This window comes from Macrosteles quadrilineatus, unplaced genomic scaffold (assembly GCF_028750875.1).
Source record: "Macrosteles quadrilineatus isolate MER2022 unplaced genomic scaffold, UCM_ALF_1.0 Scaffold_1__1_contigs__length_201487025, whole genome shotgun sequence".
Lineage (NCBI taxonomy): Eukaryota > Metazoa > Arthropoda > Insecta > Hemiptera > Cicadellidae > Macrosteles > Macrosteles quadrilineatus.
In genome coordinates, this window is record NW_026542594.1 from 24,684,095 (window position 1) to 24,743,999 (window position 59,905).

General features: G+C 39.4%; 1 protein-coding gene across 1 annotated transcript; it reads left to right on the forward strand.

The window, feature by feature from the left end:
• Positions 1–623: 623 nt before the first annotated feature.
• On the forward strand, positions 624–59,669 carry LOC128995321 (THO complex subunit 5 homolog). Its single transcript, XM_054420308.1, has 19 exons — positions 624–878; positions 7,255–7,392; positions 8,359–8,573; positions 27,388–27,463; positions 36,159–36,344; positions 37,655–37,787; positions 41,322–41,431; positions 43,333–43,456; positions 46,015–46,132; positions 46,172–46,260; positions 46,329–46,446; positions 46,486–46,574; positions 46,643–46,760; positions 47,361–47,457; positions 47,971–48,202; positions 53,163–53,351; positions 53,905–54,023; positions 55,013–55,185; positions 58,839–59,669. Exons 1-19 carry the CDS (start codon positions 738–740, stop codon positions 58,909–58,911), a joined length of 2,538 nt encoding a protein of 845 aa, XP_054276283.1. The 5' UTR covers positions 624–737; the 3' UTR covers positions 58,912–59,669.
• The last annotated feature ends 236 nt before the right edge of the window (positions 59,670–59,905 follow it).

Below are 59,905 nucleotides of genomic sequence, written 5' to 3' on the forward strand. Positions count from 1 at the left end.
TTGGTTTCCCTGAAAATCACTAGTGGTAACGGACTCATTGAATTCGTTAAAGAAAGGCAAAATCAGAATGCAAATCTCATATGTAGTGCTTACAACTATTTTACATATCATTGACAAAGTCAATACAATATAAGCTAAGAGCAGTGTTGGGATTCTGAGTACCGTAGCAATGTGTCCTAAGTTTTGTCATAGACTAACCAACACAAGGGAGTATGTTTTATCTATGGTTTTGTTTATGGATATTCTCAGGCCACTTTATATCAGGGTACCTATAGTTTTTTAGCATGCATTGCTAAAACATACCTTAAAGTAAGTTAACTCATTTATATTATTATTTTATGTATTTTCAAACTTTGTGAAAAGAGTGTGAAAACTAACTTCCTTTGATTTGCTTATCAAAGTAATACCTATATGTTTTCAAATAAATACTTCAAATCAATGCAAGGATTTTGTCACAAAAGATTAAGCTGCATAGCCAAAGCCTAGACGGCTAAAGCAAACTATAGTGTGGCATTTTTTTTAGTGTAACAGATGCATCAGCTTTCGGCTTTCAGATTCAGCCATTCCCATTCGGCTTTGCTTTTTTTGTTGTTTGTTATTGTTGTTTGCTTGCGCGTCGCATCAAGCAAGCAAGTGAAGTAAACCGATTTGAGGTTATAATTTGATAAAAATTTAATTTGAATGTATTAAATACACTATTCTATTTATATATCTGCAAGTTTTAAGCTTAATTTAGTATGGGAAAGGAAAATAGTACAGCTAAGGATACTGCTGATCCCACATCACCCAAGAAACGAAAGAAGGATACAACTCAAACTTCAACAATTTCTAAACCACAGTCTACTGTTGTTGCAACTACGACATCGGACATTTATAAAGTAAGACTCTTATTACGTATTGAATTAACTTAGGTCTATTAACTTCGTTGAGTTAGTTCTAATTCATTGTAATAAACCTACTAGGCCTATCAGGAAGTGCCTTATTAATTATTTTTACTTGTGTAGCCTGCATGTTGGCATACTGAATTAGTTGGCTAATGTAATAGGATACATGGGATAAAGTATCAAAAGATTGAGAAAACAAATAATACAAATTGAATCAGCAGCTAAATTTTAAACGCAGAGGATACGCGTCCGGTAACAGACGTGGATTAGGCGTCCGGCAGTTACTGTCATAACCTAACCTAACTAACCAAACTTGCTGATAATGAAAAAAATCAAATGAAGGTTCAATTCTCTTCATAACATAAAATTATAAATGCCAAAAATTCTAACAAAAGATGTCCCCTACAGTTAAGAAGAAATTAGGCCTACATTCAAAGCAAAATCTGTGACAAAAAGTTAAAGAAACCGATGGGTTTCGAACCAGGGACCTCTTGGGTATTAGCCGAGCACTCTATCCACTACACCACGAACAACGCTGGCGGAACATCGTATCGTTGTGGCAATGGCGTTCCGGGACCCCACAACCCGGTGACGTCACTACCGGACGCCTAATCCACGTCTGGTTATCGGACGCGTATCCTCTGTGAATTTTGAATTCTTTCTGCCTAACATTCTTCGGATTCTTCCCTTCTAGGGTTTATTGATGGTTGGAGGTGGGCAGGGCGACAGTGATTAACTTAAGTTACATTTTTGCTTAGAATGTTTGAGTTTGTAAATCGTCTTCATTTGGATACTGTCCTTGATATTTTCTTCATGGAAAGATGTGACTTAAATTTATCTGGATCTTCTGAGTTCTTGACTGATTTTGAACAGGATTTTTTTAACTTAACTTAGGCTACTGTTTTATGATTTTCCACTCGCAGAGGATACCCGTCTGGTAACTGAACGTTGATTGGGCATCGGGCAGTGACGTCACCGGGTTGTGGGGGATCGGAACACCATTACTACAACGATACGATGTACAGCTATCTGTGTTCGTGGTGCAGTGGATAGAGTAGCCTACTCGGCTGATGTAGGCCTACAAGATTTATCTAAATCGAATCCCATCGGGGACACTAACTTTTGTCAAAGATTTTTCTTATAATGCTATTTATTCTTAACTGTAGGTACATCTTTTGTTAGAATTTAGGCTAAGGTATTTATAATTTTATTTTATGAACAGAATTTAACCTTCATTAGATTTTTCATCATCAGCAATTTCGGTTAGTTAGGTTATGTTACATGATAGTAACCGCCGGACGCCTAAACCGGACGCGTATCCTCTGCCTTTTCCATTTGCTCAAGGGACTGTGTTTTATCTTCTAGCAATAGAGAGATATCGTCCCTGATAGAAGCCAGGTGTCTTGTTTGTGGGATACTGTTGTCTCTCTGCCATATGACAACTTTACATGAGAATAAACTTACTCAAGAGTTTGCCTCTCAAGTAGAGTTACCTACCTCATCTAGGCCTACAAGTGGTTCATATTTTGAGTGACAAACTTTCCGTTTCAAAAGTAGGCTACAGGACTTAGTGTCAGGAGCCAAGTAGGCTAGGTGTCGATTCGCCATATGTTGACCGACAAACATGACTGAAATCTGTTTATTAGGACTTTTGTTTGTTTAAGTACATGGAAGTGAGCGAATTTTTAATTTCGTGCTTCGGGTAAAACTTGCTCCCTATTTCGAGGATCAATTTTCCTTTGACTTCATTGCCAGCTCGATTGTTTTCCAAATTGAGCTTAAACATATCGCTCTGCCTGCCCGTTTCCTTGAGGGCTAAAGGTTTTTGTGTGAAGCTGCACTTCACATGAATCAAGAAACTCTTTATAAACTACCTATCTAACAAATGAAGTTCCACAGTCTGAATGAATATAGAGGCTATGTTACACAGATGTAGGTAGGCTATCGAAAACCGAAAAATAGGTTTTTCAGGAGATCAATCACCGAATATGATGAAAGGTCTTGAACAAGGGCATCGTAGGCCTACTCAAAAGAGAAGCAAGAATACTCATGTATGGTGATAAAATAATACTCATACTCATTTCTTGTTTTTGAAGGCAAAGGTCCTTTAAAATGGATTTTCAGCCTGTTTCAAAGAGTTGTATGGTTTAAATTACCGGTATATGATCAGAGAAAAATATAGGTTTAATCTCAGTGCAAATGTGACATGTCAAAACTACAGGTTTCAAATTTCCTTAGGAGAATAAGCTAGGTCTTTGCATCGAACATGATGATAAGTTATAGGCGAGTTTCTCTAGGACGGCATACATTTTCATGAATGTCTGCTAAGCTTAGTCTCTTTTTAGTGGAACACTCTCAGTGTGATAAGTCTGTAGGTGATCCGATTCCCATAACTCAACACAGACCTACAGTATGCACTGTTAGTGCTGTTGTTAAACCTGAAGTTGTTCCTCTAAGGCGCAGGTTTAATTTCAAAAAGGCCAACTGGACGGGTTTTAGAGAGATCATTGACAAAGAAATTGCCAATATCCCTCCACAACCTGATATGTGTGACTCCTTCGTTAAGCTTGTTCAGCAAGTCTCGAGGAAAATGATACCTAGAGGCTGCCAAACCCATTACATCGCAGGACTCTCTGAAAAGGCAAAGCCACTACTAGAACGATACCAAGGTCTCCTTGACAATGATCCCTTTGCTGAGGACACACTTCTAGCAGATGAAGAGCTTATGTTAGTCATTGCCGAAATTCGCAAAACTAAGTGGTGCGATCTTGTCGAGAGTTTAGATATGCAAGTGAACAGCAGACGGGCCTGGAAGTTCCTCAAGAACATAATTGGAGATGTGACAAAACCAAAATACATCTTTAACTTTACAACAGTTACTGCCGATCAAGTCGCTACCAACATTCTTTTAAATGGCAAAACCTATGGAAGGAAATACCGGGAGCCTGTTGTGCGTGATGTGGCAAGTGAGAATCACTTCCTGGAAGAACCATTCACCATGTCCGAGCTAACTGCAGTCATTACCAGCTTAAAGACTAATAGAGCTCCAGGTATTGATGAGATTAGAGTCGAACAACTAAAGAACCTAGGTAAAAATGCCATGCAATGGTTGTTGAGCCTCATGAACATGTGCGTAAGCCAAATGCATACACCAAAGGCATGGAGAAAAGCTTGTGTGGCTGCACTGCTTAAACCTGGGAAAGATCCAAACGATTCTAAGAACTTTTGACGTGTTTCTCTCTTATGCCACACATATAAAATATTAGAACATCTAATTCTCAATTGAATCGGCGATTTTCTGGAACAAAAGATCATTCCACAACAGGCAGGCTTTCGATCAGGCAAGTCTTGTTGTGGCCAAGTTTTAAACCTGACCGAGCACATTGAGGATGGGTTTGAGAGAAAACAGATCACGGGTATCGCTTTTGTAGATTTAACAGCAATTGTAGGAAAATTGTACAGCATTACCAAAGACTATCAGCTGACTTCAATGATAGGCACTTTTCTTCATAACAGGAGGTTTTTCGTGTCCCTTCAAGGAAAGAAAAGTAGATGGAGGAATCAAAGAAATGGATTGCCTCAGGGCAGCGTCTTAGCCCCAGCTCTTTATAACATATACACTAACGACCAACGTGCCAAACGCTACACATATATATCCCGATGATACGGCGGTGGCGGCACAAGTTAGGAGTTTTGAAGAGGTGGAAAAGAAGCTGATTATGACTCTTAATGAACTTTCCCAGTACTATGACGGAAACATCATTGTCGTCATGTGCGATCGCGGAAAAATCATGAACATCTCCCGTGGAAGAGAAGACGTTATCATCGCCTCCCTCGGTCACGGAAACGTCATTGTCGTCATGTGCCATCGCGGCAAAATCATGAACATCTCCTGTGGAAGAGTAGACTTTATCATCGCCTCCCGCGGTCACGGAAACGTAATTGTCGTCATGTGCCATCGCGGCAAAATCATGAACATCTCCCGTGGAAGAGTAGATGTTATCATCGCCTCCCGCGGTCACGGAAACGTCATTGTCGTCATGTGCCATCGCGGCAAAATCATGAACATCTCCCGTGGAAGAGTAGACGTTATCATTGCCTCCCGCGGTCACGGAAACGTCATTGTCGTCATGTGCCATCGCGGCAAAATCATGAACATCTCCCGTGGAAGAGTAGATGTTATCATCGCCTCCCGCGGTCACGGAAACGTCATTGTCGTCATGTGCCATCGCGGCAAAATCATGAACATCTCCCCTGGAAGAGTAGACGTTATCATCGCCTCCCGTGGTCACGGAAACGTCATCATCGTCCTGCGCGATTGTGGCAAAATCATGAACATCTCCCGCGGACATTTCAAAGACGTTATCAACGACTTGATATAGGCTAGTTAAAAAACAAATGACATTGTCAAGATTAAAACTAAACCTAAAATATGCAACAATATGTCTTAGACAATAAAATACTTTTTTAATAACAAGTTGGAAAAATTTGTTAAACAATAAAAGTAAAAAATGAGTTCTATGTAGGCCTATTGTAAGAGCAAGTCAATTAACAAAACAAAAGTTATATTGATTCATTAGTTTTGTTGGGGTATTAATTTACACTGTAATATGTTTTATTGTTTTGCTAGCCAGAAAATCACCAAGGCTGCACTGTGGTGGTAGCAGTTTATAATATTTAAATTTCATATTTATATCAAATGATATGCAGTTTTGATCAGTAGGAGAAGTGTAGAGGTACATGAAGTGTGTAAAGTACGAAAGTGCCACTGCAATTATAAAAGCTGCATGTGTTCTTCACAACGTCATCAGAGATAAAGATGGAGAAAACAATCCACTTTTCAGAGAATTGCGTTTCAATGCGTTCAGAAACCAAATGAATCCTATTAGATCTTCTCTCAGTCTATTATTCACTGTATTCAGTTTTATGAACTCATAGCATGTTCTCAATTTTTGTACAAACTAGAATAGTGCTGCAATGTAAATGGGATTTATATTCTGTTTTGTAGCATGCAAAATAAAATAAAATAAAATGCTCGCCATGGTTGTGCCCTCCATGCATATAGAAGAAATAATTGTTTCAAACCAAGAGCACAAAAGGTGCGATACAAGTTCGCAACCTATTTGAAAAGTCAGAAACTCCTTCAAGCAAAATATGGCTAGATACGGGACATTTCTAATCCTCCCATGAGGAAATGAGAGTACTAAAATATTGTTTACTCTACTAATATTAACAATAAATTGTATTGTACACCACACAACACACGGCGTGTACACTACACACTACACTTACTGGACGGGAACACAGCCGGACGTCGGACGTTGTGTCTGGAGTCAAATGCGCTTCAATATGCTATGAGAAAACAAAATAGTTTGTTCCTTGGTCGTACGCTGCGCTGCGCTTCGCTATGCGAAAATACGCTACTAGTATGTCATACCTCATTTCAATTCATGGTTTTGATTTAATAAATACGCTACGCTGTCTGTATGTTTCTACACTACCTAAGTCATCCTAGTATTAATAAAAAACAACAATGTAAAATTATGTTAGAAGTTAGGGTACCATTGTAGAAACATAAATAAATAAACTCAACTAGGGGCAAGCAGGGACATAAGTCCCTAAAAAGCTCAAACTGTAAAACAACTTAGGCCTTTTAATATTTATACAAACTAAGAATCAAATTATTTATTTGCCACATGGATATGCCTGTACACCAAATCTTTGTCTAAAAAAGTCTGTCTGTTTGCTTTGGTTGTTGTTATCTATGTATATGAAATCCAATCCTTTATGGATAACTAAACGACCATCTGATCGTGATGAAACTTTAGGGAAGTAAATAAGTACTATACAAAATTAACAGTTTTATTAGCCACATTGAGTAATATTTTATGGTTTTAGGGTCCCATTTCCCAGTTGTCGAAGCCAATATTGATAGTTGACACAAAAATCGTTGGTTTTCAAAGGTCTCAATTATAGATGACATTATCCCTGGTTTTAATATAGTATACAGTGCATTTAAGAGTTAACTGACTAAGAAGTAAACCAACTTTGTTTATTGAATACTGGCTTGGGGATACAGCACGATCACCTATATTAAAGTAAACAAAAATCAGCTGTAAATGGCTTCTAATACTATTCTTATGGAGAACATTTTACGTTGTATCTAATTTTGTATTAATGTTTTGGAAATTCCACTTTTTTTCCCGCAGTCACGGAATAGTTACCTTTTTTAATTTAAAACCTCTCCAGTCGTTCTATGACATCCCAGTCATCCACAATTTTGACGCAAAGAATCAGCTAACGTAATTAATATATAGATCTGTTTTTCAACTTATTAGAAACAACGAATATCCAGTTAACTTTTTTCCAGGAAGTAATTACAAATGAAGAAGAAGAAGCTATTGCTCGAGATCCTAGTAAAGATTTGGAACTGTTCTGTAAAACCAGTGAACAATTAAGGACACTAGCGAACGAAATTAATGATCTGAAAAATGGGAGCTCTTCACAGGTAATGTAATAGTAATACTTAAATTTGATTTAGCCTAGAAGCTAAGTTAACTGATACACAAATCCAGTTTTAGTGTAGTTTCAGGTTATGGAAGGTTAACTTAATAGAAGTTTCATACCACTAAAAAGTATACTGTACCATACTTCACGACTACAATTATTTACTCTGAGTCAAACTAGGTTGGCAACAATAGGATAAGCTTTCTTCTCCCGAAGTATTAGTAGGCCCTAATTAAACAAAGACTATGAGCAAAACATAAAATACATGACAGTAGGCCTGATCAAGCATGAACAACATGCAATAGGATCTATAAACCTCTTGCTCTTAGTAAAATAAATCAATAATAATCATAGAACAGTAAAAGCTATAGTTAGCTATTCTATTATAGGCTACCCAAATCTCTTAAATTCACCATATTTGATTTAAATGTTGAGCAATTAGAGCTTTGTCCATCAAAAGTGGGTACCATACCTAAAAGTAGACATTATAATCACTAAAATATAAAAAGTAGTGCCTCCACTCAACTCTGTATTTACTTAATAGCCCTAAAATTTCATATCAATATAGTATTAGTCAGAAATGAATCCAGATGAATATTTGAAATATTCTGGAAGAAGCTCTATTTGATAATTGGAAAACTAATTTATCATGACTAATAGCTCAGCTGATTTTGGTCTATAGCAGAGTTACGCAAGGCAATTCACTCATCCCAAACTCAAGCTGCATTCATGGTGCATTCTGACTTGGGGATAACACCTCAGATAACATTTCAATAATATTTTAAACTAGACTCTAAATTGTCCTTGACCATTGGGCTTTATTATTAAACCCTCACCCTTCACTCATCCTCACATTAACCTGGTGTTGTACAAATCTAATCTAATTTAATCTATCGTGAAGTGAATTTATATGTCTTATGAATACTCTTAGAAAAAGCAAATACATTTTTAAACACAATTTTTCCAGGCTTCTACTCAAATAGCTGAAAAACGTATTCATGCGTCACTATTGTTTGTCACCCTAAAAAAACTAAATCGACTGGAGAAATTCAGAACCAACCAGAACCGCGAGAAGCTACACAAAGCTAAGCAGCAAGCAGACAGTTGTCATCTGCAGCTGCAGAACTTGCTGTACGAGATACTTCACCTCGAGAAAGAGATCACCAAGTGTCTACAGTTCAAGTATGTCAAATCAATTTTAAGTTCATATCCTAATTTCTTACATTAATTACATACTATACACATAGGTTTATCTACCTTTTATTTTCATCCCAGCTCAGAAATGCTTGTCTCTAGAACCAAGGCTGGAGAGGAGAACACTCTCACTTTGAACCATTCTCACATGATCAAATCTGGTGACCTTGGGGCCACAGAATATCAAATAACCCTTCATAGACTACACTGCGGCTATTAAATCCTCAGCAGTTTGCCCTGTCGATCTAGTTGAAAATAAACTTAAGTATTGTTTATGAAACGTTGTTGTCCTACCTGTGACCTAATAAAAAGTGCTTGAGCATATAGACACTTACAAATCAAAGCTTATCTAACCGATCAACAGTCTGCAGCATTGTAAGAGTGTTTTTTGGTAAGTTGTTTGTTTCTTATGGATCCCTTTGTCTTAAAACATGAGGATTAGTTGAATTTTGCCTGAAAATGATGGCGTCCATGATGAAAGTTAAAAAGGAAAAATCGCTACGCTGCCGTAATGGGCTGGCCATTTCATGCATGGGCATCATAGGTGAACATACATTGTTGTACCGTCTAATGCTCCATGGCTACTAAAATCGCATAATATGCAGCAATGAAAAACACCCCTCTCCCCTTGAGATAGTAACTCTTAACAAGTTTACTATTCATTTGAAAAACATCTGGTTCCTGTCTTTTTGCCCTGTCTATTTGTCAGACCAGTTCAGGGACAAGCCATAACAATGAGTAAATTCCTTTTTTTATACAGTACCTAAAAAGGATTCACTGAGCTATTGACGGTGTCAATTACAGTGGCAAGTGGGTTTCATATGCTTAAGAAACCTTCACCCACCACTTTTGCTTTTTTAAATTTCATACTGCAATCTACAATTAATTGTCCATGGATTAATTTAACACCACAGAAAGTGGCGGCTGGTCCACAAGGACTCTATCTAGCAGGGTCAATGTTTTTAGGACAGGTTATAATGGACGCAGCATGTTTTTACAACAGGTAGTACACGGGGACTCAGTAGATGAGTACAAACTCCCATAAACTGCATGAAAAAATTCGACCAATCACAGCGCTGCGTCAGGCTCTAATGCAATAGATATAGGTTATTTCGAACTCAGTTGGAACAGTAGTCGACGAGCGTTGGATGCTTAAATCTATAATAACATATAGATCCTAATATTGTGTTGACAGTCAACACAATATTAGGACCATATCATACGAGCGCTTTAGACGTTGCGTCAATGCCTTCCCACCAACGACTTCCAGGCCCTGTCGCGGCACTTATTTTATTTCCAAGATGGACACCCTCCAGTTAGATTGTGTAAGCTTTTTGTCCATTTTAGATATTATGTAAGAGTATTATCGAAAGAAAAGAATACAAGAAGATGGAAAACCCATCTTATCTTGAGTCCTTCTTCTACCTTCTTCTTTTGTTGAGCTTACCAAATGTAACCAATATTTAAATGAAATCAATTTATTACCGAATACAATAAAAACTAATTATATAAATTTTTCTTCAACGAGCAAAATTCACCTGAGTTTAATATTTTTATGGATACAATTTTACTAAATGAAGTTAAAACAATAACATTTCTTGGATTGCATATAGATGATAAATTCAACTGGGACAGTCATGTTGAAAACGTTTGTAATAAAGTCAACTCAGGCATACATGCATTAAGACAGATGTCAAAATTTAGTAGTTTAAAAACCTTAAAAATAGTATATCATTCCTTAATTGAATCACATATTTCTTTTGGGTTGTGTCTTTATGGGGGCACATCAAATTTTAACCCAAATAGCATTATAGAACTTCAAAAAAAAAGCAATTCGCATTATGTTAAAACTAAAGTCAAAAACATCCGCAAAAGAGCAGTTGAAAGAAATAGGAATTATGACTGTTTTTAGCTTATACATTTATCAAATAGCCCTTTATATTAAATCAAACCATGAAAGATTGCCAAAATTGAACTCTTTTCATACATATTCAACCAGAAAAGGTAATGAATTGGCGTTCAACAGACATAATTTATCGGTTTATGAAAAAATTCCATCTTGTAGTGGTGTTAAATATTTCAATAGCTTACCTGACAATATAAAAATATAAGTAATTTTAATTCATTAAAAAAACGTTTGAAATTATTTCTCACCAACAGACCCTTGTATAAATTAGAAGATTTTTTCCAACTTCCTGAAATTTGATTTTTTTTATAATAACAATGTTCTTTGTAAGTAGTCTTAAGTTTAATATTGTGTTTTTATAACTGACTCCATTCTGTACAAAATGTGCAATATGAATAAAGTTATTTTGATTGATTGATTGATTGATTATGCTTTCTTTACATTTGTCAACAGGACAGTTTAATCTAATGTTCCAGGAACACAGGAAGCATAAAGAGAAATTCTTTTGTTACTATCAAACGTTGGTTGATTCTTTTGACGAACTCCTTAGTGCCGTGTGTGAGAAAATAAGAAAGACGTAAACACAGTGATGAAGAGAACTATCACTCCATATGACAGGGTCGCGGTGTCCCTAGCTCTGCGTCGCTAATACGACCGTCCCCATTTGCAGCGCTCAGTGTCCGGCTCACACGGTCTTCCCGGACTAGCTTGCCGGATTGGAGCGGCAATAGGGCTTATGATATTTAATTATCTGTCAAACAAGTGAATGATGTATTTAGTGATTCGTAGAGTTTATGTTCATTGTGTCGCCGGTATTCGAGGTGTTAATGAATTAATGTACGAACTATTATTTTGAAGTGTTGTTCAGTGATGCTAATGAATTATGAATTCTGCCAAAAATATTTCAGCAAAGTATTCAAGTGGTAAAGACAATTATTATGAGCACAGAGACTCACTGTTGTTGGTAGCCATTCCCTCTTCCCTCTTGCAAGCGTCTCGTGATGTGACTCACTGTTGTTGGTAGCCTTTCCCTCTTCCCTCTTGCAAGCGTCTCGTGATGTGACTCACTGTTGTTGGTAGCCTTTCCCTCTTCCCTCCTACAAGCGTCTAGTGATGTGACTCATTGTTGTTGGTAGCCTTTCCCTATTCCCTCCTACAAACTTCTAGTTATGTGACTCACTGTTGCTGGTAGCCTTTCCCTCTTCCCTCTTGCAAGCGTCTCGTGATGTGACTCACTGTTGTTGGTAGCCTTTCCCTCTTCCCTCTTGCAAGCGTCTCGTGATGTGACTCACTGTTGTTGGTAGCCTTTCCCTCTTCCCTCCTACAAGCGTCTAGTGATGTGACTCATTGTTGTTGGTAGCCTTTCCCTATTCCCTCCTACAAACTTCTAGTTATGTGACTCACTGTTGCTGGTAGCCTTTCCCTCTTCCCTCCTACAAGCGTCTAGTGATGTGACTCACTGTTGTTGGTAGCCTTTCCCTCTTCCCTCCTACAAGCGCCTATTAGTAGTAGTCATTTTGGGGGTTCTAGGACAGAGGAGGGAGGAGTGTAGACCACGTGGGTTGAGGTAGGTAACCTCACTTTGCCTAACCTAACCTAACCTTACAGGCAGAGACTGATCCTCTGATTTGGACGACTTTACAGAAACGACAACAGCTTTTGAATCTCATTTTATATAGGACCACCAATAGGTTCTCAACTGCACAAAAATGGCGCCGATTGCATCATTCGGTGCTCATGTTTTCACTAGAGGATTTGTATGAAGATGCAGTATTTCGATCTCAATGTATACTGACACGCCATTTGAAACTCACGTTCTAGGACAGAGGAGGGAGGAGTGTAGACCACGTGGGTTGAGGTAGGTCGGGAAGGGAGGTGTGTCCATGACGTCACATGTAAACAGAGGATGATCTTACAGACAGAGACTGATCCTCTGATTTGGATGACAATTTTTTTTTGTGTAGATATAAAGATTGTTAAATCAGTTCTCATTTGGTATACTTGTCGTATAATAGGATCTCACGGTTGAGATCGAAAACGACAACAGCTTTTGAATCTCATTTTATATAGGACCACCAATAGGTTCTCAACTGCACAAAAATGACGCCGATTGCAACGTTAAATCAGTTCTCATTTGGTATACTTGTCGTATAATAGGATCTCACGGCTGAGATCGAAAACGACAACAGCTTTTGAATCTCATTTTATATAGGACCACCAATAGGTTCTCAACTGCACAAAAATGGCGCCGATTGCATCATTCGGTGCTCATGTTTTCACTAGAGGATTTGTATGAAGATGCAGTATTTCGATCTCAATGTATACTGACACGCCATTTGAAACTCATTGTTTTCATGTTGATTTGTACGTGTCTTTTGAGTTGAGTCGTTCCGTGTTTAGTGACGTCACTTGTCTTGGGATCATGTGATCATGGAATGTTCTAGAAACATTACCATAAAAGGAAATGCCACGTGATAGGTCACGTGATCATCTTGGAACGTTCGAGAACATTACCATATATGGTCATGTGTTTCGACGATTGTGCAACAGCCCGCGCGGTCTTGCGTCAGTCTTCTCTGAGAGGTGGTTGTGAGAGGTGCTATTTTTCGAGTCTTTGAAATTGTGTAGTGCGTGAAAAGTAAGTTTTCAACCATTTATAAGTGTGACGAGGATTTGCGGTGATGGCTAGTGTCAGTGCTACGAAGCGATCGTTTCCTAGTGACAACGAGAGTGATGACGACAGCCTTCCTACACCACCGAAGCGTCGTTGGTTCCAACGTTATAAAGACGATATTGAGGAACAACAAGGTGCTAGGGAAGAACACCGTTTGGATGTTGCCTCGGTCTCTGACGGAGAACATCATGTGTCACCGGTTGTTCAAAGTGCTACCAAGCGGTCGTTTCCTACTGACAACGACAGCGATAACGAGACCCGTCCTACATCACCGAAGCGTCGTCGAGCCCAACATAGTGAGTTGGATATTTCGGAACAACTACAAGGTGCTAGTGAGATGATGGACATTCAAGAGCAGGAAGAAGATGTTTCGGATGTCGTGCAGGTTCTACCTGTCAGGAGAGTCGATACAAAAACATTAAAATTCTGTGATGTATGTCACCTCAGTATTACTAGGAAAAACTGGGCCCGTCATACTGGGAGTGGAGCTCACCAAGCGGCGTGGATACAAAAACAGCAACTAAACCGACCATCCGTCATAGTTCAGCCATCCATCATAGTTCGGCCATCCATCATAGTGCAAGTCCCACGTAAGTCTCCGCCACCACCTAATCTTGAAATCATCCAATCTAAAACGGCGTTCAGAGGCCGAATGAAGACGTTTGAGATCAATAATGTCAAAGTAAATGGTTACAAAAGTGTTGAAACTTTTATCGAAGATTCCAAAAAACTTATAATTGAAAAGGTTCGTGATGAGGGAACTTCATTGAAAATCCAACTTATCCTTAAGGCAAAGTTCGCTAAAGGGATTACGGAAAAAGTCGAATCTGATTTCGAATTCAAAACGAAAAACATCATCATTTACGAAGATTCTAATCTATCAGATTTGTTAAATGAGGCAAAACAAAAACTATTGACTGAGATGGAAAGTTTTAATCACAAAGGCTCCAATTGGAACATGAAAACGATTGAATGTCTTTTTTTACATATCAACCGACTTAAGCCTTTGAAAGGGTCTAGTTACATAGCCCTGCCAGAAAAAATTCGCTTGAAACGTGCTGTTGTAAACATAAAAAACAATGATCAGCGTTGTTTCATGTGGTGTTGTCTAGCAGCACTCCACCCTTCAAACGTACACCCGGAGCGGATCGACAGCTACACTGCTTACGTAGATGGATTTCTCAAGTTATTTGATGGGATAGATTTTCCAGTCAAACTGACTGATGTAAAAAAATTCGAAAAGCGTGCAGGATTATCGATCAATGTATACGGTCTTGAAGAAAATAGTGATGTTTTTCCCTTGTGTGTAACAGATGAAGAAAAGCCCGTGCATGTAGACCTGTTGTTGGTTAAAGATGGAACGAACTCACACTACTGTCTAATCAAAAACCTATCTCGTTTAGTTCGCAGTCAAGCTACAAAACATAAAGGAAAATGCTATACAGGGTGATTTGTACTCAGTGTGACAAAATTTTTTTGGTGTAAGTACAAAGTAAATGAAGTGTGATGATGCATATCAAATGTTCCAAGTCTCAAAATTAGCGTCCCAAAAAATTGTTTTATGTTTTTCAAAAATAACCATGTTTTTAAACTTAATACAGCGATTTATCAATTACCTGTATATGGATTTGAGTAGATAATGTCATTTTCGTGTTCTACATTAAATTTTGAACAAGAATAATAGAAAATTACGGAGGATCAGTCGTATAAACTCCATTGTAAATAGATTCAAAGATAAAAATTAAGATGTTTGATAAAAATTTTAAAAAGAATGGTCTATTGCATTTTTCACACCCTGTATACAAGAAAGTGTCGGAATATGTTAAAAACTGCGCCATTTTATAAGCTTTCCAACGATATGCTACACTATTGAGGTTTATGTCTGCTTATGTACGCTTTAATAGTTTGAAGACTGCAAAGCATGGTGTATTTAACATTTAAAACATAGAAAGTCGGCATGTATTAAGCAAAAGTTGTATTTTTGATTCAGCATGAACAGTAAAAACAGTAAAAAGTTCCCTGTTTTCTGGTATTCAAACCACTCTTACAAACAAAAAAATATCTAAACCTCAATAACGTAGGTTATGGTTGGAAAGCTTATAAAATGGCGCAGTTTTTAACATATTCCGACACTTTCTTGTATACAGGGTGTGAAAAATGCAATAGACCATTGTTTTTTAACTTTTTATCAAACATTTTAATTTTTATCTTTGAATCTATTTACAATGGAGTTTTTACAACTGATCCTCTGTCATTTTGTATTATTCTTGTTCAAAATTTTATGTAGAACACGAAAAAGACATTATCTACTCAAATCCATATACAGGTAATTGAGAAATCACTGTATTAAGTTTAAAAACATGGTTATTTTTGAAAAACATAAAATAATTTTTCGGGATGCTAATTTTGAGACTTGGAACATTTGATATGCATCATCACACTTCATTTACTTTGTACTTACATCAAAAAAATTTTGTCACACTGAGTACAAATCACCCTGTATATGCAGACGTTGTCTTCAGCACTTTCATAACGAAGACAATTTGAAGACACATATGGAGGACTGCTCTAGACATGATCCCTTAAAAATAAAGCTCCCTACCGCTGGAAAAAATGACAAAATAAGATTTACGGAACACAATAAATCAATGAAAGTTCCTTATGTCATTTATGCCGATCTGGAGAGCATGCTCCTCCCGATTTCTACTTGTGAACCATCGGGAGTTGATGAAAACGGTGCTAAGAGATCGTACACATACAGCTATCAGAAACACGAAGCTATAAGTTTCTGTTACTATATCTCTGGCAGTGAAAAGCCTCCAACGACATATTTCGGGGAAGATGCTGGACGAAAGTTTGTCGAGGCGTTGAAAAAGGAGGCCGTAGAGATAAAACAAATCTACGAAAAGATCATTCCAATGACACCATTGGAGGAAGAAGAGATACGTAGACATAAAGAAGCGGTAACCTGTCACATCTGTCAGGAACCTCTCAATGAAACCGACAAAGTGAGGGATCACGACCACCTCACCGGTTTGTATCGAGGCCCTGCCCATTCCAAATGTAACTTATTGTTTACTAAGCCCAAATTTATTCCTGTTTTCTTGCACAACCTTTCTGGCTACGACATACATCAGTTCATCAAAGAAATAGGACGACAAGGTGAGAAACTCAAAGTGATTCCCCAAAACGATGAGCGATATATATCATTCACCGTTCAAGTTAGGGGAGGGTTGGAACTGAGATTCTTGGACTCTTTTAAGTTTTTAAGTGCAAGTTTAGACCAATTGATTAACAATTTAACTACAGATCAGTTGGAGCATACAAAGAGATTTGTCAGATCATCACAGATAGAGTTGGTAACAAGAAAAGGAGTTTATCCCTATGACTTTATGGATAACATAACAAAATATGATATGACAACTCTGCCGGAACTTCATGATTTCAAAAACAAATTAAATAAGTGTGATGTATCAGAATCAGATTATGAGCATGCTCAAAAGGTTTGGAATGAGTTCAACATCAAAGATATGAGAGAGTACACATTGTTTTACAACAAGATTGACGTCCTCCAGTTGGCAGATGTTATGGACAACTTCAGAGACGTTTGCCTTCAAACATATAGTCTCGATCCAGCGTGGTACTTCACAGCTCCCGGATTAGCCTGGTCGGCGATGCTGAAACTCACTGATGTAGAGCTCCAGTTACTAACCGACCTCGATATGATTCTAATGGTTGAAAAAGGAATTCGTGGAGGTGTTTCGCAGTGTTGCTTGAGACAAGCTCGAGCCAACAACAAGTATATGAGTCAAGGCTTCGATGAGAACAAAGAACCTAGCTACCTGGTGTACTTAGATGCGAATAACCTATATGCTTGGGCTATGTCGCAGGCAATGCCATTCGGTGACTTTAGATGGCGAAAAGATACTGAAATAAATGTTTTAGACATCAGTGATGACGCAGCCACCGGCTACATTCTCGAAGTTGACCTCGAGTATCCTGAAGAAATTCATGACCACCATGCAGACTTTCCACTCGCACCTCACCACATGATTCCACCTGGGTCAAAAATATCCAAACTGGTCACCACTTTGTACGACCGATCTAGATACGTTGTACACTACAGAAATTTAAAACAGTATCTCAACCTCGGAATGAAACTAAAAAATATACATCGGGTTCTTGAGTTTTCTCAAAAACCGTGGATGAAACCATACATCGATTTAAACACTAACATGAGGACCAAGGCAAAAAATAAATTCGAAATTGACTTCTACAAGCTTATGAATAACGCGGTATTTGGGAAAACTATGGAAAACCTTCGGAATAGAGTGGACGTTCGTCTGGTAACCGACGAACGACAGGCGGATAAATTCATTGCCAAACCGACATTCAAGAGTCGGAAAATATTTACGGACCATCTTGCAGCTGTGCACATGACCAAAACATCACTTCTTTTCAACAAACCGATTTACGTGGGGGCGGCTATTCTAGATGTGTCGAAAACCCTTATATACCGTTTCCACTATCAAGTGATGAAGAGCAGATATGGTGATCGGGTCATACTCGCCTATACTGATACCGACTCACTGATTTACATCATATATACAGAAGACTGGTACATGGACATGAAAGAAATGATTGACGAGTTCGACACGAGTGCATATCAAAGCTCCAACCCTTTTGGTATGCCTCGAGTAAACAAAAAGGTTCTCGGAAAAATGAAAGATGAGCTGGAAGGTCTGATCATGGTTGAATACGTTGGTCTGAAGTCAAAAATGTATGCCACTGACGTAGAGGAAGGTTTGAATTGTATAAAAACATCTAAAAAGGCTAAAGGAATCAAGAAATCAGTGGTGGAAAATGAAATCACAATAGATGACTATCGCAGATGTTTGAAGACTCTTGAAGATGTGTACAGACAAATCAACAGCATCCGAAGCCACCTGCACGATGTTTATAGTACGACACAATTCAAGAAATCACTTTCGCCAAAGGACGACAAACGGTGTGTTCTTCGAGACGGAATAAGGACGCTACCCTGGGGACATAGAAGAATTCCTACTGAATGTACATAAAAAAATGTAAAAAAACTATTCCTGTAAAATATATTTTTTTCGTGTTTTACACTGTTGTTATTTATTGCCCTGGTGTGCACAAGGTTTTTTGTAGCTCTTTCTCATAAAAAGATCCAATTATTTCTTCACCACTTTTATCTTTGATTCTATAGGTTATTGGAAAGGTGTCTTGCACTTTGGATATGGTAAATATCTCTCTAGTCCAATTGCGACTGTATTTATCGGCAAACGTATCTTTTTTTGCCACAATCCTCACTCTGTCTCCTAGTTGAAATTTTATTTTTCTAGGTGTATGAGGAATATTGGAGAACCTCTCAAGCAATCTAGGTACGTCCGCCTTAGTAACCTCTGCAGGTTTCATACAAATTGTACGATGGACACTATTGTTGTACTGATGTAACAAGTCTTGAACTATGTCCAACCACCGAAAACAATTTCGGGTCTCAAATATGACTTTCATTTTTTCATTCAACGTACGATTGAACCTCTCAACGATTGCACTCTTTTCCTCATTTTCAGTATGATACATTTTTATGTTGTACGATTGCAAAACTGACTTAAAATCACGGTTAAGAAATTCTTTGCCCTTATCGGTGTGTAACAGTCTGGGAGCGGTGTGACCGTTGACGTCAATTGCTCGCTTCAATATGAGCATAAACGATTCCGCTACTTCTGCACCCCGTTTGGTCATCAACGGCTCTGACCAGGCGAATTTTGAAAAGGTATCAATCACATTCAACATATAATTATAGCCATCATTCTCACTGGCATACTTTCTCATGACAACCAGATCTGCGGCCCACAGATCGTCTATACCTAGGGTAACAATACGTCGTCGAGGAAAGTGCTTGATCACTGGTCTATGTACTTCCTTGGCGGCCATACTGGGCTTAGGAACTTTGACGAAGGCGCCTTTACGCTGACCGCAAATATTGCATGTCGTATTTAAACGCCATTTGTTGTTAACGGTTTTGACATACTCCCCACTGTCTTGAGACGTGGTTTTCCTTTTGCATTTTATACAGTAGATTTCCATTGGCTCTTATATAAGTGGGAAAGACTTAAAAATGAGTGAACTGCACAGACACAGAATTCACTTGTCCGACGGTCAGAAGCGTAAGCTACGCATCGCGTTTAAGAAGCGTAGAACTGCTATAATTGGTTTAACTAATGATAGCCTCTCACGTGGAGCGGATCATATACTGCTTAACGAAGCACAACACAAGGCTATTGAAAAAGCTATCCGGAACAAAACCGGTCTACGTCTGGCTGTGAGCTACGATCAGCTTTTGAAAAACAAAGAGGGTGGTCTTTTGAAAGAGATGTTGGAAATGGTTGAATCAAAGGTGCCATATGGAAAACGTTTCATATCTCCATTGATACGACATCAGGTGGCACCGATTCTCAAGAACCGATTCGTGCCGTGGTTGAAAAACCTGATCGATAACGAGCTAGATTCAATAATTGAAAAAGACCCCAAGGGAGCCGGCCTTAAGCGATGCATCAACAACAAGCTGGACTCTCTTTTAAAAAACCCGTAAGATCGTTTGAACCTATGTCACTGGGAGAAATAGAGCTTTATGCTAACCAATTAGGCATCCGTGGCTTTCGAGGAGTGTTTATGAGACAGATATTACCCGAAGCCCCTATGGAGTTTGAATGTGGAATCTTGAATCTGGGTAATATCGATTCTTCTGGAACCCATTGGACTTGTTATGTTAAAGACAAAAACAAAAAGTTCTATTTCGATTCGTTTGGAAACGCACCCCCACCACTAGAACTAATAGACTATTTAGGTTCAAACGATCTCTTCTATAATGACATTGCTGTTCAAGAGTATAATGATCCACCTATCTGTGGTCATTTGTGTTTGGAGGTTTTACGACGAAACTCTAGTGATGAGCCTTGGGATGATATCATAAGAGCTATACGGGATGATAAATATGTATGGAGTTGGTGGTGGCAGCGGAAGATTCGTGTTCAATAGATTCGGGGACGAGGTGGACTACCAAAGCTCAATTCGTCAACAAATCGAATCACAAACAAAGTCTGAAATTAGAGATCTTGTCAAATCAGGTCTTTCGGAAATGAAGAAAATGATGAGAACACCTAACGACGATTCGAGCCATGTAGCATTAAACAATAGACTTGGTAAAATAGAATCTACGATGAACATCAAGGATAATTTCATTGGTTTTAAAAGCAAACGTTTGGTTAGCGTCTCCAATGCAATTGATAAACATGATGTTGTAAACAAATATCAATTGGATACTGTCAAATCAACGGTGGATAGACTAACAAAAACATTCGATGTTTCGAACCCTGAGGTGGTAAATTTAAACGGACATCGAAGAATAGGAAAAGTCAGCAGATCAAAAGATCTTTATGACGTGATCGTAAGGAAAGAACTAAACGAGTTAAATGAAAAACTGGTTACATTCCAGACAAACCTTAACACGATATTGGTTAATATACACGATGACATTATAAATTTAAAGAGAGCACAAAATGGTTATGATATAAGTGACAAAGATGCCGCTAGTGAAAATCCGGGGCAAAGGATGCCAAATGACATTCCATCCAGAGCACCCTATCCGCCTCAGTGATGGTAGCAAGTGCCGACTAGCTCTAGTTAGCTTTATGTCGGAGAACTACATAAACAACGTGTTAGAACCGGGTAACATATATTTTTGGGACAGCGATATTTATCTGATCTCGACGTCATTTATGATCTCAAGGGGATATTGGACTATTGAAAAACTAAATGAAAAAATCAACGAATATATTACTGCACTGAAACTTAACGTACCTACCAACCAATTTTCAATCAAAAGAGAAAACAATCGTATTGCAATAACAAGTCCATTGAAATTTTACCTCGACGAAAAGGCGGCTTCATTCCTCGGATTCTCAAGTCCTGGAGAGAAACCATTAACCGAGCAGGAATCATTTTACGATGCCAATACGCTTCTGGTTGCGCCAAACGCACCCAATTTCAGGGCTGTAGACGCCATAGAGGTACACTGCAACATCGTAGAGCACAGTTACATCAACCACGATGAGAACAGACACAAACATGTGGAAGCAGAACTGTTGTACACGTTCTTCCTGAATGTAGCACATGGCTACAAGATATATGAAGTGCCAACGGAGAAGTTGTACGTTCCTCTGAGGAATGGCTTACAAACGATCAACCGAATCGACATCACTCTCCGAGATCAAAACAATCGCTTGCTTCAAAACGAAAACGTTGAATGTGTAATAGTTTTAGATTTATATAAGTCCTAAAATGGATATCAATGTTTACTGCATCGAAGAAGGATCCATAAATAATCTATTACCACACCCATTAAGATGTCTTATAGTCGGTTCATCAGGGTGTGGAAAAACAAACCTATTGCTCAATTTTATCTATAACGTTAAGGGTGTAAAGTTCAAAAACCTTTATGTGTTCAGCCGATCCATTGATCAGCCAGCATACACACAGCTACGTAAACACTATGAAAAAGTAGAGCACGCACTCGGCACAACTATTGCATACTTTTACTCAAACTGTAGTGACTTGATACCTCTAGACGAATGTAAGTCCAACTCTTTGGTGGTGTTTGACGATTGTCTTTTAGAAGAACAAACAAAAATAAAAGACTATTTCATACGAGGGCGTCATAAACAGGTATCTTGCATTTATTTGAGTCAGAGCTACGGGCGGGTAGACATGCAAGTAATAAGGAATAACGTTAATCTTTTGTGTATATTCACACAGAACAAACACTATACACAAAAGATATACAACGACTTCGTTGGATCCGATATGATATACCAAGAGTTTGTAGGCATGTGTAAAAAGTGTTGGGCGGAACCTCACGGTTTTATGTCAATAGACACTACTAAAAAAACGCATCTAGGTAAATATAGATGTATGTTTAAGGAAACGCTATATCCCTAATAAAAACATTTTTGCATCAAATACGTGTATTTTGTTACATTAACGATATTTTATACGTAAGAGCGTATTTACACTAAATGATAGTGTTTATGCTAAAAAACGATATTTCAAATTAAAGAGCGTTTCTGCGTTAAATAAACGTTATATTTTTATCGAAAGCGTTTCTACACTAAATAAACGTCATATTTATGTAAAGAGCGTTTCTACAATCAATAAACGTTTCACATGTACATGTTGGAATAACGATGTGAATCTTACGTTGTGTTTATGTGTTACTAAGTGCACAATGGATACAAAAGAAGCTAAGCGACTTGAGACTCTAGAAAAGAATCTCGTCAAAAAATTTCGGACAGCGGAACAGGAGGAAAAGAAAGAACGAGCTAAGAAACTAGAGGAGATTACAAACTCCCATCCCAATACACATGCAATACAAGACATCACAAAACCCCCAACACGAGTAACAAGTAAAACGCGAGATGAACCTCTGACAGTTGAAAAAGCTAGACAACTGGAGCAACTGCAAACCACTCTGCAAAACCAGTTCGGAGAAATACATGTTAGGGAAATGGAGGAACAACGTGTAAGGGAGAAAAAGTACGAGGCTATCACCAAAGCGATTAAAGAGAAAAAAGAAAAGGATGAGGTACTGGAGAAAAAAACAAAAGAAATGCTGAAAAAACAAAAATACAACCAGCTAATGAAACGCAACTTTAGACCATCAGTCTCTAGTACACCAGACCGAGTTGGTTATATCGGTTCCACTCAATACGATGATGATGAAGATGAAAAAATGGAAGTAGTTGCGGATCAATCAATAAAACAGTTGATGGATACCAAGGTCGTTAATCTCGGAGTGGTCGGAGCTAAATATCTACCACGAGCTAGTGACTCTCAATTCGGCATTTATTTCGATGAGATAGATGAGCAACTAAAAATCGGTTCTGAACCGATTGGGTTTGATTATGATGATATTATTGTAAACAACAAACGATTTAAAGGTACTGAAGGACTTTGGAAACTTTTAACGAAGAAAGGGTTTGTGCAGTCTAATGAATACACATCAAACGATTGGCAGACATATAAAGATATGCTTTTGATGACAAACTCTATCTTCCAGAAAAATGATCCTACTACACGACGTCCAAAATCTAGTTCAGGACAAAAATGGCGGAAAATGATAAAACCTATTTGGGACGAAGTTATCAAACCGACCGATCCGATTGAACAAGATATGGAGAGGGATCTATTGACGGGATCCGGTTTAAAACGCTACCATGACGGTCCGGTTGAATATCGCTACATCAAAGACCTCAACGAGCTCATCAACCGTCTGAATTTTATTTACGCAGAGGAGGTTGCAGGCAATAACAACTTTCACAACGAAAAACTATCTGTTGTTAAATTCATATCCGACCGTATGCAAGAACTGATTGACCAACCGAACGGGGTCAAATACGTAGTACGATGTTTGTCAGCCTTGCCTGAACGCGCGATAGAAGGCTCGGGATTGTTGAACGACATCATCAACAAATTACCTGTAGAACTACACGCCCCGCGTAACTGGAAATTCGATACGTACAACTTCTGCGGTCCAGGCACGAAGCTCGCTGAACGATTAGGTCGTGGTGACAAGGGTGTGAACCCTTTAGACGATGCGTGTAAACAGCACGACATATGGTACAGAGACCACCGGAAGCCCGAAGACAGATGGGTCGCAGATAAAGCGTTACAGAAAGCGGCGTGGGATAGAGTGACGTCTAGCGACGCGGACCTTAACGAGAGGAGCGTAGCCCTCGCGACCACGGGTGCGATGTGGTTGAAACGTAAACTAGGGATGGGTTTAGGTACATCCGCGTGTTCATATCCCTGTAGAAAAAATGGGTATATATAAGTGAACAGCATGGACAACGCTTGGCGAATCTTGTCCCGCGAACCGAAGGCACCGAACGGTGTACTCACCGACGAGCTCGTTATGAAGTTCGATAGGTACCTCAACTGGGACCTGTTGTCAGTTCACTATGATTTCTCCATCGATATGCTACGTATTTACTTTCATCGTGTTGACTGGGGTCCTATTCTGAAGAGGCAAAAATTCAGTGAGAGCTTTCTTCGTGAGATGGCACCAAACTTTGAGCATGCGTGGTTTGCTGTCAGCAAGCACCAAATACTTTCCGAGTCGTTCATACACGACTACGCAAACAAAGTCGATTGGGAATACATTAAAAAATTCCAGATCGTTTCACAACAGTTTTTGGATGATCACAAAGCTTACATGGAAGAGGAGTTCGATGAGTAAGCCTATATATATATACCATGTAATTAAAAAATAAATAAAAATAATTAGCTTATATTTTTTTTGTTCTTCTGTGTTATTAAGTCATTGTAGACAATGGAAGCACTGTACGAACGTTTCTCCACCGGAGTGGTGAAAAGCGAGTACCGAGCTGTTATGCCGATATCCGAGTTGAATTTCAACACACCAAACAATTACACAATCTTCAAACTCGATCACGGAGACACGTTTTACGACTCAGCAATTCAATATCACATCTGCGGTGAGGTAGTAAAAAAATCCGATGGTAAAGCATATGATGCGACTGCCACTATAGCCCTTATTGACAATTTCATACCATACCTATTTACAAGAATCGAACTGAAAAAACACAACACAACAATCGATGTGGTCGATCATCCGGGAATTACAAGCACTATCAAAAGTATTCTAAACTATCCTCAATCGATGAAACCCGCTTTGCAAAACTGTGGGTTCGCATCAAGATACTCGCTTGGTGGTGGCAAGTTCGAAGCAATTGGAACCTTAGCGCATCTCGGGTTAGGGTTCTTTGACCACATGCGATACCCCATGTACAAAGGTGGATTCGAGATTGTATTCACAAGAGCTGAAGATAACGATGCTCTATACCATTGGAAAGGAACCGGTACCGCAGCTACCGAACCTGAGGATGGCAAAGTGAAAATCACTTCCTTTGTTCTCAGAGTTCCCATAGTGGAATATACGTCAACTAGCAAAATCCAACTAATCGACGGTCTAACAAAACTTAGTGAAAAAGACGAGTTGGTCTACAACTATTATCAGTGGCAATGTATTGACAAAAAGGGTGTGTTCGGATCTACGTACACATTCGACATTACAAACGTTTATAGAAACGTATACAACCCTAGATTCGTAATCATGTGCTTTCAAACTAACCGCACGAATGATCAGAAAAAGAACCCGGCGCAATTTGACAGCGAAAATATAAAAAACTTTGCAGTTAAAATAAATGGTCAACGTTACCCTCAAGAACTACAAAACGCTGCAATCCTCGAGGGACGTTGGAGAGTGATTTACGAGCAATTCATGAGATATCGTAAGGTGAATTTCGATGACAGCTCAATGATCATTGACCCAAGCGAGTTTATTTCACACTACCCACTGTGTGTTGTCGACACACATCTTCATCCGATGAATACAGACCGTTCTAGAAGTGACATTCAAATAGAATTCGATTTCACAAACGCAATCGCATCACCATCGGCCGATTCAGGCACTACCGCATATGTCATCGTAGTCTCTGAAAACGCGTTTGCCTACGACATATCAAGGAACATAATCAAGGTGATGTAACTGCGCATTTATATAAGTGAGAGACATGGCACAATTGGTAGATTTGCTTAACGCGTGCCAAGCACCCAAATACACTAAAATCGAAGAGCTGCGACATGAGCATCCCTACAGAATAGTGGAGTTGCAGCGAGTCGTGACGAGATACGGTCCCTCGGTAACTGCTACTGTCGAAGAAGACCCTTGTGGCAATCTAAGAAAATTGTATCTCCCATGCAGGTACAACAACGTTTTGACAGACGTCATGATTAGAAACTACAACAACGGTGTCAACGAAAAACTTGCTTTGATACCCAAAAGCCATGGTCAGATCGAGTTTACAACAATAAACTAATATAACAGAAATAAAATACGCAAAATAACTGAAAAACACAAAAAAATATTTTTTTGCCTCCGAAGGATTGGCGTGGTCGGAACCACGTGCTGAGTCACTCAGAAGACACGTAAAAATCAACATGAAAACAATGAGTTTCAAATGGCGTGTCAGTATACATTGAGATCGAAATACTGCATCTTCATACAAATCCTCTAGTGAAAACATGAGCACCGAATGATGCAATCGGCGCCATTTTTGTGCAGTTGAGAACCTATTGGTGGTCCTATATAAAATGAGATTCAAAAGCTGTTGTCGTTTTCGATCTCAGCCGTGAGATCCTATTATACGACAAGTATACCAAATGAGAACTGATTTAACGTTGCAATCGGCGTCATTTTTGTGCAGTTGAGAACCTATTGGTGGTCCTATATAAAATGAGATTCAAAAGCTGTTGTCGTTTTCGATCTCAACCGTGAGATCCTATTATACGACAAGTATACCAAATGAGAACTGATTTAACGTTCTTTATATCTACACAAAAAAAAATTGTCATCCAAATCAGAGGATCAGTCTCTGTCTGTAAGATCATCCTCTGTTTACATGTGACGTCATGGACACACCTCCCTTCCCGACCTACCTCAACCCACGTGGTCTACACTCCTCCCTCCTCTGTCCTAGAACGTGAGTTTCAAATGGCGTGTCAGTATACATTGAGATCGAAATACTGCATCTTCATACAAATCCTCTAGTGAAAACATGAGCACCGAATGATGCAATCGGCGCCATTTTTGTGCAGTTGAGAACCTATTGGTGGTCCTATATAAAATGAGATTCAAAAGCTGTTGTCGTTTCTGTAAAGTCGTCCAAATCAGAGGATCAGTCTCTGCCTGTAAGGTTAGGTTAGGTTAGGCAAAGTGAGGTTACCTACCTCAACCCACGTGGTCTACACTCCTCCCTCCTCTGTCCTAGAACCCCCAAAATGACTACTACTCCTATTGATATGTCTCACTGTTGTTGGTAGCCTTTCCCTCTTCCCTCCTTCAAGTGTCTCGTGATATGACTCACTGTTGTTGGTATTATTTCCGTTTTCCCTCCTACAAGCGTCTAGTGATGTGACTTATTGTTGTTGATAGCCTTTACCTCTTCCCTCCTACAAGCGTCTAGTGACACATCACTACTTAATAAAAATACAGTGACAACTCACCGTTGTTGGTGGACCATAAAATGGATTGTCCTTAATTAACATGTATTTTGCAGATCAAAAGATGAAGAAATTGAATTGGTTCCAGTTGAGAAATTTTATGAAGAAGCTCCAAAATCTATATCAAGGCCTGTAAGTGTTATCTATATTTTCTATATATTTAAAAGGCAAATTCTGTGATAATTGTTTTGAAGCTGTCCCACAACCGATCAAGGTTCAAGGTGTCGTTGAATAGGTCGTGGCAAGTAGATTTGCCATTTAACAAAACATCTTTGAAATTCCACCAGGGCTCTGTCCCAGTGGCCTTCTAAGTTCTAATGTTATCCTTGGAGAAAATGTTTGTTTACATTTAAACAGATAAATACTTTGAAATTTACACTAATACGAGGTGTTAACCCGTCCTACGTACGGGAATTCAGTAAGTCAGTTAAAACCGTGTACAATTCAGATCAGCTAGTTTACACATATAAAGACAAAGTTTCTTGTAGTTTTAATGTGAAAAATCTTCTTGTCAACAAATGTTGTGTGACCAAATATGTTTTTATTCCATCATAGGCCTATACGATATGCATTTTAAATCTGATAATTTTACAATAAAACAGCAAAATTCCGCAATTTTTACGATATGAAAAGCGTTGAAGTGAGATTTGCAGCCGATTCGCACACTGATAGTACTGTAGTAGCCTACAGTAGAGAGAGTAATAGTCAATTGAGAAGTGTATAGACCTAGTCAACGATACCACCTTCCATAGCATACCTGCCTCTTCCATAATTATTATCACCACAATACAACTACTATACACAATTTCCAGTAGGTCTGAATTTTTTTTTTTTTTTTTTTTTTTTTTTTTTAGGGTGAGGAGGGAAAATGCTTTTACGCACACAGGTAGCCAGCCTGTAGTGTGAGACTCCTGAGTTTATCACAGACTACTCACTAAAAAACCCCCTCTACTCTGTTGGACACAGACCTGGAATTGTTTGTCACATTACTTCAAGTCAGGCCAACATGTGACCTAAGCCCACAGGGCTCGCACCGTTTCTGGCATTATTTATTTTTTGACCTACACCGCATCCCGGTCGAGGTCAAGCTTCTTGGCGCGGAGAACACCCTGGATGTAAAGTGACACACAGGTCCAATTGTCCTCACCCTCCATCATCATCGGTATGACCGTGTCCACCGACAGCAGTCCTACGAACTGTTGAGCCTCTAGGCGGGGCCTTTCCCAATGCTGGCAGTGGAAGAAAGTGTGTTCCACGTCATCGGGAATGCCTGGGCAGTATATGCAATCGGGTGACACGGCTTTGCCCATCCTGAACAAGTACGACCGGAAAAAGCCGTGACCCGTCAGAAATTGGGTGAGGTAGAAGTTCACCTCTCCGCACCGCCGATTAACCCAAGGTTGGACCTGTTGTATCAGTCGCCTGGTCCAGAGCCCCCTTGTCTCCTGTTCCCAGCTCTCCTGCCACAGCTGGAAGGTCCGGGTGCGTTCCTCAATACTTGCCTGGTCCTCCCCACGGCGCTGATAAATTGCCTTCCTCTCCGCCGCCAAAAGTTTGACGGGGATGACTCCAGCAACCACCAGGACGGCGGGTTCGGACACTGTTCGATAGGCAGATGCTACCCTTAGTGCTGCCTGACGCTGCACTCGGGCGAGCCGCATCCTATATACCTCCTTATTGAGAGCGTCTGCCCAGACCTCCGCACCGTACAGGAGCACTGACTGGACCGCAGACATCAACAGCCTTCTGCGGCTGGACCGTGGACCTCCGACATTGGCCATTAACCGACTAAGGGAAGAAACCATTTTAGCGGCCTTGTCCGCCGTACGGGTGATCTGGTCTCGCCAGCTGAGCTTGCTGTCCACCATGACCCCAAGGTACTTTGCGGCACGAGTGGTTTGGACTTCAACGTTCCCCACCATCAAAGGCACGATGGTGTCAATCCTCTTTTTAGTCAGAATGACAATCTCAGTTTTGCTCAGAGCGAGCGAGAGACCATGTTCTGCCATCCATGCGTTAATGGTTCGCATGACTCGATTTAGTTTCAGCTGGGCAAGCTCAATGCTACGTGCAGCTATTAAAGCCGCAACGTCATCTGCATACCCAACTAGGACGGTTTCCTCAGGCATCTCGGATCTCAAGAGGCTGTCGTAGGCGACGTTCCAGAGGTCCGGGCCCAGTATGGATCCATGAGCAGCACCAGAAGTTACATCCATCGTCCTGGAGCCTTCTGTAGTGTCGTAAATGATGAGGCGGTACCGGAGGTAGTCCTCTATCATGCGCATGAGGTATGCCGGGACGTGGAAAGTGTTCTCCAGTGCGTCGAGCATATCGCACCACCTCGCGGAATTAAATGCGTTTCGCACATCAAGTGTTACAAGCAGCACAACCCGACGAGAATAGTTGTTAAACTCCTCAGCTCTCATTACGGCTCGCTTTACCTCCTCAATAGCGTCAACCGTTGACCGTCCCTTCCTGAAACCGTACTGACGAGGGGATAGATTCCCTGCAGCAACCACGGCTGAATTCAGTCGGGAACGGATCAACTTTTCCAAGACTTTCCCAGCAGTGTCCAACATACAGAGAGGTCTGTAAGAGGAGGGTAGGTCTGGGTTTCCTTTTCCCTTCCCCACGAGCACAAGCCTAGCTGTTTTCCAGCAGAAGGGAAACTTCCCCTCGGCCAGACAGGCATTGTACGTGCTCAAAAGGATTTGTGGGTTTATTGAAAAGACTTTCTTCAGGGCCTCACCAGGTACCCCATCCGGTCCAGGAGCCTTGTTGTTCTTCAGGGACAGAACGGCCGCCTCCAACTCCTCGAGACTGAAAAGCGGTACGTCGTCCACCCTTCCGAACTCCCGCAATGGACGCAGTGTGTGAGTCGGGAAAAGGGACTTTACGATCCTCTCCATAGAGGCCCCGTCCATAACGGAAGGTGGAGAGCGGGTGCCAAGCTTCTTGGTTACTATCTTGTAACCAAGGCCCCACGGATCGGAATCGACATCGTCCCTTAATTTCTCCCAGCAACTGCGTTTGCTCCGGTTAATGGCCCGGCGAAGAGACTTCCTTGCCACCTTGTAAGCGTCAGACTTAAGACGTCTATCTTCAGGTTCTCTAGCCCTGGTAGCAAGACGTCTGGCTCTCAATGCTGCCCGTCGTAGTTCTGCGATCTCGGTTGTCCACCAGTACACAGGTCGCTTATCGCACCGGGATATCCTGCGAGGCATTGACTCTTCGCAGGCCGAGACTATCAGCCTCATCAATGATGTAACTGATGTCTCTGCGTGAGCCACGCCGGATGCAGCAGGTACCACTGGCTCTCCCCGTAGTATGACTTCGGTGAATTTGGCCACGTCCAGCTTTTTGGTGTTCCACCGAACGGGCACCTGCCGAGACACGGTAGCTTGTCTCTGATGACTATCCATGACATCAAAAATGATGTACTGGTGGTCACTGGCCGTATAATCCTCTAGGACTCTCCAGGCTCGTATCCTCGGCAAGAGGGACTCAGATGCAAGCGTGATGTCTGGGATCGTTCCCCTCATTCCGGGACGCTGGAAAGTTGGCGTGTTGCCCTCGTTTATGACAACAAGTCCAGCCCTGGCAGCAAAGTCCAGGATGTACTTCCCCCGGGAATTAGTGAGAGTCATTCCCCACTCGACAGCCCTAGCATTGAAATCCCCCGCCACGACAACGTGCCCGGCGGTATCGCGCACGCTCTCTTCCAGGCGGTCTATCTTTCCACGAAAGTCACGGATAGCCTCGTTGGGGGTGAGGTATACACTAAAGTAAGTGACATCCCCGCACCGGACCCAAACGAATCCTCGGCCCTTCGCGTGACTCCTTACCTGCACTTTAGCTGTATTACGAACCCAGAACGCAGCAGTACCAAGTGTATCGGGAAACCAAAGAGATGGGTCCCTGTCCCGGTACTGGTACTGTTCGCTGACCAAGAGCGCGTCAACACCGTGTTCGAGGGCAAGCTGACTGAGAAGCGCGTCAGCCGTCCTGGATCGATCTACATTGCACTGGAGGATCCTTATCTTCGTGGTTGGGCTTTCGCTTGTTGTAGTGCGCCTTTAAATGCACTGCACTGCCCAGACCCAGCTATATGTTTAGCGTTTTTATCATTGAGGCCTTTCTCCTTACAGAGGAAACAGGTCTCAACTTTACAGTCCCTACGAGTGTGACCCACCTCCCCGCATCGAAGGCAGTTCTTGCCTCGGTCGGGCCCTTCGCAGTTTCGGGAGGAATGGCCGAAATCAAGGCATTTAAAACACCTCGTTACTTCCACCCTCCGTCTCAACCTGCAATTAACCCATCCAACCCTCAAATGCTGGAGTGCCAAAACCTTACTGGCGTTTGCGTCTGCCATTTCGGCGACCGCCATCCGCTGTTGACTCCGGTTTGGTTTCGTGAGCCACACCCTCAGACTAGCCGTTTGTCCGGCAAGCTCGGGGACAGCTTTTTTTAGGGCATCAATGACGTCATCCTCCGTTGACACACAATCCATATCCCGAACCTCGACGGACGTCTTGGGTTCGAGAGCACGAACGGTGCCCTGACCTTCCACAGCTGCCTTTAGTTCGGCAGCAAAGGCGGCTTTATCTTTAGACTTACCCAGTTCGAGGAGGACGTCCCCGTCCCGGGTTTGTCTAATCGACCGTACAACCGTGTCGGTTTGCTCTGGCTTAGCCTTGGCCTTGATAACACCCAAGACTTCGGCGAATGATCTTCCCTCCAAAGGCTTGACCAAAATTGCCTCAGTCCTGGGCTTTTTGGGCCGCGACTTTTTAGCGAGTGCCGAGCCAGGCACAGCTTGGGCCACGCCGGTCGATTGCGCCCTCACTGCCACATATGTCTTGGAGCCGACTTCCGCGTGCCTCAATTTCCTCTTCTCCTTTTTCGTAAGGCGCTTTTCCCACACAGTCCCAGATGGTGTTTCTACGACTGACCCCTTTCGGGAGCTACCCTCAATGGGTGTCGCAGGTTGCTGTGGCTGTTGAGGTTTCGCTGGAGCGGCAACTACGTCAGAGAAGGACCTAGAAGTCTGGGTCGCCTTGACCTTAACTTTAGGCTTTGCTGTCTGAACAACCTCTTCTCTTTTTGGAGGGCTTTCTGATGTAGGCCTCCTGCGTTTCTTGGAAGGTCGCGCATTGTCGTCAGGTAGGGACACCACCTTCTCGGCGATCCTTTCCATGGCCGCCTTGCTCACCAGCCGGCAGGCGAAGACAAAACCAAGGTCGTCCTCGAGCTTAGCCATGCCATTTTTAACCACTTGGTTAACTCCTCTCTGCGTCTTAAAGGTTTCAAGCATTGCCTTTATGGTCTGCTCCATGTTTCGAAGCCGGTTTTCAATGTCATTTTCTGCGTCGAGATATTGCTGACGCAGAAGTACCATTCCCGACACTTCCAAATCTAACGCTGTTGTTAGGGATTCCTCCGGCATCCCTTCACCAGACTTAGAGGGTGGTCCACCGTTTCCTTCTCCACTTGTCAAGGGAGATCCCAAAGTCAAGTCTTTTGTACACCTGAAAGATGCAGGTGGAGGGGACGTCTTCACGCCTTTCAATGTTGGCGATCTCTGGACCTTGGAGCTTCGCCCAAAAGGGTCTCGCTCTACTTCCGACTTCTTTTCTTGCTCATTCGAGCTACTTATTAAAGATGTGTTCAGGGTATTTGTTATAAAAGCCATCTTGTGTTTACCAGCGCATCGTGCGGCAAGGGGCGGCCCGGAATAGTCAGGAACGGGTATACCCTCGGGGACAGCGCCCCTACCCCAGTTCCCCGAGGCCCAACCTCCGTTTTCCCAGCACCGGATACCTGACGTGCCGGGGGTCACCCGTCACAATGTAGAGCCCGACCTCTACATCCATGCCGCACTCCCTGACCAAGGACCGAAGTGGCTGGTTTCTCACGACTCACTGAGAATACCCATCGGCAGTGCAGAGCACACATCAACCCCTGCAAACACAACAGGGGCACTCCCAAGGACTCCCAGTGAGAGCGTCGGTCACCCTTTTAGTCGCCTCTTACGACAAGCCCGGGAAGGCTGCGGTTCTATTCTAACCCCGAAACCGCAGGGGGGAGTAGGTCTGAATAGAAACGACCTAAAATAAAACGATAATATCCAATAAAATTCACAGTACACATAATTTAACTTTGGTGTCCTAACATCAAAACTAATCGTCACACCTATCCTTTATATCAATTTCACTGCATTAATTGCTAAATAAATAAGCGTAAACAAAGAAAAGTAAAAACAATAACAGTTTGTGTTTACCAGTGAGAGCGTCGGTCACCCTTTTAGTCGCCTCTTACGACAAGCCCGGGAAGGCTGCGGTTCTATTCTAACCCCGAAACCGCAGGGGGGAGTAGGTCTGAATAGAAACGACCTAAAATAAAACGATAATATCCAATAAAATTCACAGTACACATAATTTAACTTTGGTGTCCTAACATCAAAACTAATCGTCACACCTATCCTTTATATCAATTTCACTGCATTAATTGCTAAATAAATAAGCGTAAACAAAGAAAAGTAAAAACAATAACAGTTTGTTTTGAAACAGCTGTTTGGTTCAAATAACATTCATTTGAAAAAAAGAACTGGTCACATGTAGCAGGAATATAAAAAGTAAACACGCTAGTAAAGCTAATGACGTAATTGTCAATGTTTATTATCCATACCGTTATCAGTTCTATCCTTGATAATTACCCACCCTCAATGAATAAATGTACATCGTAATTTCCCATATTAGTTAATTTAAACTACAATATATTCATAGTTGAAATAAAAGTGATATTTTCACGTTTGGGGGTGAACCACAACTGAACACGATTTCATAAAAGGATGGTTTGTCTAATTGCAGTATCCTAGGTAAATGTTGACGTTGTGTTCAATCTATGTCATCCATCTGTTTATCTTTGTATAAAACCCGGCTGAGGTTGTGGTGGTAATTTAAAATTGTGATTCCTGATTATTCTTGATCTTCTTTTTATGACATCAATATTTCCGGGCCTAATCCAAACAAAGTTAAAGCAGACAAACATTAATTGTAAACAAAAAGCTACCATGAAGAATTAAAACATGTAAACATTGTTATTTTTCTATTCTTTCCTTGGAAAGTGGTCTTTTTTATTAAGACTCGTGTACAGAGCCTCAATTTGTACTGTGGTTTAATTAATTTTGGTCTAAACTATTTTAAACTGTAGTCTAATTATCTCTACTAATCTTACTTATTTCCTATAATCAATGCCAAAATAAGAGTAAATAAAATAACCTCATAGTTCCATAGTTTATTTTTAACCAGCTGTTACTTAAAACAAATTGTATTGCTCTAAAACAAATCAGATTACAAAGATTAAGATTGCTTTAAAAATACTTTGAACATCCTAGTATTTTACTATGTATAATTTAATTAATCTGTCATCCTCTTACAGAAGAACTGAACGTATCAATGATTAGCATTACACATAGTATAAATACGTCAACCCTAAGTATGTCTTTACATTTTTATCCAAATGCTGAATTTGTGACACAAAAGCTGAATGTTTACAGCTGTTATGTTAAGCAAATTATTTTATGCCAAAAGCTAGTTTAGAATCTTAGCGTCGGCTGCTAGACTTTTTAAAAATTAAAACTTAATTTCTAAAAAACTGGGACCCTAAACTAAATTTATGGCTTCGAAATTCCCTAGTTCTCAAAATTATCTTTCTTTCGACACAAAAATCATGAAAATCCGTCGAGTGGTTGATTCAGAATCGTGAAATAAAAAAACACAGTTTCGTTTTAATATTATAGATAATATGTGAAGCAGCTGATTATATTAAAATTGAAATTAATTAATAAATGAGTTGTAAAGATTTATTAGATTTTTTGACAAGGTTAGGTTATATCGTTACTCTATTTTTCTTGTATATAAATGGTGGTGTTCACTACATAACACTTTTTAAAGGTTCAATAAATTTAAGAAAGTATTATATACAGGGATTTTTTTAAACTTGCTTCTGTAGGCTACTTATGTAAGAACTGTAATTGATATAAATATAAAGTTTGCAGGAATCATCTATTGAGGTAGAGGCCACAATTAATGTGAATTTGACGTTAAGTTTCCATTCACCCCGTTCCTCCCCCTACCTTCAGCTTAAAATTTTTAAATTGCAATGACCCCTTGTCATAATTAATTTATCAACTTTTTATTTTGCCTCTATAGTTTTAATACAAGTACGATAATAAAAGTTTAGTTGTCATTTACCTTCAGCTGTAAACACGACTAATTGAAAATAATTAACTGAAAGTCTAAGTACAAATGGATTTAATATCCTTTGATTCCAGATAATGTGTGTGTGAGGTACAGTTACTAAATCTTTTAAAACAATTTTATAGGCACGAAAATACTTTTATTGCAAAAACTAAACAACCCTGGAGGTCACTTCCATGATTTTGGAAGGTTAAACCATAAGCAGTTTGTCCTATGCAATAAAACTTGTACTAACTATTTATTTAAAGTTAGGAGAGATACTCTGACAAAATATTGACTTAAGTTTCATCTGGCTCAGAATGGCTCGCTTTGTTTAACAAACTCCTGTAAAAGATTGTTTTCGGTTGGATTCCACATGGTTACAAGTAGTTGGTGTTGTAGCTAACATCTAATTTGATATGGTGTATTCTTGGTTAGTGTGGTGATATGAACTGGCAGGTCAAAACTTGAACCGAGGCAAGGTGTGTAGATTGAATTTTTAGTTGGCTGATGTTATTTAACATTCTGAGTGTTTCTTCTTGAATGCCTGCATGTAATCGAGCATTATGTTTTTTTCTTTTTTTCAGGATGTCACAAAAAAGGATTCTCATCAGTTGAAATTGGCTAGACTGGAGTGGGAGTTGAAACAGAGGAAGCAGTTGGCAGCTCTGTGCAATGATTTGCAGAAGGAAAAGGAAAAAGTAGCTGTTGGAATAAACAAGAAACAATCACAGTTGGACAACCTGGCTCCCATGCTGAAGGATTTGTTTAATGTGAGTTGAATGAGAAACGTTTAACTAAGAGTAAAGTACTGTAATAGCTTAGATTAAATTTACCCTCAATAGAAGTAGGCCTAAATCCCTCTTGTGGATCAGCAGAAGACAAATTTAAGGTTAGTTTTTATCTAGTTATTCTAGTTTACCTTTTGAAGTTGACCACTTAATCCTTGAAATTTAAACTAACTCTAAAACTATTTTAACTAAATGATACGATCTATTTAATTGCTTGTCTCAAAGCATTATACCAAAGAGTAAAGCATTATTCTTTAAATATACCTTAATAAGAGGTAAATGTTATATTTAAGTTACATACAAGGACAGTCAAATAACCCCAGCATACTTACAATTTTATGAAAGGAGAAGTCTACTTGCATTATTCAAAGTCAAAAGTCAATGACACCATAATATATTTAAGGTATTATACTCATTGATTAAAAATCAATCTTAATCTTTATTTGTCATGAGGCCATTATTCAATTTACTAAACATGAGCAGTAAGGCTCACAGGGAGATGGCCCATGAGTCCTCCCCCAAAATTGATAAAAAAAAGCAAAACTCGTAATTTACAGTAGCCTATTTCAGTTTATTCTAGCTATCGGAAATGTAGTTCTAAGTTTTGAGTAAGCACTGAATAAATATAATAGCAGAAGATGTACCCTTACTGCTATTGCTATTTAATCAGTGCCATTCTGCAAATTGATGAGGTGATTCTAACCAATATATTGCAAGGTCTGGGGAAAAAGTCACATTTCCCTTATTTTTCATTATAGCTAATTCTCTTCAAACCATGTATAGTGCAAATAAAAAACATAACTGTTGTTATGCCCCTAACTTTAAAAAACCGTACCATAAATTACCTGACCCGAGTGTGGCCCAAAAATTATTTCTGGCCCGAACCAAAAATGTTGGAGACCCACAAAATCTTGGTATAACTTCATTTAGGTTTATATGCAATTATCTGTGTGCCCTAATCCATATTCCCTAGTTTCCTATTCTCCACTCATTCATTTTGAGAGAAGGGCTATAGCCTCTTTATCTTCCCCCTTCAAGTGTGCAATTATAATCATGAGAGAACAAGAATTTTGCTGTACCATTTTCAACAAAGGCTTTAGATAATTAATCGTAGTCACTGTAATAAGGTAAGTAGGTTTGCACAATTTAGTTTTCCTGACCATTGAATTTTAATATAAGTTTTAGTATAGGAATATACTAAAACTTGATTTAGAAGAATTGCCTCTTTTTTCAATACTTGGTATGTGATGGTTATAGACATTGTACAACTTAAAGCTTTCATTCATCCCTAGGCTTCCAAGCCAGTCCAGGAGGCCCTAGGTCTACAGTCAGGACCTTCCCCTGCCCAGCAGAGGGTGGCAGAGCAACTCCCTCCCCCGCTCTACTTCCTGTTCGTTCAGGCAGACGCGCTTAGAGAGGCTGGAGGTAGGACTATTTTGATATTATTGAAGTCCTTTACTATTTTTGAAATTTCTCAGGGCTAAGACTATAATATATTTTAAAGGTTCAGAAGATTAAATTTGTTTTGTTTATCAACTATCTAGGGTTTTAATTAAACCACAAGGGGCTTGTAGGGGCAAAAGCCCCTATTTTCGAGCCCTATTTTGAAGACTATAAATTCCATAAACTCGCTATTCCTAATGTAAAATAACAGAAAATGTAGTTAAACAAATATTTTATATAGAATACTTTACTAAAGTAAAACCTCGTGGAACAAAACCTTTTTTTGAAACCAACACTGTCTCTTCTTTCTTTGTCTGAAATGACTACTTTAAGGTCTTCGGATTTTTTGCTCCACTGAAAGCTACATACGCTGGCCATGCGTGAAAACTGGTAATGATAAATAAGAACGTTTGACCCTGGGCTTTATTAATTGTCAGAGCAAATGAAACTGTAATTGGCAATTGCACTCGTGTCATAAGAAATGGCATGTTAGGGTCTGAAGAAATAGGGAGACCTCCTCTGCAAAATGAATTGTGTCACAATAATACAGGTATTGTTCATAAGTCCTAAATTATGGGACAAAACAGTCAAATCATTATGTAACGATCTTCTGAATTACGTTAATAGGTACTTCTTCTTGCGGAATTCTACGAGTATATTCATTATGAGCTCAATTCCTTATTTCTGTTCTGTTACTTTGAACTGTTCCACGTCTTGCAGGCCGTCCCCTGCCATGCACTGTCGCTTGATTTGATTCATTATAAAAATATTTATTAAACAGACAAACGAAAGATAATTCATTTTACCAAGTCATCCATGACACTCAGCAGCTCTGAAAGTTGTAAGTTAATCATTTTTGGATCACTTTAGTGAAAGCAGAATTGAACTAAATTATTTGTTGACTAGTAAACAAACTTCACACACTCTATCAACAGAATTACAAGTAGAATACAAATTATAGCCTAATACATTTTGTAATCACATGTTTAGTGTAAACAAATCAGACATTTTTAAATCCCAATGAATTTTAAATGGAAGATATCTTTTGTTATTTCTCATTTTGTGGTAGATTTGGATATAATCCGCTATTTTTCCTGGAGGACCAAGGCCTTTAATTTGGTCCTCTCCCATCATCCTGCGAGCTGTCAAACTCACAATTTTGATTTTAAAAAATCGCTTACAGACTTAATAATATAGATAGCCTACAAGGTGTCTCCAAACTCTCTACTGACCTTTTAAGATATAATCTATTAAGACCAATTCATTGTTAAACACCAAAAACAAACTAAAATATCACATTAAAAATTTGCAAAAACTCAAAAGTTGTTTTTCACTTTGAAAATGGCTATTTGAATTAAATATAACTATTGTACTCAAATAAAATTAATACAAAGACCTATTTACAAAAAAGTATTTTTTAATAATGCACGCTATGTAGTTTTGCAATTTTTAACTGAAATAACATGAATAAAAACTACATTAGTAAACAAAACTACTTTTGCATAGCGTTATTCAGACAATTTGTTATCATAGAAACAGAACAAAATTTATGAAAATCGGTCCATAAATAAGGGAAAAAGCTCATTTTTAAGATAAAGTGTATCAAACAATACCTGGGTAACATCACTGTTATCGCTTGGAGTGCTGAAACGCTTGTCTGCATCTGTACACTACCTACAGATGGCATACTTTGTCTTCTTCAATAGTATTTTAAGCTATGGTATTTTAAGAGTCTTCTTCACCCCTGCGAGAACACTAAAACATGCCTAGGAACTCCCTTGCTCCAAATGGAATTTATAAAGATTTATTCATTGTTAAAACTATTTTTCCTACAGATAAATGTTGTTTCTAGAGCCCTCATGCCTCATATATCCAAGAAAATCAATTGTACAGTCCAACCTCGGTATAACAAATCTGAAGGGACGGAACTGAATATTCGTTATATCAAGGATTTCTTTGAAACAAGATTCTTTATATTGAGGTTAGGTTTGCAGGGATTTCGCTAAGTCGAGGTTCAGAACCAGCATCAGTCAATATAGGTCGGGATTTGACCTCATTAAAACACAATTAAAGTAGCATAGGCTACAATACTTTACAGCACAGTGTTTACATTGTAAAGTATAACCTCAATTATCCGAGGTAATAAAGGGGGGGGGTCTTTAATATTGAGCAATCATGACATTTCTAATCATTGACCTTGGTACAGGTTACAAACTGTAAGTTTAAAATCACAGCTTACTCTAACCCACCTTAAACCTACCTATCCAAACACTGTATTGTAAAGCAATAAACCACGTAAAGAACGAAACAAAAAAGTATAGAGTTTTGTAAGCTACTGCTCGTGATAGGCCGGTAGGCTACAGTACTGCTTTAAATCACAACAGAGGAATGTCAATACTGTAATAATCATCAAACACAGCATTAGTGTTGCCTTAGTTTAAACAAATCGTATTGAAAATAATAAAAATATTAAATAGGTAAGTCGTTATAAAAGTGTATAATCATAGCCAACTTAAAGATGATAAAAACACTTGTTCTTCTATTCTTTTTCTTTCCTTGGTTTCTCTTCATCGAAAAATTTTACAAGTAACTATTACTTATTACCCAATCACATCTTACTAAACATAACGTCGTCATCAGTCCTCACTGAATGAAATCAGTTCTCAGTTGTAACATAGCGTGCAGTTACGACAGCAGACAGGGATGTGTAAAACAGAGCAGACGAATGTTAGCGCAAGCTTTGACGTCACCTTTCAATTTAATTTGATGAAGAAACTGATTTTTCAAAAATAATAATGGAGGGGGGGGGTTCGTTGTATTGAGGGAAAGACGCAGACAATTCGTTAGGTAGAGGTTAAATTCGCTATGCAGAGGTTCTGACAATGATAAATTTGTTTTATTGAAGTGTCTTATTTCAGTTGGGTTCATGAAAAATTCGTGAAATCAAGGTCGTTGATATGGTTTGTTTGTTATATAGAGGTCAAATATACATTGTGTCTTATGGAGAGTTCTAGGGGATTTAAAAAAAAAATATTATATGAAGGAATTTGTTATATTGAGGCTCGTTGCATCAAGGAGAGACTGTATAAGTTAAAAAAATCTTTAAAATAACGTAAATTGAGTTACTTCTAAACATTGATAGAACTATGTTTTAAACAATATTTTGAGGTAGGCCTATAAGAGCTCTAATATAACTATTCAATCACATTGTTACCAATTTTTCATGAAAATCTGTTAATAAAATGTGTCCTAAATGGGGGACAAAATTGACATGTTTTGTCCCAAAATCCGATTGGCCGACAGGAGGCTACTGCACTACTAGCCTTTTACAAAACTTGGCTCAGGTGGCAGACGAGTCACCAACGCGTCGCGACCGGTCGTTGTCCACACACCACACTTGAGGATAATGGTTTACAGTTTAGTTTTCTGTTCTCAGCAAGCTTTGTTATTTATAAGTAAGGTGCAGGAAATATTGTCCTTGTTGTGCCTGATATCTCATATTTGTTTATTGTGCAGATAATTTCATAACAGTGAAGATAGAAGGAGATGAGGATGAGGTACAACGAATGAAGCAGAGCTTAGAAGAAGCCGTCACTTTTGATGACTCTGACTCTGACAATCAGGAGGTTAGTACAACAAATTGATGTTTGAGGAGATGAATTCCGATTTTATAATGCCTATACAGTTTAAATAAAAACTAATTAAAAGTTACAAAATAATAATGCCAATCCAAACAAAGACTCAAAACATGTTCAATATACTACCTAAGTACCTAATTACTAGGGATGGACGGGATTGAATTTTTAGTTCGGGACGGGATTTTTATTTCCTCCCCAAGGGACGGGACGGGATTTTTTCCTGTGCATAAAAAGAAAGTCTTGAGTAGGCCTATTGCAGTTACTAAACAAGAAAATCAATTTTTACCGTTTGTGGCACTGATCTATAAAAACCAAAAAATTTGGAACAATTTACAGGTACCTATGGAAACTTGTGACTCGGGTCAAAATGACCCCGCGGTCACGTTGTGAATGTCAAAATGACTCGCGGTCACGGCGCGAACGTCAGTATGACTCCGCGGTCACAGCGCGATCATTGGTATGACTCGTGGTCACGGCATGATCGTCGGTATGACTCGCGGTCTCTGCGGGATCGTCAAAATAACTCAAAATCACGGGGTGCCGTTGGTATGACTTGCGGTCACAGGGTGATCGTCGGTATGACTCCACGGTCACAACGCGATCGTCGGTATGACTCCGCGGTCACGGCAACATCGACGTAATGACTTCGCCTCCTGTGTTCGCGGAACTATCATGAACATCTGTCGCGATAGCGACGTCATCGTCACTCGCGAAGTGACAAAATCGCCGACGATCAGCCCAAATCCCGTCCCGAAAAATTCCCGAATCAAATGTAATCCCGTCCCAAAAATCGGGAATATTTTTTCCCCGAAAATTTCTCGAAATTTCGGGACCTGTCCATCCCTACTAATTACCTAAAAAGGAACATTCAGGTGACCATTGATTGAATTCACAGAAGGTATTACAAGTCATTGAAAACTATGATTAATGTAAGAGTTACAGTATTTTACAAATTTTTAGAACCAAAACAAATACTCAAGCATCCTGGCTAGTCTGATCTAATTGGTACCGAACACTGTTTAGACCAGCTGATTGTTCGGATTAGCCTACAAAATTTAAATAGAATATCGATTATCATAGGTAGGGAAACCACAAATAATGAAAAACACAATTGATTCAACTCGGAATAAAATACATTTATTTATTTATTTGAAACAAGTTGAAAAATAAATTGTTAAAAGGTCATTGAACACTATGTTGCTAAAGTCTACTACTGGCTGCAGCTTATTAAAAGACAGGAAAATCAAGTTGAAAACTCTTCGCTTCCATCAATCAGTGTATTTGTTCTCCTTATTTATCCAGTCGCGTTATCACAATCATCACGAAAGTCACTACAATTCGGCAACCAATCTACTTTGCTACTTCACAATTCTCTTTATAAAAAAGAAAAAAATTAAATATGAAAGACAATTTGTTACCAATATAAAGTACTATATATTGATTCTTAGCATAAAAAATACATTTACTGTAGGAATAGTACAAATATGTAGCAGTTTGGACGTCCTCACAAACAAATTAAACACCATTTGTATATAAAATTATATAAAAAACACATAAATACCCCACTGCTGCAGAAAACCTACAGACTAAGCTAATTTCTAATTGCCTTGTTAGATTTTCACTAAAGAATATCCTTTAAATTGACACATTTAAATAACTGTACCAGAGAACTGGGGCATTGCTTGGTGTTTAATTTGCTTGGGAGGACGTCCAAGCCGCTACAGATTTTTGTTAGGCCTACAGAAAATGTATTTTTTATTCGGAACCAATTAATTCTAATGATTAATCTGCTCTTATATTCACATCTCAAAATGTATAAATGTAAATAAATATTTATTAAAAACAGTTCATAAACATTCTGAATATTCTATGATGTCCGATCATTCTAGGACAGTGGTGGGAAGCGACACCATGGCCACAGGAAAAAGTCCAAACAAGACAGGCTTCAGGAGAAGAGGAAAATGTTGTTGATGGCCCATCCTCTGTCTGTCGTGCTGACTGTCTCGCTGAAAGGTAATTATACAACCTAATCTGGTGGTATTGGTTTTTAAGCCAAGTTTTACCACCAACATGCTATCTCTATAAATAAAATATAATATTTTTAAAAACTATATAACTTTTATGTCTGTATTAATTTTTTCCAAAGTAAGTTGGGTTTGGTATCAGATCAAAGTTATGTAAATTCTTTTTCGTATTAGCCATTGCGAAACTTCATAGGGCAAATAGAACTCATCTTAGAGAATATTTTAGATTGGCACACACGCCAAAAAAGGTGAATTTTTACCTTTTTAAAATATGTATATTAAAAAAACTGTCAAAGGTATATTTAAAATACCCCTGCCGCAGTAAACCTGCAGACTAAGCGAATTTCCATTTGCCTGAATAACAGTAGTTGATTTAACGAGTACCAAAATTTGCCGCTACAGGGAGGCTAATTAAGTGTGTTTTTTAGTAAAATATTAATAGCTTACTACAAATAAATAAATTTGCCAAGTTTGATAAAAATATATCCATAAACAAGCAAACTACAACATTTTACAATATTCTCCATAAGAATAACACTTTCTGCAGGTTCTTCCTATTCAGCTCAAGGGCATCTGCCGCTATCGCACCGGTAGGTGTCTGCAGCATTCTCTTTGACTGTATGTTGCCTTCTGTGCTTTCCCAGCTCCTTTGATGTTCTATGCCCATCCACTGGGGAACAGCTCTCCGTGCTGTGTTGTAACCAATACCACATGTCGGCTCTGAACCCAAGAGCAGGCTTTCAGCTCCTTTATGTGCACACTTGTCAGCTCCCTCATTGCCAGCTATACCTTTGTGCCCTAGAACCCAACTAAGGATAGCCTTGTTGTTCTCTCCCAGGGCTTTCATGGCCTGATGACAGTCCCATACTGCCTTAGAGGTCAATTAAAAACTGTCAAGTGCCATTAGCGCTGCTTTGCTGTCCGAGTTCATGTATATAGTCTGGCCTGTCAGACCGCGCTCCAAAAAAGAAGCTGCAACATCTTCTTAAAGCGGAGTGTGGTTTTACTCTTGCACACTCGGACAGGGCAACAACTCTCTCACCGTCCCACACAGAGATGCTTGTGCTCTCCTACTTTCGAGCATATTGCCTACCCACCTCACAACAGTGATTTCCAAATTCATTGATACCAGCTTTGATACAATAGAGCGAGTACTAGTGTTGTAAAAAGCTCCTTCTATATCAAGGAATGCAGCCGCCGCTATTTCCTCGTTTGAGATATCATTTTCAATTTTTCAACCAGCGCATGCAGGGCTGTTTCACATGACTTTTCTTTCTGATAGGCATGTTGGTTCGGGTGCAAAGGACTGGGTGAGGGGGTCTTGCTAATTCCTTAGCTTTGCCATGGGCGCGGCCACACCATGTTACGGCCCTGCTCACAGGTCAACATCAGCTCCACCAGTTCAGTGTTGGAAGTGTTTGTAACTTTGTGATATTGTCTGTACTCCAGATGGTCAGGGGAGCATCAGTCTAGAGTTCTCCTACCTAGTCAGGCTGCACATTGTCACAGTCAAGCCAAAGCTGAAACTGTCCTCACAGGTCAACATCAGCTCCACCAGTTCAGTGTTGGAAGTGTTTGTAACTTTGTGATATTGTCTGTACTCCAGATGGCCAGGGAAGCATCAGTCTAGAGTTCTCCTACCTCGTCAGGCTGCACATTGTCACAGTCAAGCCAAAGCTGAAACTGTCCTCACAGGTCAACATCAGCTCGACCAGTTCAGTGTTGTAAGTGTTTGTAACTTTGTGATATTGTCTGTACTCCAGATGGTCAGGGAAGCATCAGTCTAGAGTTATCCTACCTAGTCAGGCTGCACATTGTCACAGTCAAGCCAAAGCTGAAACTGTCCTCACTGGTCAACATCAGCTCCACCAGTTCAGTGTTGGAAGTGTTTGTAACTTTGTGATATTGTCTGTACTCCAGATGGCCAGGGAAGCATCAGTCTAGAGTTCTCCTACCTAGTCAGGCTGCACATTGTCACAGTCAAGCCAAAGCTGAAACTGTCCTCACAGGTCAACATCAGCTCCACCAGTTCAGTGTAGGAAGTGTTTGTAACTTTGTATATTGTCTGTACTCCAGATGGCCAGGGAAGCATCAGTCTAGAGTTCTCCTACCTAGTCAGGCTGCACATTGTCACAGTCAAGCCAAAGCTGAAACTGTCCTCACAGCTCAACATCAGCTCCACCAGTTCAGTGTTGTAAGTGTTTGTAACTTTGTGATATTGTCTGTACTCCAGATGGCCAGGGAAGCATCAGTCTAGAGTTCTCCTACCTAGTCAGGCTGCACATTGTCACAGTCAAGCCAAAGCTGAAACTGTCCTCACAGGTCAACATCAGCTCCACCAGTTCAGTGTTGTAAGTGTTTGTAACTTTGTGATATTGTCTGTACTCCAGATGGCCAGGGAAGCATCAGTCTAGAGTTCTCCTACCTAGTCAGGCTGCACATTGTCACAGTCAAGCCAAAGCTGAAACTGTCCTCACAGGTCAACATCAGCTCCACCAGTTCAGTGTTGTAAGTGTTTTTAACTTTGTGATATTGTCTGTACTCCAGATGGTCAGGGAAGCATCAGTCTAGAGTTCTCCTACCTAGTCAGGCTGCACATTGTCACAGTCAAGCCAAAGCTGAAACTGTCCTCACAGGTCAACATCAGCTCCACCAGTTCAGTGTTGTAAGTGTTTGTAACTTTGTGATATTGTCTGTACTCCAGATGGTCAGGGAAGCATCAGTCTAGAGTTCTCCTACCTAGTCAGGCTGCACATTGTCACAGTCAAGCCAAAGCTGAAACTGTCCTCACAGGTCAACATCAGCTCGACCAGTTCAGTGTTGTAAGTGTTTGTAACTTTGTGATATTGTCTGTACTCCAGATGGTCAGGGAAGCATCAGTCTAGAGTTCTCCTACCTCGTCAGGCTGCACATTGTCACAGTCAAGCCAAAGCTGAAACTGTCCTCACAGGTCAACATCAGCTCCACCAGTTCAGTGTTGTAAGTGTTTTTAACTTTGTGATATTGTCTGTACTCCAGATGGTCAGGGAAGCATCAGTCTAGAGTTCTCCTACCTCGTCAGGCTGCACATTGTCACAGTCAAGCCAAAGCTGAAACTGTCCTCACAGGTCAACATCAGCTCCACCAGTTCAGTGTTGTAAGTGTTTGTAACTTTGTGATATTGTCTGTACTCCAGATGGTCAGGGAAGCATCAGTCTAGAGTTCTCCTACCTCGTCAGGCTGCACATTGTCACAGTCAAGCCAAAGCTGAAACTGTCCTCACAGGTCAACATCAGCTCCACCAGTTCTGTCAAGTAAGTGGTTTTTTTTTTTAACTGTTAATAAATTGTTGTAAGTATTTTGAGATGAGCTGGTTTACGGGATTAGAAAGATTCCTTCACGGCACATGAACCATGAAAACAAATTCTCTCTATTTTCTCGTACTTGTGTAACTCTAATCTTCTGTGTTAGAAAATACAGACACTTATAGTTTACTTTTCAAATTGTTATGTTTGATTTACCGTTTTAGTTTTTAGTGCCAGAAGAAACCCATTCTTATTAGGTAGGTTAAGTATGCTATCCCAACCACAAACCTTATTAATTATTATACTTCTGATAATTTTGTACTTAACTTTGTTAAGCTGTAAAATACATAAACTATTAGAAATAGGCTTAGCAGGCTATTTTTAGATGTAGGTTAGTTTAATTTCAGACAATACTCCTTCAGATGAATTTCTATGTTCTTTCTATGCTCATATTTGTTTTTGCAGCTCTGTTGAAGAAATGTATGTGATTTCCCCATAAAAGAATGTTTATTTTAAGGAAATCATATAAACTTACTCTTTCTTATTTATTATCATAATCAACTGTAACCTACTACTGTGCCACATATTTTACGTTGAACACTGTTTTAGCAAGCTACTACACAGTGAACACATCTTGACAGAGCTGTTCCCCGAGGACTTTGGCGAAGGCAGCCCCAACACTGCAAACTATTACCAGCTAAAGCTAGTATGTTTTCTTTTATTGTTTACTTTTTTATTATTCATAACTAAACCTACTACTTCTACAAACAATTGTTTTACACAGCAAATTTATAGGCAGAGGGTTAAGCCTACTATACAACTAGGGTACACCAACTGGTAAAAAGCACTTTGTGTCCCTGAGTTGTTTTTTATACACCCATCAAAGTGTTCCACCATCACCTTACCAATCCTTACCGTCCTCACCTTCAAATCATAAATTTACTGCTTTGATTCCAAGAGAGATAGTTTCCTTACCCAGATGCCGTTATTTGTCTTTAGGCTATCAATTAATGGTGCTTGTCGACATAAAACAACACACATAATAACAAGAAAATGGTTTGGACTGTTCCCTCACAAAAAGGTTGAAAATAACCAAGGTTTAAACAAAATAACAAAAATAAATATCATATTTGATAGTTGATAGTCTCAATTATTGTGGAAGCAGGCCAGCTCTATCCCTTAATACAGTATACAAACCAGGGACAAACTTTGATTTCAGGCGGGTATCGACAGTTTTGACAGTAGCGAGCTAGGACTGGCGTATATCTGGGCTCAAAGGATGTGTGGGCTCAACTTTGTCTCTTGTAAGAGCGGAGACGATGACATACAGGCTGGTAAAGCTCTTTTACCTTCACGACAAGTCAGCCAACTGTACCTGCCTAACACCATCTCTGCTATCAAACGCAGGCTCAAAGCTAGAATTGCTTTGTGTCAACAGATACAGCTGCTTGGTGAGTCTTAAATTTATTTTGTGTAAATCTTCTATATTTTTTTTATTTCTGCTTCTTTTTTATTGCTATATTATTTGACTAGGTGATTATTTTTGTCACCAGAAAGATAATTCGTTTTTTTAGAGGTTGCTACTTTTCTCTATTCTGTGTTTTACATATAGTGGTAGTTAGGTTTTAGGGAAATAGTGTAATTGATATAGTGTAGGGTTTCTATCTTGGAGGTCCAGAAATCTCAACATTTTGCCAGTAGATAGTGTGTTTAAGCTATGTGATAGTTATATGACCCATTGGCTAGGATAAGCTATGTGTGATCAGTAACCATGGCAACATTAGTAGCCTGTGATAATCTCGTGTTACATAAGTAACCATGACAACTTGTTGCTCATTTTACATAAGTAACCATGACAACTTGTTGCTCATTTTGCATAAGTAACCATGACAAATTTTTGAATGCGTTGAAGAAGAGTACGACAAAAAAGAAGTACAACCAAGAAAGAATAACAATGTTTTTATGTTGTCATCTTTATCTTCTTTTTATGATCGTTCTTATTATTTTAAGTATTGTCATGTATTTTAGACTTAATTAATGATGAAGCTATTACCGGACATATAAATTTCTTATATGCTCATATAAGAATTAATTAAAGGATAAATTTTGGTTTGTTTGAGCTTAAAGCTTTGGTTTGTTGTTGTTTAAAAATTAATTGAATACGGCTTTTGATTTATTACTCATAACATTAAGAGTAACTACCAGGCCTTAGACAATTGAGTACCGTAAATCAGGCTTGACCCGGACACTTTTTTGCTATTTTTAGGTTATAGCGACTTTGTGTTTTGAATATCGACAATAAAAATATTACCATCTTGAAGAGCGTCTTTCATTTATTATTTCCTTAACCCAGATCTTTCTTTAGATGTTAACATTAATTAAATATAAAATAAAATAAAGTGTCCGGGTCAACCCACCCAATCGGGGTTAAGTCGGACACGTATTTAATGATGCTAAAATCCTGCAAACTAACCTCTCCTGTCCGGCTTTGGACAGTGCTTTGAGTCGTCTGATGTCTTTTAACATATCAATGACGTTTAAAATGTTGTTAGTAAGGTAAGTTAGTCAAGGAACTCTAAAATAACATCACATTTTAAGGGGTTCAATATTTTAAGCATAGATTAAGATAAAATAGGAACCAAAAGCATAAATAAATACATGTGGAGTTGTAATAGTCAATGACAACAGATTAGGATATTGAACAAAACAGTTTAAACAAACAATTAATTATTTATTACGGGTACAGTATATGGTTTTAAAGTTTAAACAAACATATGAAAAATTGACACTAGGCCTACAAAATGGCGTAGAAGCCGTTGTTACCGTACGTTAAGTCTTTAACAAACGTTATATCCAGAAAACGAGTTCTTAAAGGAAAAAGAGACAAGCCTGTCATTTTTGTAGTTAAATTTCGGTGGTTCGAGCCTTCTTTCGATCTGGTCATAGTCTATGAAACACCTGTCTTCTGGATCTGGCCACTTGAAACTGGCTTTCTCCACATTTCGGGCACATCTTACAAACAGTTCCATGGCTTTACCCTCTACAAGGGCCACATAAAACTTTACTGATTTCTTCCCGGGGAACTTTACTAATAGCCAATCGCCGACCTCGGGGTCTTTGAAGACTAAATGTTCGTCGTCCTCTGGCGGATCTTCATTAAATTCGTCTGAGAATTCCTTTAGCGAAAGAAGATCGTCATCAGGGTTTGAGCTCTCCGATTCGTCTTCGATTTGTTTCCGCTTCCTCTGCTTCCTGGGTGGAGACAAGTCAGATGGGAGGTCAGTAGAAGTTGTAGGGATTGCGTTCTCAATCACGTCATCTTGGGATACACTTTTCCCTGGTGTAACATTGAGTCTTTTTTTTGCCTTCCTTCTGCCTGCGCCTGGTGCTTCATATCTGAGCTTTGATAGTAGTTCGATGACGCCTTCTCCAACCAAATTTTTGGCTTTTTCAGTCGGAGTTTCTGGTTGTGTGGTGGTTGGTAGTTTATTTTAAACCACTTGGGCGTCTAATGGTACAATTCCACATGCCTTAAATCCCGCTTGAAGGTTTTTCGCAGCGTTTGAGGAGATCGCAGACATCAGTTCATTCAGGAGGCTTGGAAAATGGTTTTTTGGCAGGTTGGAGAGCCGACGATCGGCATTTAGCTTCCATTTGCAAAGGATGTCCCTCCAGGCACCTTTCAGAGGCCTAAAAAAGGCAACGTCGAGCGGTTGTAACAGATGTGTTGCGTTAGGAGGAAGACAAACAAACAACACGTTGTTTTCACTGCAAAGGTTTATTACCTCTGGTGAAAAATGGGTGGACAGGTTGTCACCGATCATAACCTTGGTGCCCTCTTTGGATCGGGCCCAAGGCAAAACGATGGTCTTAAACCAATCGGTGAATGTGGTCTCATCTATCCACCCACTCTTCGACCGGTTGTATCTGGTCCCATTTGGACCCCCAACGACCCACAAGTCCCACAGACGTTCTGCTTTGTAGCAGACGTAGGGTGGAAGTAGTTCTCCAGTCGCACTGCCGGCGAACATCAGAGAGATTGCACTCTTCGACGAGTTGAGAACCCTCTCCGGGTACTTCGTCCCTCTTTTGAAGATGCACTTTTTGGAACCTGGATCGTCCGTCAGGTTAGTTTCATCATAGTTGATGATGTTTTCAGGTGGGATTTTGTCCAGTGTTTGTGCAAGGTTTTCAAAGTACGTAGTGACACATACTGCATCGATCTGGAAGAAAAAATTGTTTTTAAAAATAAAACTTGAAAAGGTAAGGTACCGTACCAGTAGGCTATTCAAAACAGACATAGGTAGGTTCCGTAGGACCTATGTAAAAATCAAACAAGGCTCGTATAGTCCCACCCCAAAAAATAAGATACAGTAGAGTCCCGCAAACTCGGCATAATGTGGGCTGGAAGGGTGCCGAGTTTATGAAATGCTGGGTTATCGGGAACTAGGGTAAAAAATTAAAACAATAAAATTGTTAAGCCTTTTACCTGTCTTCTTTATTTATATTTATAATACAAGTCAGTATTAAGTCATCAGATACAGTACAACAAATCCTTTTTACAAGTTACGAATGATTTTACTTGAACTGGTTTGAGTCCATGTTGAACTCGGACTCAAAAAATCACTAATTTTCTGAGCTAGGTGATCGCCGAGTTATCCAGACTGCCGTCTTATCGAGTGCCGAGTTTGCGGGACTCTACTGTATTTTTAAAAGCAGTTTGGTGACTTTTCAAAGCAATTTTCAACGTCTATAACTGTGTCTAAAAACCTACCGTCGCATTTCTATTTTAAAATGTACCGGATGTTTTATTTTATATTTTCAGGGACCAAGGGGGGCCTTTGGGCCCTATAGCTCCCCCCCGCTTGTAACCGCCACTGATGATAGCCTAGATTAAAGTAAAAACTATCATAGTTTGTAGACTAGATTTTAGCAAAACATTACCTGGTAGGTCTAGTTAGGTAAGGCCTAGTTAGGTAGGCTTAGTTAGATAGGCCTAGTTAGGTAGGCTTAGTTAGATAGGCCTAGTTAGGTAGGCTTAGTTAGATAGGCCTAGTTAGGTAGGCTTAGTTAGATTGGCCTAGTTAGGTAGGCCTAGTTAGGTAGGCCTAGTTGGGAAGGCCTAGTTATGAATTTTTCTTACCTTTGCTCGTCGAAATGTTATATTTCTGCACATGCGCAGACGAAGATGATGGTTCCTGTTCATAAAGCCATCCACCCAATCCTCACCGGGAAAATTGTCCTTAAATACTTCTACATTCCTTCCATCTTTGTCTAGGTAGAGTTTTGCTAGAAATCTAATCTCTAGTCTTGTAAACGGAAATCCCCATTCCGCCACCTTCTCAATGTGGGCTGCCATCACCTGCTCTTCTTTTGTAGTAAATACTGGCTGCCTTCCGTGGGTGCCTTTATGTTTGCCAGTAACATGGTCGCTTATAGTAGATTTCGGCAAACCATATTTCTCTGCCGCAGCTCTTATGCTCAGTCTCTTTTCTTTCACTTCCTTCACCGCTTCTTCAATTAATTGTAATCTTGAAGCACTCATGATGAATCACAGCGAAAAAACTAATAAACTTTCATAAACTAGGTATCATACAATATGAAGAGTTGGAGACGTAACATAACATAACCAAAACGGGTAGGTTAGGTAGTAAAGAAAGCGCGTAATTTTGGGCGGGAATCCAATGTTCGAGCAGTCGCCGGGCGACAAGCGCTGCCACGGAGTAGACCGCTGGAAGTGTCATACTCTAAACCGGTGAACGTAAAAAGCGCATTATATATATTTATATATACGGAGTATAATATTAAATTGCATCAAATAATGCGGTATTAAATTCTAAATATTTCCATACCAGTTACAACCCGACACGACAATAATTATGAAAACTATACATATAAGTTAGACATGCATATTTCATTTTGGGAAAAAATGAATGTTGGTAGACCTGTTAGTTGACATCAAAAAAGGTTAAATACGTGATTCTAACTGGTGCAGTTGATTCGACTATGTTCTTTTCTGTCTAGTGACGTAGAACCAGGCCATTATTGATGCAGGTTAGTTTACAAATAATGTAGTTTGTAGAAAAGCGCTGTCTGTCCGGGTCAAGACCCCCTGTCCGGGTCTAGCCTGATTTACGGTATTTGACCTTATAAAAAAATTAATTATATTCATTCATAAATAATTAATACAATTTCCATGATTTTTTTTTATGCATTAAAATAAGCTGTAGGGAAATATCCAGGAATTCTTGAATTTCCAGCGGGAAAGTATGAGAATTATATAGGCATTTTTTATCCATCAGTTGTAAGGACACCCTGTATATCCAGAGAGGATGCAATTGAATTATCCTATTGAAGTATGTGCTATGTGTAATTGCATGAAGTTTTATATAGTATGTGGAACTATTACAGAGCATGGTAAGCTGGAGGAGGCGGAGATACGACAGATGTTTCCTCCAAAACTGGTGTCCGGGCTGACACAGTGGACACCACTCAGCTGGGCTCAGTACGAGGCTCTGGGCTTCACATCCAACATGGTGGAACACCACTACGTCACTGAGAGAGATATATTGTACAAGGGTACATTGGTGCGGGGATCTGGTGAGTCACATGTACAGTAGAACACCAACCATCCGAATCACTTAAAGGAAAAAAATTAAATTCTGCCAGAAAAATTTTAGTTTATTGCAGGCAACAAGTCATCTACCTAGCTCAATTGTATTAGGCTTTATATAAAAAAAAATCCTCTATTCCTGTTTTTTACCATCCAGAAAGAGTTAAACCAAGTTAAACTTAAAGGAACACCTTAGAACTCTCAGCATCTTGTATGTCACATAAATGATCACAGTAGATTGATCACAGTAGATCTATCAACAAATAAAGGGAAAAGTGTAATTTTGACAGGAGCACACCTAGTGAGTAACTCATTTAACTTTGTTTGTTTTTTTTATATAAAGTGGCTACATCTGCTCTATATAGATGGGATGTCTACTTCAAGTATCTAGTTGATTTTAAATGTAATACTAGCCAGAAAAACCTTTAAGTACCCCACAGATGTTGTGTTTCACCTATTCAAACATACTATCAGGACCATGTACTTCTCCTCATTCAGTTTGCATAACATTTGTTTGGCTCATGTACTGTCTTGTTGTAGCTCGTTTGACAGTGGCTGTTGCTATCAAGCAGTGCTACCCCCTTCTGCCCCCAGTGTTCACTCTGCAAGCTTCTTACGAGAACAAGACCATTCAGGCCTCTAACAATGACTCCATCAGGGTAGGATATTGTAATTTACTACAGCCACTACATATAATCCTACTTGAATCACAACATGTTTTGCTCTAACAGGTTCTTTCACAAAACAATAAATAACATTGACATCGTCACAGATTATCGCTAAAACTTTGTTTAAAGTTCATTTTTGGTGATGACGAGTTTATGTCATTTAAAGGATTATTGCAGACATTTCCCGACACAATTACATAGGTAAAAAACAAATTTTCATGACGTTTAGAGATCTTAGAACCTGACACCATTTTCAGTTCAGAGAGTACCTACCTTACTTACTTGCTTTCCGTGTTCGGAAATCAGGCTTCACTTTTCCAAAAATTAGCTACCGATATGGCTACATTACACGGTGTGGAAGACCCTAAATCGATTCAGGGTCGAAGTACCAAAATGCAAGACAAACATGCAGAAATGGGGTCTCTTATCAGACGAGGAAAACATCTTGTGTGCGTGTGGTGCTGTTCAGGATCCCGGCCATCTGCTGATCTGTCCATGCCTAGATCAGTCTTGCACATTAGATGATCTTTTACATACAGCACATACATACAATTTTTATATCTAAATAGTCAGTATTTTTTAGGCGTCGCTTATATAGTCCGGGAAAATTGTCTGGTTGTGGACTATGACGTCCCGAGCTCGTGAACCGTCCCTAACTGACACTTTTCTTCAACCTACCTCTGAAGAAGTCCTACATTAAATTAGGACAAAATATCAGTGTTATGTTTTGTGACTTTTTACTGTGTGTCCATTAGTTCCTGGACTCTAACTTTATCAGGCAAGCTAGCTCAACAATTATCTTCTTCTCCAAAAATGTTCTTGTTTTGTTTTAGGTGTTTTTTTACCATAGGACAGAATCAGATTCCAGATCCTGAAACTAGGTAAAAAATCCTTTTCTAACTGTGACGGAAAATGTCTGCAATAATCCCTCAAATAATATTAAAAGCTTATTTATTGCTAGTAATATGTATTTCATATAGGATATAGAGCGGGAGGTGAATGCCTACTTCAAGGAGCTGATAGACAAGACCAAATCTGTCCACAATCTGCTGACAGCCCAAGTGTTGCGTCTTGTCACCAACTTTGACCTTCTCTTGGAGGCTTCCACCAACCAGGACTTCCCACGGGACAAGATATTCATCCAATCCAACAGGTTAGCATTACTTCGTTTAATACCCAAGGTTCAACCAATAAACATATAGAATAAAACTGACCAACAGCTACAAAAATAGAGTTTAATCATGTTTTTACAAACATTATAATCCCAAAAGGTGAGTTTTTTCTGCAGAATGGTGTGTAAAACATCAAAATGATGAGAAAACACAAAGAACTATGTTAAGTGTACTGCATATAACCTTGATTAACCAGAGTAATAGAGGGGTTGAAGGCTCCGGATAACTGAAACCCTGGTCAATCCAACATGGTACTTAATACCAGGGTGTCTACCAGACGGAAAAGTGGGATTTTGAAAGTTTGGAATCAGTTGTGAAAACGTAATGATTTTCTACCGTAGGTTCGTAACTATCCAACTCACAAAATTTGGGATGGGCGGATCCTGAAATGATCTAGATTTTCTCAGTGTTTGATTCGTTCCCATCTTCAGTGACTTCGAAGGCATCGCGAGTGACGATGATGACGTTTCCACGATCTTCAGAAATGTCGCCGGAATTGCGGGTTTACGATGAAATCTCAGAGATTGCGAGAAATGTTCAGAATGATTCCACCAACCTAAGAGACGATGATGATGTCATTGTGATCGCTTTGCACTTGCACTATGACTGCAAGACAAGTCGAAGATGGCGCCATGACCGCAAGACATGTTGAAGATAGCACCGCACATGAGGGACAAGTTTACGATGGTGCCATTGCCGTGGGACATGTTGACGATAATGCCGTGGCCGCGGGACATGTTGACGATAGTGCCGTGCCTGCGAGACATATTGAAGATAGCGCCGTGACTACAGTATATGTTGACGATTGCGTCGCAGAGTGGGACATGTTAACAATGGTTTTGTGATCATGTGAGATGTTTAAGATAGCGCTGTGACCGCAAGCCTTGTTGATGATGGCGCCGTGATTGCAAGAAATCTTTGCGCTGCCAGGAGATTACACTGTGACCACGGGATATGTTGGTCATGGCCCCGTGATCGCAAGATATTTTTATGATTTTTATAATTGTGATCCATGTTGAAGATTGGGGTTGCCGCGACACATGCTGACTTGACACTATGGCGTCATCCAAGATGGAAAAACATAGAAAATGGACTGAGTTAGGATCAGGATTTTTTTATGGAAAAGAAAAGTTGGGAAAATTTTGTGAATTTAATTTCAAAAATCTGGTTGACACCCTAAATAGGGACACAAAAATCCATAAAAAAATACAATAATTCTTATTTGAGCGGAGCAAGTGAAGCTCTTATGCATTTCGCCATACGTAAACTCCTCCTAGATGGCTGAAGCAATTGTTATCAAATTTTGTATGATGAAAAAGACCATATTGGTAAGTGCAAAGACGTATATGATAATAAAAATTTTCTCAGGAATCTGCCCCACGAATTTTATGATATCATTGGTTATGTATTAACTTGACATATAGTATTTTATATAAACTGTTTAATTTAATTTAAAATTGAATTTTATATTTAATTCTAAAATAAATAATAGATGTGTAACTATTTTATACAGCAGATCTAAAGAACAGTATAATATTGACTCGAGGTCACGGCGTGATCGTCTAAATGACCCACGATTGTCGAAATGACCTGCGGTCACGGCGCAATAGTCCAAATGACTCGTGGTCACGGCACGATCGGCAAAATGACTCGAGGTCACGGCACGATCGTCTAAATTACTTGTGGTGACGGCGCAATCGTCCAAATGACTCGTGGTCACGGCGCAATCGTCCAAATGAATCGTGGTCACAGGGCAATCGTCCAAATGACTCGTGGTCACGGCGCTATCGTCGAAATGACTCGAGGTCAAGGCGCGATCGTCGAAATGACCCGCAGTCACGGCGCGATCGTCAAAATGAACTGAGGTCACGGCGAGATCGTCGAAATGACTCGCGGTCACGGCGCGATCGGTGAAATGACTTACGGTCATGGCGCGTTCGTCTAAATGACTTCGCCTCCTGCGTTCATGGAACTATCTTGAACATCTCTTGCGATAGCGGCGTTATCGTCACTCGCAAAGCGGCAAAATCACCAACGATCGGATCAAATCCCGTTCTGAAATTTCCCGAGTAAAATGTAATCCTGTCCCGAAAATCTGGAACATTTTTTCCCCGAAAATTTCTTTAAATTTTGGGACCCGTCCATCCTTATTATTGAGTCATTGATTATTATTTACACTTAGTGTAAGTCTGCTTTTTAGGAGTGGAAAGGGGAAATGAAAATGTTAGGCCTATCTGAGATTGAGGTTTGGGGGCTCCCTGGATTTTGTAAACCATTGATAAGGAAGTTCCCAGTTTAGGGTGTAGTAATATTTTCTTTAAATTGGCTGGTTGTTGGAATGTAGTTGTGGGAGGTTTTTCCAAGAAGTCTTTGGTGTGTGGGGATGCTCTGAGGATTTTGAATCCATCTTTTAGGATTGTGTTTAAGGATTGGAGTCCGTGGTGATAAGTTACAGGTTTTGTCGGGAGTTTCTTTTTTGAGTAGGCCTATCGTTAGTGGTTTCTGATTGTGCAAGACAAATAAGATTTTCAACCAGATTGGCCCGATTATCTCTTTAGTAAGAGAGTTTTTAATTTTGTCATTGAACTTTAAGTTCTATGTCAGAGGAGCAAATTCTTTTGGCTTTCAAGGCTTGACTGTAAGGAATTGAAAGCTTACCAACAAGATAGTCATTATTAATTATATTATGCATATCTAACTACGTAGTCTAAACATATAAAATGAATTTTCAATAAAGAAAATATACCTAGTAACAAACAACCAGTAAACAACAACAACACGCAACATAGCAACCAAAACATTGACCTTTTCTCAAAACGTCTGGAAACAGAAAAACAAAAGTAAGGATATAGAAGCAGACTCTAGGAGAAAGACCCAGTCCAAATCAGACTGAAATTGACAATATAGTTAAAAGACAATAACCATCGATGCATCAAGGCTTGACACCCCAGAGCATGCCTTCACCGTCGATGCATTGATGTTTGAAACTGGGAGGGTTAAAACACTAGGAATAGAAATACAATTTGAACAATACATTTTTTGTTTACTTTTCTTGAGATAGTATAGTTTTATGACATAATTTCAGTGGTATCTTTGACCACAATTGAGTCGCCACCAGGTTGATCCGCCCCCGGTTAATTGAGGTTCTGTATGTTGCAAATATGTTTTTTTTTAATCTTAATGCTATGTAGTTTTATGTGTTAGAGATTTCAAGTACCAAAACAACATATATCAAACAGATTTTCAGGCCTACTGTAGTTTTTTCTTGGATATAAACTCCTAGGTCATGTTATTATAAAATTATTAAATTAATCAAATAGTCATGCGATGATGACAACTCACCAAAATGTGCTGTTTAAACTGTTTAAAGTGAACATCAGTGAAGGATGATGTGATAATCTAGTTACTCGTACTTAACCTAGACTTGAGATTAACTGATTATTTCGCAAGAATAGTTTATTGGAATCCCCATGATTAAGTAAATATAGGTCCAGTTTTGAACAATCAAAAATTAACGGCAGACAACATTCACTAGTTTGGACCTTAAGGCTACTGAAAATATCAAACTTGTTCCAAGGTCAAATTGGAGGCCATTGTCCTTCTAGATAACTTAAATGATTTTGTTTGTTTGCAGGGGTCGAAACAGAGCTTGGCCGTTCAAACAGATGGAACTGAGCAGTGGAGCATTCCACTTCACCCAGAGATAACTTTCCACAATGTGATATTTGTATAATATTGTGTGTTAGTTTACAGATTTGTATTTTAAGTTAGTACTCTAATCCTGTGTCAATAAATAATCTACATATTTCATTGTAAAGTTGTTTTAGTCTGTATCCAAATTTTTGTGGTCTGCTATATAATTTCAATAGCAGAGAACAATCAGTTAACAGTTGTATGTTTCTTATTTGGTTGTAATAATTTAGAAATTGTACCCAGTCTAAGGTTAAGTTTATGGAAGGCTACCTGACCACATGGATAGGACAGGACAGTGGCCTTCTGCCATGCTAGTGAATCCCAGTCACACATGAATGAAACACCAAAAAGTGTAAATGTGATAATAATAAGAAATTTTAATTAATTTGTTATTTGATAAAAAAAAAAAAACAAGATACCATATCATAGTTTAATCCCTGGGCTGGCCAGAAGTTGTTCCAGAAGATTGTCTTCAGCTGATCAATAAGGATGAATAGGATGACGAATCTAAAAGAGAGTAGGTTTAAATGTAGGGTGATATAATTTTTGTGGCATTGCTTACTAGCTAATATATATATACTGTGAAAAGCTGGTGTTATGCTTGACTCATTAAGGCTAGGGCCACACTTGGCGACTTTGTCGCGGCGACTTTTTTTGTCGCGACGACAAAGTCGCTGGGGGTGGCCACACTAGGCGACAAATTCAACCTTTCAGTTTACTTTTTTAACATACCAGTAAAAGTAGAGAGATGTTATATTGTATTTTCAAAATCGTGTCATTGATTATGGAAATAAATTAGGATCTATGACTGTTTTTGTATGTTTTTTTACCACCTTAGAATAAATCAATATTTTTACTATTAATTTCAGTACCATAAGATTTAAGTGAATCTTATTCAAATTAAATCATATCGTTATAGTATTTTCATACGTGCACCGGCGCCTCTTTATATTTCGTACTAGGTCACGTAATAGTTTTAACCATTTGCCTGCAACAAAAGAAATACAA

Excerpts from the sequence above, each read along its gene's own strand:
- LOC128995321 (XM_054420308.1), top strand. The coding sequence starts at position 738 with ATGGGAAAGGAAAATAGTACAGCTAAGGATACTGCTGATCCCACATCA. Across the intron at positions 41,432-43,332 it reads CTGACTCTGACAATCAGGAG|GACAGTGGTGGGAAGCGACA; the intron begins GTTAGTACAACA and ends CGATCATTCTAG. Across the intron at positions 46,261-46,328 it reads AGCTGAAACTGTCCTCACAG|ATGGTCAGGGAAGCATCAGT; the intron begins GTCAACATCAGC and ends TCTGTACTCCAG.